Genomic DNA, 72,089 nt, shown 5'->3' on the forward strand with positions numbered 1-72,089 from the left:
AGAACATTCCACTGCTGACTGTATCAAACGCTACCAACCAGCACACAGCGTCGACCACAATGTAACTCTTCACATAGCCACTCGCTCTCCCCTGAAATCAATGCCAGGGACTCCTCTACCTTGGCCTTAACCAAAGGCTAAGTGTGTGTCAGTTCCAGCCCACCCCGGAGTCTCTCCACTCACACACGGTTGGGTCCACTTCTCTGCTTAACCTAGCAACTTTCCCAACCCTTAAGTGGATTCCAATTTAGATCCAAGTCCCTGGTATCGCCCAAATTCCACTCTCCCTCCCCCTCCTGCTGACCAGGGGGCTCAGGCGGGCTCTCAGGCCCCCTCCTCCAGGCCTGGCGGCCCTCACAGCAGGCCCCCAGCACCACTCTCACAGGCCTCTGTTCCTCCCTCCCTTTGCTCTGGACACAAGAACCAAGCCCGCTGTTCTCCTGGGGACATCTCCATTTCACCAGGCTCACCCACTCACCAGTGACATCTTAATAGTCTCTCCAACTTTGAAAGGCCAGTGGCTAGGGCCCCACTTTGAAAATCACTGGTGTGTCCCCCGACCCTCACAATGACTCAGTGACCTAGACGCCGCCACTCACCTGCTGGAGCCCCTTACGACGGGCAATTCTCGGCGCTCACCTCCCCCCACCCTTCAACAAGTCACTGGCCTGCAAAGTCCCCTCCTATCTCCCTAGCAATCCCCGCCTGGGGTCTTGCGGACCCCACCAAACTCAATCCCAATTCCCTTATTGAGCTCTCCATCTCGCCCCTCCAACGCCCCGGCATCCCAGGACCTGGGACTGTCCCATCTCCTCATTTCACCTCTCCAAGCACTGCTTGGGACACAAACCTCAAACATCGAGAGACGCCCCCTCCCCCGTCTCTCCTCACCGCTCGCGAGGCGCCCCGACCTCCCCCCACAGGTTCCTCCAGACTCAACTCCCTAAATCTGCAACCGCGACCCCCGCCCCTGCCCTCCCCCCACGGCTCTCGGCGGCTGCGGCTGCCCCTGCCCCCAAACCCGCTCAAAACACGCGGACGCGGACCCGGCCCCCCCTACCCCCGGCTCCGCTCCTTCCCCTCCCCCTCCCCCAGGTGCCACTTACCCCGGAGCAGGAGTGGGGGAGGGGCGAGGAGGAGCAGAGTAGGGGAGGGGGCCTCGGTGCAGGGCGGCTCTCAGCCCCGGGGGGCCGGGGCCGGGGCCAGCGGCAGCGGCGGCGCAGCGTCTCCCCCCGGCGGCGGCGGCGGCGGCGGCGCCGTCCCACTCCCGCAGGCACACATAGGCTCCATTGTCCGCCGGCGCCTCCCCCTTTCCGGCTCCCCCCTCCCGGGCCCGCCCCTTCGCCCTCCCCTCGGCCCTCCCCCAGCCGCACCGCGCCACGAAAGGTACAGCGGCCCCGCCTCGGACGCGAGCGGAGCAGCGCCCCCTCCCCCCGGCCCCGACGTCCCGCCCGGCGGGGGAATGGGGCCCGCCCTCTCCCGCCTCAGCGCCCGGCCCCGCCGCCGGGAAGGGCCCGCCCCCCTCCGGGGAATGTCACCGCTCCCCCTCCCGGAACGCGCGCAATGGTACCAACCCGGCCGCTTCCTCCTCCCCCTCCCCCGCCTTCCCGGAGAGGCCCCGCCCCGCGCCCCGCCCCCAGGAGCCTCGCCTCCCGGCCCCGCCCCTCGCCCCGACAGTTACCAAGGGGCCGCCCACCGCGGCACCACCCCCTGGTTTGCATGGGCACGCCCTCCAGGTCGCCTCCCGGTTCGTCACCGGGCCAGAGGTGACGCCCACTGCCCACCTTAAAGCGGCAGAGCCCTCTTTCGCAGCTGAAAGAACCTCCCGGAGGGCGGGCGCTCCTTTCCCGCACCTCCTCCCCGCGCTCACTCACCCGGACCTCCCCGGCGCCGCCCGTCGCTCCGGAGCGGCCGAGGGGCTGGAGGAGGCGCCGAGGGGGAGGGCGGCGTGGGATTTGGCCATCTTTGACGGAAACGAGCTAGAGCTGCTGAAGGAGCCCGTCTTCCCCGCGCTCTTCCCTGCCTCCTAGGTCCCGGCCTCGGCCTCAGCCGTCGAGGCCACGCCGGGGTGCGAGTCCCCCTTGCGCCTCAGCATCGCCCTCCGTCCGCACTGCCTGTCCCGTGCCGGCTCGCGCCCCTCCACCCTCTGCGGAGCAGGTGGCCGCCAGGGCCCTGGGCACGCGGCGGCTGGGACAGCTCGCTGCGTCCCTGTCGGGCCGGCCGGGCGTCGCTCCCGCGTCCCCTGCGGGGACCTTCTTCCCGGCACCTCGAAGCGCTCCGCCACGTCGGGATCGCTCGCCAACCCCGACCTGGGAGCCGCCTGCTCCGGAAGACTCCACGCCCGGGGACCCGGCGCTGTGCCGGGAGAAGAGGCAGAGGGGCGCCCACGAGACTGCACTTTTTCTCAGCAGGGAAAGCGAGGGCATCGTGGTCGGCGCTCGCTACTGCGTGTTTTACCTGGGAGGCCGCGGCCACTCGTGACCGCAGACCTGTCGGCTCGCAGCCCTGCCCCAAACGCCGCTGTCATCTGTGCGTGTGTGTCTGTGCTGTGGAGTCTCGGGCTAAGCTGCCCGCGCATCCCTGTGCGCCGCCCCCGCGGCTCTTCTGACCGCCGGGGGCCGAATGCCAGGGTTAGAAGGTGCAGCGAATCATTGCCCCCAGGCCGACACGGGGAGGCGAGGAGAGGCACACTGGCTTCTCCCACCCAAGGTTTCAACCAAGACCCTCTGTGTCAGGGTCCCCATCTATAAAATAGGACACCTTCCTTGGGTCCGCCTGTTAGGGGACGGCGCCCGTTGTACACACAGGACGCTCCTCACAAGAGAGTCCTAAATGATGGCGCTCATGCACTGCTTCCCAAACCACTGAAAACTCTTGTAACGTGGTCACGGAAGTTTCTGAATCGTGGCTTTCCCACTCAGGGCCTCCGAAAAACTACCCAGATGTTTGCCTTTGTTTTCTTACAACCAAGGATATAGATGAAGGGGAACGTGGGAATACACGATGTTAATCCAAGAGCAATGGGAGAATCCTTAATAGGAAATCATGCAAATAACAATGATTTTGGCCCTAGAATGTTCGGCGTAACATAGCTAAGAACCTCTCTGCACGAAGACAGGAGGGAAAAGTCAGGAATGGATATAAGACACCAGGAATACACGAGAGACTCTGGGATGGCTCTTGCAGGTAGAAGAGGGACTGTAACAGATGGTACAGGATGTGCCTAAAAGAAGAAACACTGTGAAAATAAGCTGAGCTCTGGGCTTGAGGTGTTTCTGACCAGAATAGCAGCTCAGCAAAGCTTAAATAAAAACTCATTATAATAACAATAACACACGTGTAAAAAACTCCTAGCCATTTTCTTAGGCATTAAGCCCTCACATAACCATATGTGTCAAAATGTAAAATTACTCAATCAGAAGAAAAACCCAAATGAATATGAAGTGCACAACACTAGGGTAAAAGAGGAATAATTTTGAGAATTTCAGCATCCTATAAGTCAGGAGTCATAAAAGTTAGGGTCTCCATAGTAACCTTAATTTAGCTACATTGCATATGGGTTTAAAGCATTGTTTATTCTATTAAATGGTTTATCTTGAATTTTCACCCCTTCAGTTGTCTCACTTCCAGGCGTTTCCATCCCACTTGAGGAAGAATTCTATTTTGGCGTATGAGGATCTAACACTGTATATACAGATAATGACGAAATCATTTTAAAAGCATCCTATAAATAAAAGCTTCAAACTGTTTCTGCTACTCTAGAGAGTCTAAGGTAAGAAATCATATTTTTTACCCAAGTGGTACACTTGTTTTTAAAAATAAAGGCTTTTGACAGTAAAGAGACTTGGTTTTGACTGCCTTAGTTCCTGAAATTTGCTTCTCATAAGGGTGATAAGCACTCATTGCATTGTGAACGTGGAGAAATTCAGTTTGGCTTCTTGGTTCTTCAACTAAACATAGCATCTGTGTTATTTCTGTTTGCCTGCGGCCTTTTCCACCTGCAAACTCCACTTTGGAGTTGAGAGAACTAGTGCTTTTGTTTCCTCAGCTCTTGATAAACTTACCTTTCAATTTTTAGGGTTGGAAGGAACCCAGACCCGTTTCACAGAGGAGAATTTCCATGGTTTGCCAAGACTGTGCTCTTTCTTAGGGACTGGAATGCGAGTCCTGCACTGCCCGGCACTGTTCTAACTTCTCAGCGAGTGCTCATTCCCAACCATCTTTACTGCTGCAGAAGAGAACATGACGTTTTCCCTTAGGAAGGATGCCACTGAGAAAGGTTGAGCCCACTCAGCCAGCGGGCGTTAGAGCTGAGAGGCCCTAGTAGATTCTCACTTGAGACAAAGCCGCAGCTTGTCCCCTGCGTTCCTGCTCTTGTTCTGTTCCTCGGCCTCGTCTTCCAGACCCAAACTGGTGAATTTCAACTCCAAAGAAATACTACTAAGAAAGCCATTAATGGCTAACATGAAGGATGAAATGGAACGACATCTCTGGACTTTCTGCTGCTCCTCTGCTGTCAAAACACAGCCAGGCAATCATTTCTTCCTTAGAGTCTTCCTCACCTAGCTTTCATCCGTCCATTGAAGTCAGTGGCACAGTCCCAGAGCTTAAGCCCTGCGTGGAAATGGAGGGGTAATTGTCTCCCTTCTAAGGCGGAAATCAGTGCTTCTCCTCTGCAGCTTCGCCTGGGGCCACTGGCACTGGGCTCGGAGCTCGGATCCTGTTCTTTACATTCTAACAGTCAGAGGAACCCTGGCAGTGAGGCTCTGATGGGCCTGTAATGTGACATTCAGATCCCTCAAGAAGGCTCCACCAAGGTTCCCTCTTTATTTTCACACGCAGGCCTGTATGGTTGTGCCTCTAAAGCCCGAGTATTGTGACATTCAGCCTGCTGCTTCCTGAGCCCTAAGTGATCGACATATCACTGCTTCTCCACTCTTCCGATTTACCGAGAGCCAAGTGTCCATGTGTTCTAGCCATTACCCCCCCAGATCTCTAGATCCTCACACCAGTTCTTCGCATTCCATCCTTACAGTTCCACTTCCCTTTTCCTCCTCAATTTCTACTTATTTAGGACTTCCTTTCTCATTCTTAACTGCTTTCCCAACAGTAACTCTGGTTAAGTGTTTGGACTACTTCATTTCATTTCCTTCTCTAACCATTGCCCAAGGAATTTTTATACTGCAGATACACCTGTTGTATGTTTTCCTGAGTTTCCCATTGGCTCTGGACCCTTCCCATTTCACACAATGTATCTTTTCCCACTTTCTCTGGAATTGCTACCCAACCATTTCAGCTCTAACTTTGCCTTCACGGTTTGCATCCTGGTTGCTCTCACCGGCCACGTGGCCTTCTTGGAATCCTTGACCAGCACCTGCACTGCAGCAATGGAGCTCCCTAACTCTGAGAGGTACACACACTTTGTTTTCAGGCCTGAACCACCAGATGTTACTAGAAGAAAACATGACATCAAGAAAATGGATCTCAACCAAAATTCTAGTGATGAAACTTAAATTTCATCACTTATTACTTGGCAATCCTTTTAGGCATCCCTATTGTTGCCTGTACCATTTCCCACAGCAATTACTCCATATTTTATCCATGCCTCTCCTACATTGCAAGATCAGCTTTGTCATCTCAGCTCAGTTCCAGAGGGTCTTCATCAGTTTTCCCCTTCCATTGGCTTATATTCTTGAGTATCTTCACTAAATTGTTCTTATACTAATATTCTTTTTCCCCTCTTTCTTTTTTTTAAAAAAAGATTTATTTATGTATGTATGTGAAAGACAAGGTGGTAGAAAAAGAGAGACAGAGACCAAGAGAAACTTCCATCTGCTACTGTACCCCTTAAATGCCCACAACAGCCAGGGCTGGACCAGGGTGAAGCCAGGAGCCAGGCACTCCAGCTAGGTCTCCTATATGGGTGGCAGGAAACCAACTACTTGGGCCATCATCCACTGTCTCCCAGGCACATTGGCAGGAAGCTGGATTGGAAGCAGAGGAACCAGGACCCAAACTGATCTCTGAAAGTGATTCAACAACTGCACCATACCACCCACCACTTTTCCTTTCTCTTGGTTTTCATCTTTTCCCAAAGGTAACCTACATTTTCTACTATCGCAGTTCCTTTTCCTCCTCTGTCAATAACCCAACCATTCTATCAGAACACTCTTCCTAATATGGCCAAACCTAACTGCCAAATCCATCTCACAACTCTCTTTCCTCCCTGAATCTCTCTTTAGTTTTGAATTCCAAGATGTGATAATATTCTGGTTTTGTTGTCTTTACTGATTCAAGCTCATTCTTTTGTCTTCGAACCATGGATGTCCCCTAAAATCCCTGGTTCTTTGCTCTTCCTTCCCTCCAATTCTCCCTGGAGTCTCTCTGGAGCTCTGCTGACTCCAGCGTCACCTCTTTGCAGGTGGCCGGCACATCTGCACATGTAGCTCAGGCTTCTCTTACACTTCATCCTGCACTTCTGTCTACTAAATGACTGCCCATCTGGAGGGCCTTCATATGTCAAAACATAAACTTGCCATCTTTAAAAACTAATCCTTACCTCCGAATTACCTATGTCTTTCACTTAGCCTCAGAACTTTGGAGCAATCCTGACTCTCCATCTCCTGTCTGTCTTCTCAGCCACTGGTGTCCGTGATTTCCTCCTTGCATGAACTTGGTTTCTGTCCCCAAGTTGCCATAGACCTTGCTGCCTCCAGCCTTCTCCCTCACCAGTCAGTTCCGCATACTTCCCACACACATCTTCCTAAAAGACCTGTTTATATATGTTTGTGCCACAGCTCACACAGGGCCTACTGCTGTCCAATTATTTAAGGCCCACTGGTTCTTCTGGCACCATCTAGGTCTCTGGTCCCCCCAAGATCTCTCTACAATATGACATAATAGAAACAATACTGGCTTTAGAGTCATATGGACCTACATTTGAATATTGGACTACATTTTACTAGCTAAGTAACTTTAGGCAAAAAAAAAAAAAAAAAAAAAAAAATTCTCTTGGGGCCATCATTGCAGTACCAGGGGTTGAGCTGCCTCTTGCAATGCCAGCATCCTATATTGGGCTGCTGATTTGAGTTCTGGCTGCCCTGCTTCCCGTTCAGCTTCCTGTTAATGTGCCTGGGAAGGCAGTGGATGATGACCTAAGTACTTGGGCCCATACCACCCATGTTGGAGTTCTGGCTCCTGGCTTTGGCCTAGCTCAGCCCAGGCTGTTGTGGCCTCTTGGGAGTAAGTCAGTGAATGGAAGCTCTCTTACACACACACTCTCTCTCTCTCCCTGTCTATGTCTTCCTCTCTTTCTGACCCTCTGCCTTTCAAATAAATATGGCTTTTTTAAAAAATGGTCTCGCATCCGTTTCAGTATAGATATTTGTATAACTCATCTTAAAACATAGCCTAAATGCACAAACTTTTAATATCATCTACCTTCATTGTAGGTCCCAGTCCCCCCCCCCATTTCAAAAGCAGGATCTTACACCTCTTATTTTTTAATTTCAATGATTTATCCATTGCTATATATATTTATTGAGTGTCTACTAATGCAGCACATCTTGGGGGATACAAAAAATGAAGCCAGACATCCAATTCTACCTTCAGGGTGTAATCGGGCTTGAATGGAAGATTCACCCCTTCAACAAAAAGGAGTCCAGTAAGTGCCTACTGTGTGCCAGGTGCTGCACAAAGTAACTGATGATTCAAGGACATAGAAGACATGTCCCCTGGTGTTGGGATCTGGCTAGCTAGGAATACTGACAGGAAACATGTATAATCAGTTATAATAAGTACTGTGATGTGGATAAATACCAGGTGTTTGGGACACACAGAAGAGAGGTATCTAATCCACACAGCAGAGTTAGGGAACGCAACGAGACTTGAGCAGAAGAATCTGAAAGAATGCGTAGGAGTCAGCCCAGCGAAGGACTCAGGAACCTGCAAAGGCTCAGCTGTGGGACAATGTATATAAATAACCACAAAGCAAGACAGAGGGTCATAAATAAATGGCAGAGCCGAGGCAAAGAGTAACCCGGCAATCAGAGGAGATCCGTGATTTGACGGGGAGGCCATCAGAAGAACGTGCTGTTCCCAGAGGTTCAGGTTGCATTTGAGGCAACCTGGAAACCAGCTCGTTCAGGCCCACACGGGGCTCAGCACTGCAGGCAGTGCCCTCCATGCAGGGACAGCACCTTGCCTGCTGTGGTGCGGCTGGCGATGAGACAGAGGTTTTTCTCATGAAGTCTGTTCCTCTGCTTCCCCAGAACGTTTACTTGGGAGACTCACGATTCAGAAGAGCCATTTCTGGGCAGAGAGGCCCTTGACCTGGCTCTGAAACCCAGCCTGCTGTTAGCCGGCTGTGTGACTGCAGCAAAGTTAATTAACCTCTCGAGGGTTCTGTTTTCTCTTCTGCAAAGTGGAGTAATGATACTCTTTTAAATATGTGATGGCAAGTAGATATACAGCAATAGCACCTGGCACAAACTAAATTGTCAATAGATGTTGGTTATCACTGCCATTTGGTCACTTCTGGATTGTTCTAGGTGAAAATCGGGCCTTCATGGAGGCTTTAGGGGCATTGGAAAGGCCACCTCCTCAACAGCTCACTCAGTCTCGCGCCCCGTACCACTCACCAGCAGGTCCTTAACTCTCCTCACACACTCCTTTAACTTGTGTCATTTAGAGACCCATACCTGGAACCGGTGCTGTGGCGTAGCAGGTAAAGCTGCCGCTTGTAGTGCCAGCATCCCATCTGGGCGCTGGTTCGAGTCCCGGCTTTTCCACTTCCAATCCAGCTCTCTGCTATGGCCTGGGAAAGCAGTAGAAGATGGCCCAAGTCCTTGGGCCCCTGCACCCATGTGGGAGACCTAGAAGAAGCTCCCGGCTCCTGGCTTTGGATTGGCACAGCTCTGGCCATTGCGGCCATCTGGGGAGTGAACCAATGGATGGAAGACCTCTCTCTCTCTCTCTCTCTCTGCCTGTCCTTCTCTCTGTGTGTAACTCTGACTTTCAAATAAATAAATAAATCTTTTTTTTTAAAAAAGAAATTCATATCCTTGGATTTCAGACATCACTGCCTCAAGCCTTTGGGAGGGTAACACAAGAAAGGGTTAGCCCTGTTATATTTTCCTAAGTTATCTGGCCATACCTCTATCCTCCATAGCTGTCGATGGCACTGAAGGAACATGGTGGAGAAGAAAGACGAGACTGAGTCTGAAGTTGGAGAACTTTCCCCAGAAATTCCAGCTAAAAAGGAGTGCCCACCAGAGGGCTTTCCTAAGGCACTAAGTCCTCTGGGATTGGAAGGAAAGATTGGGAGAAGGATGGGAGAGAGATGCTGAGAAGTGATGAGAACAAAACCAAGGTCATTTGTGCCAGCACAGCCAGACTTTGCAAACTTGAGCAGAGCTGACCTTGGTGTGGAGACTTCATCAACTGCCCCTTTCTCTGCTCTGTGCTATGTGTTGAGGACACTATACAGAGGATCAGGAACCCCTGTTTGTAAAATGTCATAATGACTTGTGCACATCTGCTTTCCAAGTTACTGTTTGTCAGTCAAGGGTTAATAAGCTGGGACCGGCCTTGTGGCATAGTGGGTAAAGCCACTGCCTGTGACACCAGCATCCCATATGGGTGCCAGTTCAATCCTGACTGCTCTACTTCTGACCCAGCTCCCTGCTAATGTCCTGGGAAAGCAGTGAAAGATGGCCCAAGTGCTTGGATCCCTGGCCTACCCACGTGGGAGACCTGGAAGAAGCTCCCGGCTCCTGGCTTCGGCCTGGCCCTGACCCAGTTATTGCAGCCATTTGAGGAGTGAACCAGCCGATGGAAGACCTCTCTCTGTGTGTCTCCCTCTCTCTCTGTAACTCTTTGAAATAAATGAATTAATTTAAAGAGAAAAAGAGTTAATAAATACCTACTATATGTTTCTAGTGCCAAATTAAGGAGAGTTTCATCAGAGGCTGGAGCAATAGTCCCTCTGAGAAACCTCACACCCAGCTGAGGAAACATCAACAATGTACATCTAGTACAGTTCCTACACTGAATTATAACTGTGACACACTTTAGACTTCCAAGGTGGGCCGGGGGGGGGGGGAGGGGTAAAGCTGAAGTAGTGAGTGAGAATTCCATGAAGGATTAGAAGTTGAATTGACCTTGAAGAAAAAGGATTTGGGCAGTTCCAGAAGGGCACATGACCCAGGAGGGACAGCCAAGGAGCCAAGCCAGAGACTGAAAGGAGAACAGCGCATGTGTGGGCAGAGCCCTAGACAATGATAATGGCAACACTGGTTAGAAACCATCAGAATGACAGCTACCACTCATTCAGTATCTAGGCTGTGCTTGTGCCAAGCACTTCCTATTATCTTACTCAATACACACAATAACCTCATGAGGTATGAACTGTTACATTTCAATGTTGGGGGCCAGATGCTTAGAAAGGTAGGTGATTGTCCTAAGACACACAGCTAGAGAGAAGCGGAGCTGGGATTAAAACCAGTCTGGGGCTGGCATTGCAGAGTAGTGAGTTAAGTCTCAGCTACTCCACTTCCAATCCAGCTTCCTGTTAATGTACACCCTGGAAAGCAGCAGATGATGGCTCAAGTACATGAGTCCCCACCACCCAGGTGAGAGATCTGGATGGAGTTCCAGGCTCCTGGCTTCGGCCTGGCCCAGCCTCAGCTGTTGCAGCCATTTGAGGAGTGAATCAGCAGGTGGAAGATCTCTCTTTCTCTCTCTCTGTCTCCCTTTCTCTCTGTCGTGGGCCTTTCAAGTAAATAAATATTTTTTTAACAGCAACCACAGTCTGAGGTGAAAGTGCATATTCTTTCCACAGTACAGACCATCTTCAGTGTGCATGTAGGGAGCAGTGCAGAATACGCTTGGATAAATAAGACAGCATACAGGAAGGACACACCATGAGGTCTTCAAAAAAAAAAAAAAAAAGCTACAGTTTATGAGACATCCTCTATGGGCCATTCTCCTGAGTGTGATTTATAATTGCACCCATTTTATAGACGAGAAGACTGATTGGGGAGGATCAATGACTTGTCTGAGCTTTACAACTATAAAATAGCACATCTGGATATGAATGCTAGGCTAGCGGCAAAGCCTCCATTCCAGTTGCCATCTTGCATGGCCTCTTTCCTTGAACAAGAATTTTTTTAAAAACATGCAAAAACAACACCCTTGCAATTTGCCTGGCATGCTTCAAAGCATTTCACAGCCACAGTCACATTTGATCTTTATGATAACCATAAGGATAGGCTTGTGGCTGGCTCCATCACACGAAGACCAACAAGTCATGGTAATCATTAAAATAACAAAGCTAGACAGCACTGATTGACCATTCACACACCGGGCACTGTACCACTGGCTCATAACAACTCTGTAAAATAGACTCCATCATTATATCTTCCCCTGCCCATGAAGAAATGAGCGGAGAGAGGTTAAGTGACATAATGAAGGAGCTGGTTCAGATTAGTTACAGAACAAGTTCAGGGTCACATGACATTGAGTGGTGATTCCTGAACGAGAGCCACTGATGCCCCAGTTTCAACGTCCATGTATGCTTTTTCCTGTTTTACTCTAGCTCTTCATCTGCAGCAACAGAGAGCAGGATCTGAAGAAAGCACTACAACAGGCAAAGAGAGTAGCTAGGAGACCACAGACATTCCCAGGTGAGATGACACAGGTGGGCACCATTCACCCAGGTGAAGATGGCCTGCCAGGTAACAGAGCAGGCTGGAGGTAAGAGGAGAAGGCTAAAACCTTCCAAATGAATGGACTCTACAAAGGAAAAAGCACACAAGAGAAAAGGTAAATGTCAAGGCCCAAACACTGGGGTTACTACCCTCAGTGGCAGGGGCATTTGGCTAACACGGTGCTCACCCTTGGGGTACCATGTCTGGCTAAGCTTCAGATGCACTCGAGTCCTCTAAGCATGCACCCACCGAGAGAGAGGTAGGTACCCCCAAATAGTCGGATGAATCTGTCTGGCTTAAAGCTTCCTTTAAGTGACTAAAATATACAAGGATGACTGTAAATGAACTGAATACATTCCCTGTGTTTTGATGCTAAAAAGAGAACCGCACAAACACATCTGCCCAAATTAGAAATAACATCAGCATCGGGCAGTGCGTGCAACAGCAATGACGTCTCATCTGATCGTTAGCCACCAAGGTGGAGATGAAGCTCCACCACCCCGGAATCAGGCTCTTCTGGCCCCAACACTGACTTCTGCATTTAGCGGGAGCCAGCAGAGCCCCTCAGGTAAGCCTGCAACTGCTTGCTCACCTCTGAGTTTGGGGGAAATCTTGCTCCTCCTGGTCGCACAAGACCTCATGCTTAGAGCTTCTAGAGGAAAGCACCCTCCCAGGCTGGGGAGCTAGAGACCGGCTTCTTGCCCAGGGCCCACTATCCTGGTGCCTGCTTCAGACTACTGTCTTTGGTTGTGAAATAAAGGGGACACAAGAATCTGGAGCAACCCTGGCTTCAGGAACATCCCCATCCTATCAGGGGGCTCAGCTAAGCCAGGGCCTCTTAGCCCTGGGTCCCTGACAGACACTAAGGCTAGAACTTGGGTAGAGGAAAAAGCATACCTTTATCCTCACTAACTTCTAACTGAAATTTATCATTTCCTTCAATATTTAGGCAACAGATCAGGTGGTAGGAGCCATCCAGGCCTTTTTCACCAATAGAATCACAAATATCCCAAATATTCTTTGCAGTCATCACTACAACAAAAGTATAATGCTTATTAGCTCTCCCAATAGACTTTTTAAAATTAATGCGCTAATAAAACACATATATTACCATATCACAACTTGGATGATTTTAATATTTACATCCGAAGCCAGGAGCCAGGTGCTTCCTCCTGGTCTCCCATGCGAGTGCAGGGCCCAAGCACTTGGGCCATCCTCCGCTCCTCCACTACCCTCCCAGGCCACAGCAGAGAGCTGGACTGGAAGAGGAGCAACCGGGACTAGAACCCCGTGTGCCGGCACCACAGGTGGAGGATTAGTGAGCCACAGCACCGGCCTATATTGTAAGATTTCAACACAACTATCCTATCTATAACTCTTCTAGTGTATCCTACATTTTATTTACGTGTTTAAAGCCATTATCCCATCCACAGGCATCCCCAGACCGCCCAAGGGGGCCCATAGCAGACATGCAGAAGGACTCCTGGGCTGGATGTATTTTCCCCCCATCCAGCACCACCAAGAAAATCTCTGACAAAACCGGAGCCTCCCTACAAGGCCCGAAATCCCACCATTAGAGAACATTTCCTTTGGGTTTTTAAGATTCTCATTAAAATGCAAATACCCCCAAAGGAGAAGAAGTTCTCAGAGTGTTATTAGTTAACCCCTTAAGTGGGCATGTTCAGCAGCTAGCTGAGCACCGCATCCCACAACACAAAGGAGTGCGAGTGACTTCCTGCCCTGGCTAAGGGACCCAGCTGGGGGAGCGGAGCAAAGTCCTCCAAGGTTTCTGCCCTCAAGACTGCTTGCGATCCAGGAGGAGGAATGTAACAAGTGCAGAAAAGAGAGAGGGGGGTGTGGAAAAGCCAGAGGCAAAGGTCGTTGATTCTGGCGGAAGATCACTGGGTTCGACGCACTGGATCTAGAAGGCCTGGACCTGATGCCAGGCGGGTGCCAGGTCCTCAGGATGCACCCTTGGCCCAGAAGAGGGGAACCAGGTTACCCAGGTAAGACCCGTGCTTGCCCTCCGGCAGGCCTACAGAGTTCGGCTACGGAGCAGGGGAGGGAGGGAGGGACCGAGTGCCTGTGGGGGCGGGGAGCGCCTGGAAAGCCTCGGTGGTGACGAATATGGAGGGAGGGAGTGACACATGAGCTGAGTCTAATAGGATAAGTTCGGGGGAAGGGGGAGAGAGAGAGCGCTCGCGCGGAGGGGGCGGGCGAGGGGGAGGGGGAGGGGCCCGCATTCCTGGCCGCGGTATGCGTAAAAGGCCGGTTCCCAGACTGCTTTTCCGTGCGGTGGGGGCTTAGGCAGCGTGGAGGAGGCAGGCAGGAGGTGGCCCTGGGAAAGGAGCTGTGTTGTGAAGGGACCCTAAAATGTAAGGCGAAGGAGTTTGCACCCTGTCCCCTTGGAACCATCAGAAAAGGCTTCACGGAGGGGATATTTGAGCTGGGCCTTTAAGGCATGAGAAAAATCTCAACAGGTGGAGACGGAGCTGGGAGAGTGTCTCAGGCTGAAAGAACAGCTCAGCCAGGCACCGGGGCCGGGCGCTCCAGGCTTGGTGGGAACCAGCGCGGAGCGCGTGCGGGCCAGAGAGCACCCAGCGCTAGGATCACGCGGGGGCTCGTTAACCGCCCCGGCTCCCCGGCCCCCAGCCCCAGAGCAGCCTGGCTGGATCAGACCCTCTCAGGGCCCGTGATCTTGATGTGCATTCAAGCTGTTTAGTTGCTTAACAGAAGAGGTGCAGGGTAAGAACTGGCCGCGGGTGGGAAGGGAAAAAGTGTGGGGACCCCTCTAAGGGCTTAGTCTAGAAGTCCAAGTTGCTGAATTATGGGCGTGGATGGAAGGAGAAGAGGGGAGGGGCAGATGCAAGACAATTGGGTGGCAGAATCTACTACAAGGCTTCCTGGGCAGCTGGAGACCCCTCCCCAGCACCCCAGTCCCACCTTGGGAGGCAGCAAGTGATGGCTCAAGTACTTGAGTCAAATACTTGCATGCCTGCCACTCACCTGGGAGGCCTACATTGAATTCTGGGCTCCTGGTTTTGGCCTAGTCCAGCTGGCTCTTGCATTTGGGAAGTGAATCCACTGATGGAAGTTCTCTCTCTCTCTCTGCCTTTTCCAATAAAAATAAAGAAAAGCCGCTGCGGCTCACTAGGCTAATCCTCCACCTTGCAGCGCCGGCACCCCGGGTTCTAGTCCCGGTTGGGGCGCCGGATTCTGTCCCGGTTGCCCCTCTTCCAGGCCAGCTCTCTGCTGTGGCCAGGGAGTGCAGTGGAGGATGGCCCAAGTGCTTGGGCCCTGCACCCCGTGGGAGACCAGGATAAGTACCTGGCTTCTGCCATCGGATCAGCGCGGTGTGCCGGCCGTGGCGGCCATGGAGGGTGAACCAATGGCAAAGGAAGACCTTTCTCTTTCCTTTCTCTCTGTCTCTCTCTCTCATTGTCCACTCTGCCTGTCAAAAAATAAAATAAAGAAAAGCAAAGCTGGGGTGTAAGGGGACACGGCAAGGGATGTGAGGTGTTTAGATGCAAAGTGCCTGGCCCTGGGCCCCAGGGAGGCCATAGCTGTGATGGGTTGTATTTTGGGTGAGCATCCTGCTGAGGCTGGTGGGACACAGAAGGGGTGCTGGTGGGGGCAGGGGAGGGCCGACTTGTCACCACTGTGTTGGGCATCCCCTTACTCGGCAGTAGGGACTCAGCTGTACAGCCGGGCAAGTCCTTTCTCTTCTCAGTTTCCTGTTTTCGCCTCGGAAAAGCAGGTGATAATAAAACTTATCACCCACTCATCCCTTGGGAGTGCTGCAAACAGCAACCAATATACATACATAAATAAGCTGAAAGCACTCAGTAAGAACAAAGTGTGCTAGAGATGCTCAACAATAACAAATTCAGCCACCCCCTTCTCCGCGATAGTAAACAAGGTGTCTTTTTTTAAAGCAGATGTGGTTAACCAGGTACCAATGGTGAGGCTGTCTGTATAGCCTCTAACAACAGGTAATTACATCTAAACTCTTGATTTTTAAGAGTTCCCTCATTAAGGGGGTCTCAGAGTGACCCTAATGCCTCCATCAAACCAAGGCCTGGACTATATAGCAATTAATTAATTAACTTGATTACCCATACTCCTTTTTAGTATCACGTACTCACATGTGACTAATATCAGCATCAAACCACAGGCAGTCCCCACCATCCCCCTAGCAGTACTCTTTGTCACACCCCTGAGGTCCGTCTCTTGGCAGAATGGTGCCATATAAAATATTCAGATCTTAGGTAGGATGTGTGCAACCTACATGGGAAAGAAGGCTGTCAAAGAGAAAAACAGCTCTCCAAAAATGACAAAGATTGCAAATCCAGTTTTAAAGGGAACACATCTCTAATTATATGTTCCATGCATAGAAAATCTCTTTTAATAAATCCCACCACAATCTCTGCTCCCCTAAAGAGCAGGCCTGATAGGTAATAACTCCCCTCCTCTGTGGTAAAATCCAATTTTCACACCTGGTAAATGAAATAACTCCACTGTGAACGCAGGTCAGGCTGGGGTGAGCCGTTAACAGAAGGTTAGGGGCTGTGCATCATGTAACAGCTCTTCTGGGAACTCCTTCCAGGGCTTTGCTCTTTTTATGCCAGTTGAAACTAGTTGGCCAGAAAACCTCCAACCTCCTAGGTTACAAAGCTAAAGCCTTGTCACCAGGGTGGTTATGGATGAGCACTGCGGTTCGTGATTCACATACGTGCAAGGTCTGGCGCTGGCGCTGGCCCTGAGCTTTCCTTCTCTTTGGTAGAAAGCTTCCTCACCATGTATGCGCTTTCAAGAGATAAGCTTATGCTGCCTTCCTGACAAACTGATCCAAAGAAGGGGCAACACTACGGAAACTTACTATCGCAAAGGCCTAACACACAAGCAGGACAGAAAAAGGCGCAGATCACAAAGGCAGCGAGGGTTGGCAGGAACCACGGGTGGGCACCATACCAAGCAGCAATGAAGAAACACACATCCCACTGAGGACCACTGGAGCTGGGCCAGGAGCACACCCTAGGGTCCAGAAGAACCTCGTAAAGGTGACCGCACAGACAAGTGGAGAAAGGAAGTGCTGTTCAACAGATAACGGTGGGGTAAGTGTTCTGTGGGGAAGAAAACTCAGGATCCTCATCTCATAGCATACCATAAACCATTCCAGAGGATTAAAGAAAGAAATACGAAATGAATCCATTAAAAACAAACAGAGAGGGCTGGGGTTATGATGCTCAAGTGGTTGAGTCCCTCCCCGCCAGCCTCCCAGCTTGGGAGTTCCAGGCTCCCAGCTTCAGCCCAGCCCAGCCCTGGCTGTTGTGGGCGTTTGGAGAGTGAACCAGTAGGTGGAAGATCCCCCCCCACCCCCCGTCACTCTGCCTTTCAAATAAATAAACTTCAAAAAACCCAATAAAGACAATATGGGTGAATATAATCTGAACTTGAAGACAAGGAAAGATACTCTTAGAATATAATCAAAGGGGGCCGGCGCCGCGGCTCAATAGACTAATCCTCCGCCTTGCGGCGCTGGCACACTGGGTTCTAGTCCCGGTCGGGGCGCCAGATTCTGTCCCGGTTGCCCCTCTTCCAGGCCAGCTCTCTGCTGTGGCCAGGGAGTGCAGTGGAGAATGGCCCAAGTCCTTGGGCCCTGCACCCGCATGGGAGACCAGGAGAAGCACCTGGCTCCTGGCTTCGGATCAGCGCAGTGCGCCGGCTGCAGCGCGACAGCCGTGGTGGCCATTGGAGGGTGAACCAACGGCAAAGGAAGATCTTTTCTGTCTCTCTCTCTCTCACTGTCCACTCTGCCTGTCAAAAAAAAAAAAAAAAAAAAAAAAAAAAAAAAAAAAAAAAAGAATATAACCAAAGGAAAAAAGTAAATAACTGAATAGATTCAATTATATACAAAAGTGAAATTATATATATAAAAAAACCCATAAATTAAAAGACTTTGAAACAAAACATTTCCAACAAATATGATTTCAACAAAAATGACTGAAAAGAATTGAATATTCTTATTAAGAACCCAAAGTGATATGAAAAATGTGAATATCTGAGTTGAAATGCAGCATTTCACACAGAGAAAACAGGAAACATTCGCTTGAACTTATAAAAAGAATTCATCCTAACTAGTAATCACAGAAATAACATTAGGACCTGGCACATGGAAAACTCTTGATAAATGAACACAAAATAAGCAAATTGCAGTGTTCGGTGTTCTCATGTGTGGCCGTGTGCAGCTTGCAGACTCACACACTAGCACAGGGGTCAGCAGGCTCCTCCTGTGACAGGCAGGTGTTACCTGAGGGTAACAGCCTCAGGTCTGTGGCCCATCCTGCTGCCAGCACCCATCTGGGCCGCAGCAAAGCGAGAAGGACCCATGGCAGTACCATGGTGAGTGAGCGTGCTGAATACTGTATTTACCCACGCTGAAATGGGACTTCCACATAGTTTTCAGGTAAAATATTTTTTATGAAATATTCATTTTCTTCTAACCATTGAGATACGGAAAAAGCATTCTGTGCTCGTCACAGGCAGCTGCAGGATAGATTTGGCCCTGGGTCTTAGTTTGCCAACCCATGTACTAGAGCAACATTTCTGGAAATCAGTTTGGCACCATATGCGGGACTTGCAAAAATGGGGCAGGCGTGGAGTACAGGGTTAAGTTGCTGCCTGGGAAGCCTGGACGCTATATTGGAGAGCTTGGCTGGAGCCCAGCCACTCCGCTTCCAATCCAGCTTCCTGCTGGTGTGCACCCTGCTGGGCAGCACACGATGGGTTAAGTATCGGGAACCCTGACCCCCCACACACATGGGCAACCTGGATGAAGCTCATGACTCCTGGCTCCTGGCTCCTGACTTCAGCCTGGCCCAGCCCTGGCTTTCGCAAGCACCTGGGGGGTGGGGTAAAGCAGAAGATGGAAGATCTTTGTCTCTCTCTCCTCTGTTTCAAATAAAATAAAATAAATAAGATAAAACGTTCTTGAAAAATGCCTATTATGAGAAGACCATGTTTGGATTTCAAATTTTTGTACCAAAAGAAGCTTATCTTTAAATTCCATTTTTCCATTAACTTTTTGCAGTCCCTTCATATATTAAGAAGATTTAAAAAGCTCACACGCAGACTTGTCAGTGTTAAAATAATCAAACACAAATGCTTTTAGAAATAAAAAAAAATAGAAGTTCATATTCTTTGTCCTAATTGGTCTAGTAATTCCTTCTCTAGGCACAATTCCCAAGGGAACAGGACATGCAGAAACTGGACAGACTTTTATACAAAGAAACACCTAAACATCTGGCAGAATGGGAATAGTTAAACGAACTTTAGTACATTTACAGAATGAACTAGTCTACAGACATAAATCTTTTGCAAAAAAATATTTTGTGACGTACAAAAAATGCTCACGACATGAAGTTATGTAAAAAAGCAGAATATAAACATGTATATTGTCCCAACCTGATTTTTCAAGTCCTACATGTATATACAATTAACACAGGTAGAAACATATATGCACAGAGAAAAGACAGGACAATAAATGTGACTAGCGCTTTGGATGCCTGGTTTATGGGTGATTAAAGCTTTTCTCCATTCTTTGTTCTAATTTTCTACAAAAAACGGCTATTACTCTTGTCATCAGGAAAAGACACAAATATTATCTTTAAAATAAACTGGAAACAATCCAGAATCAGAATTCCACACAGGACAGTCAGAGAAGAAAAATAAGAAAAGCTTGTTCAAACGCAACCTAGATATTAAGTCCTGGCAAGACTGCAATGAAAAACAGACCCAGGCAACTCAGAGTCGCCAGGGTCTACAATTCGTGCAAAATCACCACAGGAGGAAAAAACTCTTCTGATCAAAAGCAGCTGAGACCTGGAATCTACAACTGGCCCTACCCGCGTGGACTCCGAAAAAGCGGCCGAGATTAAAGAGCCGCCATGGGTCCCTGTGCACGTTGTTGCTCAGGGACTCTGAAGGCTTCCTGCCTCTGGGTTCCCCAAATCACCAACGGAAAAACAAGCTTCGGAAGAGCGGAACGCTGCCCCGAACCCCGGCCGCTGCGGCAGGGGGACGGCTGTCTTCCCAGAGCTGACAGCTGTTTCTACCGGGATCCTGTTCCAGAGAGTGAGGGGTCAGGAGCTGGGAAGGCAGTTACAGGAAACGGAGGATTCCCTTACGCCAAGTTCCAGAGTTTTACAGTTTGTTCTAGAACCTGACCCGTACAGAGTCTGTGTGGCTATAGTTTCGGGGACCCACTTAGTGTACATCAGTCACTGTGCCCCGCCTTTATATCTATTGCCTCATTTAACAAAAGCCAATAAAGTTGGGGGGGGGCCACAACAATACAAAAGTTGCACTTTGTAAATTCACATTTATTAAATTAAAAAAAAAGCCAATAAAGAGGACTTTTCCCAAGGTTATCTAAGCTACTGTCATTCCAGAAAATTTCCAATAGCAGCACTTAGTGGGGTCTAATAATTTGCCCAGGGTCATTCTTTTTAGGATTTATTTATTATTATTTATTTGGAAGGTAGACAGAGAGAGAGATGAGCCTGGAACTTCATCCTCATCTCTCATGTGGGTGGCAGGGGCCCAATCTTCCACTGCTTTCCCAGGTGCACTAGTAGGGTGCTGGATTGGAAAAGGAGTAGCCAGGACATGAACCAAAACTCACAGGGGAAGCCGCTGTTGGAGAAGGCAGCGGCTTAACCTGTTACACCACCGTGCTGACCCTTGCCCAAGGCCATCTTGGTAATACAAGCCAGAGCCAGCTTTGAAATCTGACCTCTATATTTGGGCCATCAGTGGTCAAAATACTTCTAAAACCAGATTTTAAGGAGAAGCACGGTAGAGTCCAGTGTTACCATCCAACACACTTGGATACAAGGTTCAAGGCCATAGTATGGCTTTGGGCAACTGACTTTCCATAGCTTTGTTTTTTTTTACTTATGAAAGGGGGGTAGTCAGAAAATCTCTGCCTCAATAAAGTTTTGTAAATTTAGAGATAATGAAGGAAGACTTCCTGGACCCGTAGCTATCAGAGGAGCAGAACTACTAATGATTTTCTTTGCCAAGTCACAATAGTCACAAGGGGCCGGCACTGGGACACAGCAGGTTAAGTTCCTGCTTGGTGTGACTGTATCCCATTTTTGAGTGCCACTTCTGATCCAGCTCCGCTAATACATCCGGGGAGACAGCAGATGGTGGCTCAAGTGTTTGGGCCCTGCTACCAACATGGAAGTTCCAGATAGAATGCCAGGCTCCTGGCTTTGGCATGGCCCTGTCCTAGCTCCTGGCTGCTTTCTCTCCCTCTCACTCTCCCTCTCTCTGTGTTGCTCTGCTTTGCAAGTAATTTTTAAAAATCAATCAATAAATATTAATATATATAAAAAACAATGACAAGATCCCTACCAGGAGAACAGAGGCGCATGAGGGTGAAGCAGGAGATTGTTTAGGGAACTTGGGAATAGGCTTTTCCTGCCCTCCGTTTTGCAGCGTGTCCCTCCTTTGCTTTTCTATTTAAAATAAGGGAAGCACGTCTGGGACAGCAGGTTTGAAAACGGAGGCGCTTCACAACACGTGTGTGCTTTAAAAATCAAATCTAAACTTTAAGACCGCAAACCACGTGCATGGTGCTCTTTTAGAAGGAGAGGAGTGATAAACGCAGTACGGTAGGAAAAGCCCGTCTCCCAGAGCCCCAGAGATGAGCTAAAGGAGAATCTTCTGCCCACAAAGAGGAGCGTGTGGCAACACTGCTCACTTCCTCTGTGGCTTCCGTCTAAACCACAGCTCCTCCCTTTCAGTTCTAAGTGTTTTCCTTACATCCATTCAGATGTGTGTGCGCTTTCCCTGGCTACTGCGCCACTCCTTCCCCCGCCCTGGGGAAAATGTCACTTCCGAGGAGAGCCCGGGGGACGGTTCGAACTGCTCCCACAGCCCTTCCACGCCAGGCAAAGCTGCCCACACGTGGGGTCTGTTCCAAAGACCTCTGGAAGGCTCCAGAGCTCTTCCAGTGCCCAGGCCTGTGGCAGGGAAGCCAGGACGCGTGAGTGGCGTCCTGTATTTCATTCAGGCAAAGAGCAAAAGCTTTCTGCTCCAAAATGAATGAGAGCATCAGGGTTTCCCGTTACAGATGGAAGACATACCGTGTCTTGTTTTTGCTTTTTAAGAGAAGAAACAAGAATGAATGAAAGGGGAAATAAACACAAGGCTCAAGCCAAGGCAAGGGAAGGAACATCAAAAATACCCCAGGAGTGTAGGTTCAGGAAGGTGGGCAGACGGCCGTCTCCTAGCTGCTGCTGTGGTTCCAGAGTTAATATTTGCCAGACTTAGCATTCCTGGGAGTGCCGTTGGAATCACGGGCCCCACTCGGCATCACGTGAGCGCTGCATCCCAGCCCAGGGACAGGATTTCAACCGTATCACACACAGCTCTCATTACTTGCAAGGAAACGATCTTACTGAGCAAAGCAGCACAAACCATAAACACATTTACGTCAAGAGGCAGGGCTGTTAGGTGTCCCCAGCTTCGGTCTCAGCTGCGGTGTCTGAGCGCAGGATTTCCCAGGGTGGACCTGAGAGCCCCCTCAGGCCTGGGGCTGCAGGAGGGGCCCAGCCAGGCTTCCCTTTCCTGCTGGAAGGCGTGCAGGATCAGTCGTCCTCCGCAGGAGAATGTACGGAGCACCACCTATGTCCAGCGGCGGAACTACTCCTTTAAGGAGCTTATGACCTTGTTAGGGAAAACAATATGCCTAAAATAGGCTAGAGAGTGAGCCTAGAGACTAAGCAAGGAGGCTAGAAAGGACCACAGGAATCCTCTGCCCCATCCCAACCTAGCTCCTCCTTCACTGAGGGAACTGAAATCTACAGAGACTGGATGATGGTCCTTGGTCACTCAGCCAGAACATTGGCAGGGATGGCCTCCAGGTTCCCCAAGTCGAAGCCGCGTACCATTCCCTCCTCCATTACGCTACAAAGGGAACAACCAAAACTTCGACTGCACAGGTTAGGATGATATAAACCATGTGCACACAAGCGTCACGGAACGCAAGTCAAGGGAATACAAAGTCTGCATTGAGTTATTCCAGAAAGATTTCTTCGGACGAAGGGCTGAAGAACGTGACTTGTAAGAATTGTCAGAAATTCAGTTCAAGGCCGGCGCCGTGGCTCAATAGGCTAATCCTCCACCTTGCGGCGCCGGCACACCGGGTTCTAGTCCCGGTCGGGGCGCCGGATTCTGTCCCGGTTGCCCCTCTTCCAGGCCAGCTCTCTGCTATGGCCAGGGAGTGCAGTGGAGGATGGCCCAGGTGCTTGGGCCCTGCACCCCATGGGAGACCAGGAAAAGCACCTGGATCCTGGCTCCTGCCATCGGATCAGCGCGGTGCGCCGGCTGCAGCGGCGGCCATTGGAGGGTGAACCAACGGCAAAGGAAGACCTTTCTCTCTCTGTCTCTCTCTCACTGTCCACTCTGCCTGTCAAAAAAAAAAAAAAAAAAAAGAAAAAAGAAATTCAGTTCAAGGGCCAGTGTTTGGCCAGCGGTTAAATGCTGCTCAGTGCACACACACACAGCCCGCAATGGAGTGCCTGGCTCCCATTCTCAGCTCTGCTCCTCATTCTAGCTTCCTGCTAAAGTGAATCCAGCGGTGATGGCTCAGGTGACTGGGTTCCTGCCACCAGTGCAGGGAGACCTGAATTGAGTTCCTGGCTACCAGCTTGGCCCCCTCGGGAGTCACTGCAGGCTTTGGGAAGTGAACTGGCAAACAGGAGCTCTCTTTCTGTAGCTATCTGCCACTCTGCCTCTCAAATAAATACATCTAAAAAAATTTTTTTTAATTTCAGTTCAATTCAAAAACTACTTTTTGAATGCTGAATACGTGCTAATCACTTGACCCAGAAGGAAGGAAGCTCAGTAACATGACTAGGACAGTGGTCCCTGGCATAAAAGACAGCAGTATTATCTAAACTGATTATGGGAGGAGCTCCCACTGTGAGAATCCAAAATCCAATATGCTCCGAAATCTGAAACTTTTCAAGCAGCTATACCACAAGTGGAAAATTCCACACCTGACCTCTTGTGACAAGTCACTGTCAAAATGCAGTGCAGGGCCCAGCCCTGTGGCACAGTGAATTAAGCCGCTGCCTGTGATACTGCCATCCCATATTGAGTGTCAGTTCGAGTCCCAGCTGTCCCACTTCCGATCCAACTCTCTGCCAATGTGTCTGAAAAAGCAGTGGAAGATGGCCCAAGTCCGTAGGCTCCTGCCACCCATGTGGGAGATGTAGACGGAGTTCCTGGCTCCTCGCTTTGGCCTTGCCCAGCCTCGGCCATTGACACCATTTGGGGAGTGAACCAAAAGATAGAAGATATCTCTTTGCCCATCCCCTCTCCTGCTCAGAACTCTGTCTCCCAAATAAATTAAATAAGTCTTTTAAAAATATGAAGATGGATTAAAAATAGTGTATGCTCTGTAAATATAGCTCAAATGGGTCCATGTGAAAGGTAAAGAAAGCAAAATGGCAGGGTTCTAAGGCCAGGGCCTCTGATCACTGTACCACTGACTTACTATGTCATCCTAGGCAAGTCATTTAATTGTAGTGTGTCTCAGTTTTCCTTCTGTTAAAATGGCATAATAATACCAACCCACCTCAAAAGGCAGCTTTGAGGCATAACTAATGCTTTGTATAAAGCCTTTTGGGATCCTTCTGCAGAGGAACTATCAAGTCCTGCCTATTTTTGTAGTGCAGTGTTGAACATGAACTTGATATGTCCCTGTGTCCTGGGTGCCATCATTAGCGTACATGGCTATCACAATGATGGGTTCATTGGATAAGTGGTGGATAACTAGTCAGGGAAAATGTGGGAATGCACTCACACTGCCATGACCATGTGTGCAGGACACTTTTTCCTTGCTTGGATGGAATTTCTCCTGTTTTATATGTGGTATAATAGTTATTTGTAACATAAAAATAGTTCTTGAAATAATTCCTATGTTGTTTTTTTTTTGTTTTATTTTTTAAAGATGTATTTATTTATTTGAAAGGCAGAGTTACAGAGAGGCAGAGAGAGAGAGAGAGAGATCTTTCATCCGCTGGTTCTCTGGTTTACTCCCCGGATGACCACAATGTCTGGGGCTGATCCATCAGGCTGAAATCAGGAGCCAGGAGCCAGGAGTCTCTTCCTGGTCTCCCATGTGATTGCAGGAGTCCAAGCACTTGGGCCATTTTTCAGGCCATTAGCCGGGAGCTGGACTGGAAGCGGAGTAGCTAGGACTTGAACCGGTGCCCCCATGAGATGCCGGCATTGCAGGCAGTGGTTTTACCTGCTATGCCACAATGCCAGCCACCAGTCCTGATGTCTTGATTTGTTGTATTGATCATAGCCATATAATTCATTCAGAGCTTGATGTCATGAAGACACGAAACACACACATATACACAAACACACAAATGGCATTGGTAGAAAAGTCTTGGAATTATGGCTTGAAAGTTCATATGGTGGATTGGAAGAGTAGTCAAGACAGTGGAGGCCTTGGAGACAAGCTGATCCAACTCCTCATTACAAACAGAAAGATCAAGGCCCAGAGAAAAAGAGCAAAAACCTATCTTTCCACTAAGGAAAGCAAATAAGGGCTGGGCCCCAAACCAGAGCCACCTTGTTCCAGACTGGTGCTCAGTGTTTCTAAGCGAAAAATTGGGACACAAAATACAGGTGCCCTTACAGTGACAATGGAATGGAATATCTAAAACAAAAACAAAAGGTTACTGTGGTCATGAGTGATGCTTCCAGAACATTCCGCTGCATTAGTCCTTTTGTTTGCCAAAGTCACATTCCAGAAGAGAATCATGCTTTACTCAGAGTCATGAGACCCTTCCATAGTCAGAAAAGAATCACCAGGGGCAGGCGTTTGCCGTGGAAGTTAAGGCATGGCTTGGGATGCCAGAATCTCCTGTGAATGTCTGGGTTCGAGTCCTGGCTCTGCACTGCAGATCCTGGAAGGCAGTTAAGTAACGGTCAAGCGGTCAGGTCTCCGCCATCTGTATGGGAAACTTGGACACTGAATCTACAGATGGGAGATTTGTGTGTGTCTCTCTCTCTGTCTCTCTACATGTCAAATAAAAAAAAAATAAACAACTACATTTTTAAGAAGAGAGAAGCATCATAGTCTATCTCCATTCAAGGTGAGCTCATGGCAGGGAGAAAAAGTAACAGGAACTGCAGGCTAGTATTTGATAAAGAAAATGAAAAGATTACTAAATTAAGACTGTCAGCTCGTAAGCCACCAAGTTTTCTACAGAGCCTAGTATATGCAGGCAAAATAAAATCTAAATATCGACTGTAATAATCTGATGATGACCTTGGTTGGCGCTCCTTGGATATTGTAAGATACTTGCACTGCAAAAGTTTCAACCCAGTTTAATTGTTTTGTCCAAATGCAAATCTAACTATTTTAATATCATCATGAATGTATTTCTGATTATTCAAAAGCCAAAAAAATCCTAAATTTTAGTGTAATAACTTCAAGAAGCTTTGTGGATTTTCTTGCACTAAAAGAGTCCTCCAAAAGATTCATCAAGTCCTCTGCACATAAAATGACATAACGGTGATGTCCTTTATATAAACAAGACATTTCTCTTTTGGTGGTAATAGACCTGCATGAATTCATCTTCACTTTTTCACCTAGCTTCTCTAGTGACAACAACAGCAGTGAGTTAAATTGCCAACAGTGATAAACACCTATCACCTCAGCCTTCTTATTGCTGCTATTGAGACAAGTGGCTGCATGGAAACATCATCATAAGAGTTAGTCAAAACACCTGGGAGGCAGCAGATGGTGGCTCAAGTGCTTGGGCCCTGCCACCCACGTGGGAGACCCAGACGGAGCTCCAGACTCCTGGATTCAACCTGGCCCAACTCTGGGTATTGCGGGCCTTTGGGGAATAAACTAGAAGATGGAAGATTCTCTTGCTCTCCCCGCCCCCACTCCCACCAGCCCTCTGCCTTTCAAATACATGAAAAAATAAATAAACATTAAGAACAGTCAAAGCAGAAAACCCATGAAAAATCAAGATTCATATTTGATGTTGTCATTGTTGTAAGTAGCAATTCTCATTCATTAGTGCCATATTTCAAATTTCAATATCACCACAACGCTTAGTAAAGTTTTGTTAAGAAAATAAACTTCCAGAGCTTTGTGCATGAGTTTGTATGTAGTGAATCACTCCTTCTCACTTCCTCTCTTTGCTTAGGCCAGAAAGTACATTAATTTAGCTTTATGACTTGATGTATATTATGGTGTTTTATCAAGAAATTATATCTTTACAAATGCATATAGTTGCATATACATAGAATATTCCAGAAAGTTATATGAAAAACTAGTTATCTGTGGAGTGACTGGGAGAAGGGGGAAAGGTAGACGGGAGTGTTTTCACTGACAGCTTTTTGTGAATTTTATACTTTGTAAAAGTATCATCTACTCAATTCTAAAAACTAATTTTGGGACCAGCATCATGACCCAGCAGGTTAAGCCGTTGCCTGCAATGTTGGCATCCCTTATGAGCATGGTTCAAAGTCCCTGCTGCTCTAATTCTGATTCAGTGCTCTGCTAATGCACCTGGGAAAGCAGCAACAGATGGTCCATGTGCTTGGGCCCCTGCACCCAGCTGGGAGACCCAGATGCAGTTCCTGGTTCCCAGCTTCGGTCTGGCCCAGCCACGGCCATTATGAGAGTGAACCAGCAGATGGAAGATCTCTCTCTCTCTCTCTCTCTCTCTCTCTCTCGCTTTCTCTCCCTGTCTTTTCCCTCATCTTTCTGTAATTCTTTCAAATAAATACTTTAAAATAATAAATAAATAAAAGCTAATTTTGTAAACATTTATTAAGTGAGTTAAAATTTCTGGTTAAAGTCCCTAATCCCTGAGTATGTTTCAGCAGTGACTGGGATTGGAGATTGGAGAGCAGTGGTCTCCAAAGTTTTCAGTGCAATGGCTCCATTTTGATCTAGGCTGCCTCCAATTCCCCTATAACGCAGCAGGGGGCACATTTTGTTTTAAACTTCCAGTGAAGTTAATTTGAGAAGAAAAAATTCTTGAGAATTTTGTGTCACTGTTCAAAATAACCATTCTTGATGTGTGCCAAAACCTTACCTGGGAATATAGAATACATATCTTACTGAAATACAGATTTTTTTTTTCACAAATAGGACTTTTTATTTGTCACAACTAAAGTCTAAATTTTAAACAGATTCTTGGACTGGTGGTCCACAGCCATCAGCTCGTTCAGCTTTAGCACCTGTCTCATCCCCAGCGGCTTCTCCAGAACCACAACCTTCTCCATGAAGCTCCTTGAGTTTTCCCAATTCAAACCTGGGCTTCTTCACATGTTTATTTTTCTAACGAACACACTGTGGAGAGGATACATAGATTGGCAAGCCTTCTCTGCGTCTTTTCCAATGCTATCTGGAATCAATTTATTGACTACTTCTTTCAAGTCATTTGTTTGCACCGCTAGTGACATGATTTCCATCATCTTCATCCGGATCTGGCGGAGGTGTTGGTGCTGAGCACAGGAAGTTTTCCGTATCTGATTGTCGCCTCTTTTAGCAAAACCTACTCAGGACAGACGAAGCGAAGAGCCATCGGTAGTCCTGGCACCAACATGAGCTTCAGTCACGCTCTGCCATTTTTGGACCATGGAGCACATTGTGTCACGGGTAAGAACCAGCCAGGGAAGTTAGGCAGGCAGTGTTTGCCCTGGACATCCTCAGGACTCAGCTTGTGTTTTCTAAATACAACTTCGTCGTTCTGCAGGTCAGCAAGACTCACTTCTACCGATGCAATTTTGTTTCCTTGAGTCCTCGTGACTAGTGTTTTTCTAAAGTTTCTTAGGTTGAACATAGCAGGTGCTTTTACATCATACCAATCTTTCTTAGAGAATGGGTCCACCACTTCCTTGTTGGCTCCCTCTTTGCTGCCTTTTGTAAGGTGCTTGTTCTTGCCAACCACGATGGTGAAGGCTCAGAGAGCCAAAAGGGCCTGGAATATAGATTCTGACAATGCTGGGCACCTCCTAAAGATGCGCAGAAGCCAGTGACATACAAATGTTCACAAATTCTGTCTGTTATTATCTTGAGTTTATTACATTCAGTGACCCATTATTTGATCCCGGGCAAAAAATCTCTAGATTCTAACATAGGGTTGAAGCATGAAGCAGATAAATATAGTCAATGTTAAGACATCTACTGCAAAATTGTAGGACAGCATTTGGAAGTAAGAGGAAAGAAAATCTCATTTGCCCAACCCTCCCCAAAATCAAGGATCCTTCAAAAAGTCTGTGGAGGGGCCAGTGCTGTGGCATAGAGCGTAAAGCCGGTGCCTGCAGTGCCAGCATCCATATGGGCACTGATTGAAGTCCTGTCTGCTCTACTTCCTATCCAGCTCCCTGCTAATGAGCCTAGGAGAGCAGCAGAGGATGGTACAAGTCCTTGGGCCCCTGCATCCATGTGGGAGTCCTGGAAGAAGCTCTTGGCTCCTGGCTTCAGATCGGCCCAGCACTGGCTATTACAGCCATTTGGGGCGTGAACCAGCAGATAGAAGATCTCTCTCTCTTTCTCTCTCCTTCCCTCTCTCTCTGTAACTCTGCCTTTCAAATAAATAAATAAATCTTAGAAAAAAGTTTGTGGAAAAATGGGGTTAAAAGCTAAACTTATTTCGGTGGAGAAAAATTTCTGAAATCCATGCACGGTGTTTTCATAACATGCATTTTCCATGAATTTTTGGAAGACCCCTCATGCACATGGATTTCTTTTTTTTTAACTTTTATTTAATGAATATAAATTTCCAAGTACAGCTTATGGATTACAATGTCTTCCCCCCCATAACTTCCTCCCACCCGCAACCCTCCCCTCTCCCGCTCCCTCTCCCCTTCCATTCACATCAAGATTCATTTTCAATTCTCTTATGCACATGGACTTCAAAAAATTTTGGTGCCAAAGTAAATGTACTTTTCTAAAAAAAATTTATTTTATTTATTTGAAAGACAGTTACAGAGAGAGGTAGAGACAGAGAGAGAGGTCTTCTATCTGCTGGTTCACTCCCCAGATGACCACAATGGCTGGAGCTGCACCGATCTGAAGCCAGGAGCCAGGAGCTTCTTCTGGATCTCCCACACAGGTGCAGGGGCCCAAGGACTTGGATCATCTTCTACTGCTTTCCCAGGCCAGCAGAGAGCTGGGTCAGAAGAGGAGCAGCCGGGACTAGAACCAGCGCCCATATGAGATGCCAGTGCTTCAGGCCAGGGCGTTAAGCTGCTGCGCCACAGCAACGGCCCTGTAAATGTACTTTTAACCCCTCATTCCATTAACTTTTTGAAGCACCCTCCCACGTGTGCATTATATATGTGCTACCTGGAAACTTACTATGGACTTTTTAACATTCAAAAATGGGAACATGATGTAAATAGAAAACACAGAGGCTACAGCACTACACAGAGCTGCCTTTGGCAATTCCTTTGGCTCTTATTTATTGAACACCTGCTACACTGCTGGCACTGTGCTAGGAGCTTGGCGCGGCACACAGAGCAGTGAACAAGGCAGAAGTGAGCTGATGGTTTGCTGGGAAAATTAAATTATAATGAGGAAATGTGAGGAAAAGTTATAAGGAGTCACGTGTGGGAGCCAACCTGATCCAGCGGTCAGAGGTGGCATGCCGGTCAAGGTCAGACCTGAAGGATAACACAGCAGGGTGATGCAATTTCCTCCTCTTCAGCTCTTGTTTGTGAAATGAGAATTATAATGCCCATGTCAGGGGCTTCTCGCAAGTTTTCATGAGTTTTGATATTTAAAGCATTTAACACAGCATCTGGAACGTAGTAAGTGCTCAACAAATGATAGCTGTTATTCTTTTTATAGACGTCACTGAGTTACATATGAACCCACCCTCAAAAATAAAGAACTTATGAAGTGACCCTTCTACCAGATCCTCATGTTCTACACACGTACCCTGGAGTCAATCAAGTGCTGCACAACCTCTGGGCAAAACTGCCCTTGGCCCAGGGCTATGCATTGACCTTGACCGTGGAAGAAGGTCCTCAAATCACTTTGGTCACAGGGTTAACATGTTATGCAAGGCAGATCTAAAAGTCTGGCCCCTCAAAGGCTGCTGGGTCTCCGTGTTTAATCAGACATGAAACAAATCGCGTGCTGCGGCAGAGGCGTACAAACACGCTTTAATTACAATATTGTAACACCAATTAGAGATCTATCTAATCGAGGACTCGGCACTTCCTGCTCGGATATTACTCCCATGTTGGGATAATTACTGCTAATTAAGCTTGGAACTAATTAGGCTAAATGATCTCATTTATACCAACAAAGATGACTTCTAGGAGTTCATAAGAAAAACTAGGGTGATTTTATCATTCCTGCACTATTTGGCATTTCACACTGGAAATAAAACACCTTCCCCTACCATCAAGGTGCACAGAGAGTTGGTTCCTCTGGAAATCTGGCCCTAAACCGTAGCAGATTCCTGCTTTCCTACATAGATTCTCCTATGCAATGAAGCCAACACTGCAAAAACACTGCCCTCCCAAGTATACTGTGCTCTTCCACAGGTGACAATCACGGGCTAATGAAGGGGCAGCCACAGAGAACAGTGACAGGGACAGAGGGTGATCTACCCACGCCTTGTCCTGCATCCTCTGCTTGAAGTGACTTTACTACACACACACACACACACTCACACGCACACCCACACCCACACCCATGTTCTTGCCACAGCCATCACAATGTGGAGTAGCGCACAGGTCCTGGGGGTCAGGCAGCCACACCCAGCTCTGTGTGAATTACAAATTCTACCTAAGCCCCAGTTTTCCTCTCTAAATGAAGTACGGATAAGTGAAATAAAGTAGGGATGATGATAATACCATGGAGTGTTGCTGTGAGGATTAACGAGCTCACACGAGTCAGATGCAGGCTGCTACTTGGCAATCCTCTAAGTCACACAGTTGTGTTTCCCCTTCAAGGCCTGCTAATTCCCACCCCTGAGCTGAAAGTCCCACGTCCCACCTGTGCTGCTCTCTTTTTCTGGCCTTCTCCGTGGTGGTGGGCAGAAGCACATACCCGGGAGTTAGGAGGCCTGGTTACCTCCAGGTTTGTCACTCACTGGCTATGTGACCCGAGGAAGTCACTTCTCCTTCTTGGGAAATAATGACACTCAGTGCAAACATTGAGTCGCTGTGCTGAAGGCTTTACATGAATTCTCTGGCTTAACCCTTACGGTAACACTGAGGCTTCAATAAATCAGTAATTTAAAAACCAAACAACCGCCACCACTGTGAAGTGACAAGGTCAGGAGTTGAATCTGGTCTCACTGCAGAGCCTTAATCATTATTATTATATCAAATTGCCTGCCCACCCCACACCCCCTTTGTAAATGCAGGAATTAGAGAAGACATCTCCAAAGCCCCTTCTGGCTCTGAGAATCTGGTTCTGTCCTATGAGTGAGCCTTATTGTTAGCCAGTAATATCTGTCAATTGTGAAGTCCTTATTACATGTCTCACACCTGTGCTGTTCTATGGAGAAGAAGATCCTCCCCCAACACAAAGAATCTGGCTAATAATTCTAGTAAGACACTCCACAAATATGTGGGCACAGAGACACGCACACATACGCAGGTGCATACACACTACATGTGCTCGGATTGTTCCATCAGAAGAAAACAAAAACCAATAAAGTCATAGCTTCTATTCTTAATACTTGTATTACAGAGGATTGACACCTGCTAGCTTTCCCTTCTAAAGAGTTCAGGGAATCTCAGCGCTGGCTGTCACCTACACGTGGGTGAGTGTTTTCTCGGCCACCAGAGCTGCAGCCTATCCTGGAAGGACTTCCCATCAATGTGGAAAGAAGCTGAAAGGAAACACATTGGGCCGGCGCCACGACTCAATAGGCTAATCCTACACCTAGCGGTGCCGGCACACCGGGTTCTAGTCCCAGTCGGGGTGCCGGATTCTTTCCTGGTTGCCCCTCTTCCAGGCCAGCTCTCTGCTGTGGCCAGGGAGTGCAGTGGAGGATGGCCCAGGTGCTTGGGCCCTGCACCGCATGGGAGACCAGGATAAGCACCTGGCTCCTGGCTTCAGATCAGCGCGGTGCAACGGCTGCAGTGCGCCAGCCGCGGCGGCCATTGGAGGGTGAACCAACGGCAAAAAGGAAGACCTTTCTCTCTGTCTCTCTCTCTCACTGTCCACTCTGCCTGTCAAAAAACAAAACAAAACAAAACAACAACAACAAAAAAACACATTGGTTACCTGGCTCTTAGGAGCCTCTGAGGAGAAAACTTGCTCTAAGCCGTGCCACAGTCTGTACTTCACTCCAGGAGGATTGAATTGTTTAATACACTGTTTTGCCTCCAGCACTCAAAACAGTTCCCCAGACACTCAGTGAAGGCACGTGAGGCAGAAGAACAGAGACAGGGGCTGGAGTTTGTGTCATGGTGGGTTAAGCTACTACTTGGGATGCCTGCATCCCATATCCGAATGCCGTTTTGAGTCCTGGCTCCTTTGCTTCCAGTCCAGCTTCCTGATAATGTGCCCGAGAAGGCAGCAGAGGATGGCCCAAGGACTTTGGTCCCTGGCACCCACATGGGAAGCCCTGATGGAGTTCCAGGATCCTGGCTTCAGCCTGGCCCAGCCCTGACCATTGTGGCCATTTGGGGAGTGAACAAGTGGATGGAAGATCTCTCTCTCTCTCTCTCTCTCTCTCTCTCTCTCTCCTTTCTCTGTCACTCATTCTTTGAAATACATAAATCTTTCTGAAAAATAACAGAAAATGAATACAGTACTAGGTGTCAGTGCAGGGGTTTGGGGCAAAACCAAGGAAACTCATGCACCTCCTCAGACGGGCAGAGTCTGGGCAGGTGCCTCCTCCCTCTCCTTCTGTCTGGGAGCTCACCTCAGTAGCGCCTGCGGCCACACCTCAAGGTGATGCCAGGCCTTGCCTCTGCTTCCCAGTCCACATTCCCCCTCTCTGTAGCTCTCTGTAGAGGAAAATAGGAGTGCGAGGCAGGGAATAGGGTGCTCCCGTAAAACTCGGACCTTAACATAAGCTGGGAGGGGCTGGTGGCAAACTCTTCCGCTAGTGCCCAGGTGGCTGAGCTTTGATCAACCCACGGACTCTGCTTTGATGAACAGGAGGGGCTGGGTCTGTAGCTAACTCTTGGGAAATTCAGAAACACTGAACCCAGGGCCGGAGCCGTGGTGTAGCAGGTGTAGCAGATGCCACCTACAGTGCTGGCATCCCACACGGGCACCGGTTTGAGTCCTGGCTGCTCCACCTCCTATCCAGCTCTCTGTTGTGGCCTGGGAAAGCAGTAGAAGATGGCCCAAGTCCTTGGGAACCTCATCCATGTGAGAGATCCAGAAGAAGCTCCTGGCTCCTGGCTTCGGATCGGCGCAGCTCCGGCTGTGGCCAATCGGGGAGTGAACCAGCGGATGGAAGACCTCTCTTTCTCTCTGCCTCTCCTTCTCTCTGTGTGTAACTCTGACTTTCAAAGTAAATAAATAAATCTTAAAAAAGAAAAAAAAAAAAAAAGAAACACTGAACCCCTCTTGCCTCTCTCTGAAATAGACCACACAGGGGTGGAGCCAGGTTGGTCCCACATCAGTGATGGTTGGCCAGAAAGTTCCAGGAGAAGGCAAGAAGCGTTTGGAATCTGCAGGCTCAGGCCTCAGGCCAGGCAACCTTACTGTCTGTGTAAAATGAGGATAATAAGAGCAATCCTATCCTACTTGTGGGAACCCAAAGAGATAACAAGCACCACACTGCAAGTATCATAAAACAGTGAATTATTACCTCTTGATCATTAACTGTTTCCAGTCAAGATGAACATGCCTAGGAATGTGTGTGTTCTCAGAGGCCCCAAGGTGTTCAGCCTTGTGGATGAGGGACACACGGGCAAGTATTTCTACGAGGGCTGGTGTTGTGGTGTAGCAGGTAAAGCTGCCACCTGTGGCGCCGGCATCCCATATGGGCACTGATTCATGTCCCAGCTGCTCCACTTCCGATCCAGCTCCCTGCTAACAGTCTGGGGAAAACAGAAGATGGCTCAAGTATTTTGGCCACTGCATCCAGGTGGGAGACCCAGCCTGGCCCAGCCCTGGTCATCACAGGGATCTGGGGAATGAACCAGCAGATGCAAAATCTCTCTTCTTCTCTCTCCCTTTGTCTGTGTAACTTAACTCTGACTTTCAAATGAATAATAAAGAAACTTTTTGTTTTTAAATGCATTTTTATCAGAGATTGGCTCAGGCTGCTCAGCAGAATGGTCCAGGAGCCTTAGACTTAAGCAGCAGATTGCACATCAAGGTCTTCCAGTTCTCTATACACTACTTTGCTGGGGTCAGACTTGGAAATGCATGCATTTACTTTTCACCATATGTATTTCCATGAACCTTTGATACACGGATTTCAAAAAAATGCTTGCACCAGGTCCAGTGTTGTGGCATAATGGGTTAAACCACCACCAGCAATGCCGGTACCCCATATGGGCTCCAGTTTGAATCCCGGTTGCTCCACTTCTGATCCAGCTCCCTGCTAATGCGCCTGGAAAAGCAGCGGAGAATGGCCCAAGTACTTGGGCCCTTGTACCCATATGGGAGACCGGGAAGAAGCTCTTAGCTCCTGGATTGGGCCTGGCCCAGCCTTGGCAGTTGTAGTTGGGAGTGAACAGCAGGTGGAAGATCCCTCTCTCTTTCTCCATGTCTTTCTGTGTAACTCTGCCTTTCAAATAAACAAAATAAATCTTTTTTAAAAAGTTTGCACCAAGGGCCGGCCCTGTGGCACAACGGGTTAAAGCCCTGGCCTGAAACCCAGGCATCCCCTATGGGCGCTGGTTCTAGTCCCAGCTGCTCCTCTTCCGATCCAGCTCTCTGCTGTGGCCTGGGAAAGCAGTAGAAGATGGTCCAAGTCTGTGGGCTCCTGCACCTGCGTGGGAGACCAGGAAGAAGCTCCTGGCTCCTGGCTTCGGATTGGCGCAGCTCTAGCCGTTGTGGCCATCTGGGGAATGAACCAGCAGATAGAAGACTTCTCTCTGTCTCTACCTTTCTCTGTAACTCTGTCTTTCAAATAAATAAAATAAATCTTTTTTTTTTAAGTTTGCACCAAAATGAACTTATCTTTTGATTCACTTTGCACAAGGCTTTTTTTTGGGGGGGTGGAGGAGGGGGAACCTGGGTGAAGACCAATGGGAGGTAAGCATTCATTCCTCACTCCCTGATGGTCACACAGGCTGGTTCTTTACCATTCTGAAGAGCACAGGCAGCCCTGGCAACTGAGACCAAGCAAGGCATTTGGGCCCAGGGAAGCCAGTCCGATATATGTTTTAGGGAATCCTGAAAGAAGGCAGGAATCTGCCCCTTAGAATAGCCTTAAAGCATAACGGGTGATCAATTTGCTTGAGCAAAATTCAGACATCTTTTATAAGGGGACTCATCATGCTGCTCTCCTGCTTCTCATTTTGCCTTTGTGTAAATCCAGGGTTTTTACTGCATCATTTTTGCTCCTTTAATGTAGTTGAGATGCCAGGCAGAGAGCAGAAAGCCTCGGGGGAGAGGGTAGTAAGGGAAATAGTGTGAGCTCCCAAGTCACAGCATAGCTGGCCGAAGGTAGGATTTAGCTAAATCAACTAACTCCTGCATATAAATTTTTTTTCCACTTTTTTATTTGAAAAGCAGAGGGGGGAGGGGAGGGGGGAAAGGGAGGGGGAATGGTGGGTAGATAGAGGGAGACAGAGCTTCCCTCTGCTGGTTCACTCCCAGTGGCCGCATGGCAGGGGCTGAACCAAGCTGAAGCCAGGAGCTGGAAAGTGTCAGTGCAGTGGATGAATCCAGAGACTCATTTTGTGTGTGCACGTGTCTCCTCAGCTAAATCCTGATTTCCTTGAGAATACAATTGTTGATTTGATCTTATAACCCTGACTGAGTCCTGGGCCTAGCGTCTAGTAAATGCTTACCACATATTTGCTGAATGAATGAATGAATGAATGGATCTTTCCGTATCTGACATTAGCTGTACCATCCGGAAGTTATGGAGTCATTTCTTTGCCTGTGGTTCTGCACTGTCTGCCTTCCACTTGAGCTCTGGTTGGGTGCTAGGGGAGTCAGCCAAGACTGACTCCTACAAACAATGGAAGCACTTGAGGCAGAGGTGTTGGGGAGCCCAGGTCCCCCTATTCTTTTTGCCAATGTGTTCATTTCTTCAGGATGGTATATGTCCATTCACAACCTCCTTTAAGAAATATGTCTAGGGCTGGCGTTGTGGTGCAGCAGGTTAAGCCGCATCTGTGACACCTGCGTCCTATATGAATGGTGGTTCGAGTCTCAGCTGCTTTGCCTCAAATCCAGCTCCCTGATAATGAACCTGGGAAAGCAGCAGAAGATGGTACAAGTGTTTGGGCCTGTGCCACCCATGTGGGAGACCCAGGTGGAGCTCTAGGCTCCTGGCTTTGCCCTCGTCCAATCCCAGCCATTGTGGTCATTTGGGAAGTGAATGCGTAGATAGATGATGTCTCTCTCTCTCTCTAACTCTGCCTTTCAAATAAATAAATAAATAAATCTTTTTTAAAAAGAAATATGCCTGCTCCTGAAAATATCATCTATTCTTAAATAGACATGGGTAAAAAGTATTTTATAAGTACTATATATATAATCTATATCTATTTTGGGGAAGGAGGGACTGAAGGGTAAGAACTCATCTAAAGATCCCACTTTGAAATGGGTCTTCCCCAAAAGTCTTTGAAGCTGGTCTTCCCTGAAGGTATGAAAGTAATTTTTCTCTGCAATTGAGGAGCTGGTTCACGTTCTCTGGATTCCTCCATTGCACTGACTGGGTTCCTAGGCTGAACTGCGTTAGCAGGGGCCCTGAGCAGATGGTGTCCCGCAGTGAGGGAGCACTGGCCCTCCAGCAATGATCCCACCATGACCCCCTGAAGACTGGGCTATCTGTTGCTTTAGGAGAACCCTAAAGAGTTATCCCTCTTCTTAACTGGGAGTGTTTTCTTCTGTTGGAGGGGTAAAGAGTAGAAAACTCATAGGCAGTTGGTTTAATGCATCTGATCTTCAGGTGAAAGTCATGTGTCACCCAACTGGAGCTCAAGCGGAGGGCAGACAGTGCAGAACCACAGGCAAAGAAATTACTCCATAACTTCCGGATGGTACAGCTAATGTCAGATACGGAAAGATCCATTCATTCATTCATTCATTCACTCAGCAAATATGTGGTAAGCATTTACTAGACGCTAGGCCCAGGACTAAGTCAGGGTTATAAGAGCAAATCAACAATTGTATTCTCAAGGAAATCGGGATTTAGCTGAGGAGACATGTGCACACACAAAATCATGGTGAAAGAAAGTCGGTCTATACGAGTGCCAGAAAGAAAATACTTCATTTGAAGACTTTTTAAGTTAAAATCAACAGATCCTCATGGGCAGTTGGAAACAGAAATGAAGGGGGGCAAAGAACCCAACAAGTCCAACATTTCCACTCTGCAGGACTGAATGAAAAGTGGTATGACTTAACTAGGAAGGAATACCAGAGAAGATTCAGGTTTTTTTTGTTTGTTTGTTTGTTTGTTTGTTTTTGTATGAAAGAAAAGACGTGTTGTTTTATTCAGGGAGCCCCAGGGAAGTTCAAGGTTGAAATGTCCATGGGTAATTGAAAATACATCTGGAACGCTAGAGAGATGTAAAAATATTAGGGACATTATACAGACAGATGGTGTGGAAGCCACGGAAAACTGTGGGGAAGGTATGGGGAGCAGTGATTAGAAGACTTCAGTCAATAATGTTGTGTTAGGGAGAATGGGAGTTCGGACAAAGGGACCCAGTGAGGAATGGGGCAAAAGGCAGAGTGTAAACAAACAAGAATTTGGAAAGAATTCCTCCCCTAAGAAGACTTCCACCGAACTTCCACCCGCCCATAAACTGCTGTCACCGAGGTCACACACAGCGAGGTCACACACAGCGTCAACCTGTCAAACCCAGAAGGCACTTTCCACCTGCCTGGCCTCTTTGTGGGCTCCACGCTACTAACGCCTCAGCGCCTCATGAACTGCTCGCCCCAACATGACTCCCAGAATGCCATCTTCCCGCCTCTTCCACGTCTCCCTTTTTTTTTTTTTTTTTTAAGTTGTGGCTTCTACTTTCTCCTCAAATATCAGCGATCCCAGAGTTCCAACCATGACTCCTGTTTCCACTCAAGATGCCCTTTCTTTCCCTGTGATTTTCCACAAACACTGCTTACCCACAGGTGAGACTCAAACTGCCCTCCCCAGCTCCAGCGTGCTGTGGACACATAGGAAGAAAGCAGCAGCAGCTGCTGAAACGGAGTTCCAGCTGGCATTGTCCAACCACACGCTCTCTCAGACAGCACCATCAGGATGCCCAGAGGTCTGCAGATTCCACATAAGCAGATCCTCCTGCACCTGATCCTTCTCTCTTAACTCCCATTTTTCTGGATCCTGCAGAAGATGGCACGTGTGAAGAGGAAGTTGCTCTGCTCTGTTTTAAAGCCTCTGAAGGCTACAGAACTATGCCTCCTAGGAGATGACTGGAACACAGCACTTTGGCCTAAGACACTTCCTTTCTGTGACAGGGACTTATTGGGAGAAGTACGGCCAGGACTATCTTGAGGATAAGAGAGTAGCTTGGGGATTTCTAAAAAGATAAGGCGCTTACCACGGAGGTAGCATTATTAGCATATGTAAAGCTTGATGCGCAAGGGCTGCCACAGTGGTGCTTTGTCGCAGGATGCAGGCACCTTCCTAGTGGGGCTTCCTAAGGCTTGTGTGTGCCGGTGAGCCGCACGGCGATGCAGCACACTGAACGTGCGGACGTTGGAGCTGCAATGGAACATGACATTTGAAATAGATAGCTGGCAGCTGAAGAGAAAGGCAGGCAGACCCGCTGGGCCACTAGCAATGCCACGCTGGAGGTAGATTAGGGGATCCCCCCCATCAGGAGGAGGGGAACAGTGGCTCCTAAGAGTGGGGGAGGGGAGCCTCGGACAAGAACAGATTTAGGCTTCCTTGTGCAGGACTGACTACAGAAGTGCTGTCACCTCTCCTGGTCTCATTATTTCCCCACATTCTTTCTTCATCAAAATTAGGCATTATTCCCACCGAGGGTCAGTTACTCGCCAAAGCTGATGCTTTAAATAAAAACTACTGATTTCTGTATCATTGTTGAGTATCTCCTTGCGTTCACTTGACTCAAGCACAACTGGGTTCCATTTTGTCTTTCCTGCCTAAATTTCCCTTAGGCATATCCCAAGAATGTGTGAAATGTCAACTCAGTTGGAATATTCTGGAAGTTACATTATCTATGATTGAGAAAAGCAGGACAGAGTAGAATTCTCTTCCTAAACTTAATGATGATAATACTATCACAATAGGAGCAATAATCTTCCACTAAGGAGATTTTTTTTTTTAAAGCAGCACTCTATTCTGAAATATTTAACTCGACTTCCTAAATTCCACATAGTCCATTAATTCACCCTTACAAGCAATCATTACCAAAACCAACAGGTTTGTAAAATCCACTGGATAGAGGTGTATGTGTGCATCAGGAGAGAGAAGGTTGGAGAAGGGTTGCTTTTTTTTAGAAAACAAGACAGGAAAAAATATGATATCCTTTCATTACATGAAATAAAACTGAGAGCAGATAAAATCAGTACAGTGGTGGAGCCCCTCCCCACACTGGAAGAGTTCTTGTCCTCCTATACTTTCCGACCACCAGCCTCTTTTCTCCCTTCTTCATCTAGCTCTCCTAAAAGATTGGGCAATAAAGGGTGCCTGAAGCAATCGCCACGCATCCCAGAATCCCCCCATGATTAGCTTCTTCCTCGAAGCTTTCCTTCCACCCTCCTGGGAGGCATCCTAAACGTAAGAAACTTTCAGAGTGGTGGACTTTGAAGTCTACACACACAAGACAAATGTGAGTGGAACTTCACCTCCAGGGCCATCACTTTCCTAGGCTCCTTCGAAGGCCCTGCACCTAAGTGATTTGGAATCATCTTTTCTTCAGGAGGTCTTCCAGGTTGACGAAACTTCAAGCTCCATAGAACCTGGATCCACCACTGCCTACACGTATATTTCATTCCAGCCAACTCCTTTCCCAGTAAGGCCCCAATATCCATTTTACCTGAAGAATGGATCCCACAGTTGCTCATTCAGACACAAGGAAGGAATACAGCAACCACACAATGAAGTTTCACTTGAAATGAACCCTGTTCTCTCCAGAAATGCTTTTATGACAGTCACATCCTTTGATTTGATGCTAAATTTTTCAAATATGTCCCTCTATACCAATACAAGTTTTAGTACTCAGGGCATTTGTTTGTGGGCTCTCAATGAAGATTAATCAGAGATAAGAATTTTAAGAAACAGTACTTCGGGGTTCTAGCTACTCGAAGATGAGAACTGCACACATTCTGTTCCCTGTCTAGGAAAGGGCTGGCAGGTGGTGAGAGGACAGGCACGGACGTAGGTGATCTGGAGGGAAGGGAATTAAACATCTACCAGGCACCTACTATGTGCCGAGAGCTATGTACAGGAGCATTTCACATCCATGTTACATGTAATCCTGGGGGATGATAATATCCCCATTCCAAATTCCCTAGCAGTTTGCTTAAAAGTTTAAATCAACGTGTAAAGAGCTAGTAAGGCCAGTCCTAGGGGGTTTGAGCTGGGACCTGGGGATTTATTCAAGTTGTGAATATAGAATACTCGAGTTCCCACAGCAGTCAGCCTTCTGGGGCACTGGTAATTTAACAGAAGTAGCAGTGAGATGAAGTACTCTCCAATTTTTAGCAAATCACCAGAGCACACGGCTGGGCAGGAGGAAGAACGCCCACTGACACTACTGAGCGACTTGTCAGTTCTGTCCTCGGCACACTGTTGTCTGAGATGGACAGTGTGAGCGGCCCTGCAACAGGAGTGTAAGCCTGCCTACTCCATTACTCATGCATGTTTAGTGCCATTGTGAAAACAGCAGTGGAAGTCCGTTTGAAGAGTTGTGTGGGTTTGAGAAAGTCAGTTCACCTCCTTCGGCTTCAATTTTCATGTATAAAATTAGGATGTTAAAACACACGATGATTGGCTTCCTTTCGATTCTTGATATTATATGATTTAGTCATTGAAAAACTAGCTTGATTTGATGTGGCTATAGGGTTATGGAAAACATGGTACAACAGAACTCAAGAAATTAAACCACAGTGCTCTCCAGCAGCACTTTCTGCAAGTGTGGAAATGCGCTTTGTGTGTATTTCCAACATGGTGGCCCCTAGCTACATGTGGCCATTGAGTACTTACAGTGGAGCTAATGTAACTGAACAGAATTACTAATTTTCTTTTAATTCATTGAAATTTAAATGGCTAAATGTGCATAGTGGTTATCATATTAGACAGGGAGAATATTAACTTTATTTAAGCCAGACTCCCTGTATAAAGGTAAAAGAATGAGGGAATAGCTTGAGCACTGTTTCAATTGAAGAATAAAAGACCAGTTGGGTTTAACTTAGGCAATTTACAAATAGAGTACAACCATAGCTCCAGACCTTCTGACAAGAAGGCTGGCCTCTTCATTTGGGCACAAAGGCAATCATAACAATAGTACCTTACAGGTAGATATAACTTTATGCTCTCCAAGGATCTTTTATGCCTATAGTTTAATTCTCAAAACAACTCTGATATAGAATACAAGCAATATTTTCTCAGTTTCCAGAAAAGGAAATTGAGATGAGGATGTTCACCCAGACTTCCACCAGAAACCAAGCAGCACTTGGAACCCGTTACTTTACACTTCATTTTCCCAGTACAACCTCTGATCTCTCTCCTTGCCTGCCTTCAGGATGGCGATTGTAACAAATTAGAAAATACTCCGAAATATAAGCATGGAGAAGATGAAGAAAAGCCAGGAAGGCAACAACCCACCAACGGGATAACCAAACCTTGAAAGAATCCAGGGGCCGGTGCTGTGGCGCAGTGGGTTAAAGCCCTGGCCTGAAGCGCCGGCATCCCATGTGGGCACCAGTTCTAATCCCGGCTGCTCCTCTTCTGATCCAGCTCTCTGCTATGTCCTGGGAAAGCAGTAGAAGATGGCCCAAGTCCTTGGGCCCCTGCACCCACGTGGGAGACCTGGAAGAAGCTCCTGGCTCCTGGTTTCAGATCAGTGCAGCTCCGGCCATTGTGGCCATTTGGGGAGTGAACCAGCGGATAGAAGACCTCTCTCTCTCTCTCTTTCTCTCTCTCTCTCTCTTTCAAATAAATAAACTAAATCTTAAAAAAAAAAAAAAAAAGAATCCAGAGTTGGTTGTGTCTCTCATGAGAAAAAAGGAGTGAAAAATGAAGTTCCCACTGTGTGCCAGATGTTGCACCGACCGCACCTGACAGAACAATCCTATGAGACAGCATTCTCGGGACGCTTTCATTCTTGAGAAAACGACTAGTTTGAGATCACACACATCTGACAATCACAAACCGGGATTTCATTCTACAGCTTCTGTCTATTTCCAAAGTCACACTCAAAGGAAGAGAAAGATTCCTCCCCACCCCCACCCCCGCCTTCACTCCCTTTCTGAGAGTGCTGAAAAGTGGCTAAGCCTGCAGGCCTTAGAGTCGCTCAGACTGAACTTGAACCTCAGCTCTGACACTATTTAAAGGATTTAACATTTCTGAGACTCAGTTTCCTCAACTGCGAAAGTGAGGACTCATTTTACCGACGTGACGGAGTAGGGGCAATTTAAATACGATACCTTGCAAGAACGCTCAGTCCAGCGCGGAGCCCAAGTACAGAGAGTGGTAGTTTGGAGCATTAGACGCATGAAGACGTCGCAGGCTCTGCAGACGATTCTAAAAGGGGAACTCCAAAACCTACTTGAGACGAGGTAGCATTCTTGCTGAAGCCCACCAAGTAGACAGTCCCTGAGGACACAGGACATGGACTTGGACACTGCGGTTAAGCTGGTTGGATGCTGCCAGTTTTAAAACAGCCATTGAGAGGGCCAGGGACTGGGTCTGAAGCAGTGAAATGATGCCTTCGCTCAGGAAAGCCCAGGAAACATGGAACTTTCTCCTGACTTCATCTCCGGTAAGACAGATGCCAAACCCAGCATGCACTTGACTTCCAATCCCATACACCCAAGTCCTGTCGGCTGCCTACCCGAATGCTATAGGGGCATGAACAAGGCTCCCTAGCGAGCACACTCAGCTCTTCATTCAACATATATTTATTCAATACCTGGTCAGTGCTAAGTCCAGTTTTAATACTCAAGAAACAGCCATGAACAAGACATACTCTTAGAGCCTACTTTGGGTGGAAAAGAACAGACACATATCAAATAGACAAGATCATTTCAGGTTATAAGAAGTGCTGTGAAGAATACAAAGCAGGATGACGTGGCAAAGAGCAGCTGTGGGGAAAGGCTACCACAATGGAAGGATTAGCAAAGAACCCTCTGAAGGGGTAACATTTAAGCTGAGACCAGCCAGGTAAAGATCTAAGGGCACAACGTTCTGGGAACAGGGTACAGCCAATGCAAAGGCCCTGAGGCAGAGATGTACTAGGTGCAGTTGAGAAAGTGAAAAAGTCAGGTGGCTAGCGCTGAACCAGAGGAGAGGGTTAAGAGATGAGGTCAGGGAAACGCATGGGCCAGGTCATGCAGGGCTTACACTAGGCCATGGTAAGTAAGGAGTTTGGGTTTTATGCTAAATGCAGTGGAAGGCCATTTGGGTAGTATTAAGCAGGGAAGCAATGAGATCTGATTTGCCTTTTAAAAAGATTATTCCTAATCCTGCCACCCCCTGTCCAAACTCGTAAGTGTAATGCGTGCACCCAGTTTCTCTTCAGAGCCATCAGCCTTTTGCCTGTTGCCTAGTTCTGTGTGAGTCTGTCTCTCCCTGCCCCCGTTCAATCTGCTGCCCAAATCCCACCGAGTCTGCCTCCACAGTGTTCATGAAGTTCAACCCCTCCTTCGTACTTCCGTTGCCCCTCTCACTTCTTACCGGAATTACTTCCGGGGCTCTCGGGCTGCTTTTCTCCGCTCTTGTCTGGCCCTTCCGCAACCCACCCCACATACCATGGCCAAAAGTAAAGCTCTGCTTATGTCTCTTTTCTGCTCAAGAACTTGTAATGGCTCCCCAGCATCCAAGAAACTCAAGGGCAATTCTCGAACCCAGTGTTTCTGCTCCTCCGCCATCTTGCTGAGCTGGTCTCTTCTCTGTGCCTGACTACGTTCTTTCCAAACTGGTCTACTTGGTGTCTCGGAACGCGGTTTGATTTGTATGCTATTTCCTGGGTCTGGGTCAGTGCTTCCCCCAGTTACATCTGCTGAGATCCTACACTACTCAGTATCTGCAGTGGAATGCTACCACCTCCACGACACTGTCTCTGCTCTTTGTGACTCCAACTGAGTCTCCCCCCATCTGGTCTGAATCTGCTTAGAGCATTTACTACATTTTTCTTCGTATTACTGTGATCTGTGTACATGTCTTACTACCCTTCCAAATTATTAGGTCTTTAAGGACAGGAACAGAATCTGAATCTTTTTCTTTTAATACCTGTTAGTACCCAGCAGAGAGCATAGCATGCAGAAGGTGCTTGACAAATATTTATTGAATGAATGAACGAACAAATCAACAAAAAGATCCTAAAACTCATCTTTAGGCTGCATCACTCAATGAAATAATTTTAGGAAATTATGAGTAGTCAGAAGAGGAAATAAGAAAGGTCTAGCCCTTTAATCTTGACAATGGCATTTAAGGCTCCAGGGAAATACAAATAAGCATGGAAATAGGTTTCTATTGTTTTACATGGAACCGATGTCAGGAAAAGTCACCTGGGAATTGCTGGAAATTATGCACTGTGTGAGCAGTGCCTGAGGACGTAGATTCCACGACTGTGGCTCTCTACTCTCCACAGTCCCTCAGTCCCCACGGTGGCTTTATGGGAAATAATATAAAACCATTTCCCTTCGCAATTAATTTTTGAGTTGAGCAGTTCCTCTTCAGAAACAAAGATAAAAGTTTCAGCTAATTCCCCAATTCTTCACTGTACTATATTAGCATTCCAGAAAGACTAAATTAGTGTGTTGGGGTTTACCTCAATCAATTGCATTGGTGAGTTCATTTATCTTAAGCGATGTTGCTTTGAAAGAAAGGTATTGAATGAACTTTCTCATGGAGCAAAGGCTTCTATTTAGGTGGAAGATGGGGAGAGCGCTTGCTTGGGAAGCAATAGGGCACTCCTCACTGGCTACCTCTGGCGTCACTGTCACGCACTGACCTTGGCTCCTCCATATTGCTAGTACACGGTTGCAAGCCATTTGTTATCTTTTTAGTCTGAGAACAATGAAGCTCCCATGAAGTAAGAGTATCTTCTTTTATTCCTTTCTCATTGCTAAAAAGTCTCCTCCTGGGAGATTTAGGAATCCACCAATCAGTGCTTCCGTGAAAGGGAGACACAGCCGGAAGTAAGTTGCTACTTCCCGAGCGGATCACTCATCTCGCCTTGGACTAATCCCCATGAATCCTGCCCAAGCCAATGCACCTTCTCGCCTACCGGTAAGCTGCACACCAGTGGTGGTTTGGGTAGTGCCGGTAGCTCCCTGCGTCACTTATGCTCTGGCTTTTTCCCTAGTAACTTTACAACAGTCACTTATTCTGAAATATGAAGTCCTCCTATCATGTTCTAGAAAAAGGGCGTGAAAGCCAGGCATTCAAACCGGTTTCTAAGTGTGCTTTTGTTGTGTGCATGTGACTTTATGACCAAGGGTTTAGGCAAGCAGCTTTCTACCCGCTTCTTAACATCTCTGTTTTCTCTGGGTCTTAGTTCCTGTCCCTTGGGAGCTATGACTGCTCCCTTGCACAAACAGTTCAGGAAAGACCCTTCTTTTCAAACACTATTTTTGTATCTGTTTCTAAGAGATGTCAATAAGAAGGCAGGGGTGAGAGCCTGTCCTTAGAAGGGAAGAAAGTATCCACTCTCTTGCCTGTGGTCTTCTCAGGGAGGTAGGAATGAAGTCCGATTTCTACTATGATATCTGCCTTCTAGGGGTCAGAAGCACTTTCTGGTAGGTCAGGGAAATGAGGCAAAAATACCGTCTCTTGATTTCAGCAGGGGAATTCACAACAGCTAAAGAGCCACAGTAGTACAGAAGGGATGTGAAAACATGGGTGCACACTCTGGTTCGGTGTTTAACAAATGGGGTTATCTTGGGCAAACCACTTCACCACTATAAGGTTCAGTTTGTCTAATAGTAAAACACAAACGAAAATACAGGGCAGACTCTGCTTGCTACGCTCACACCCCCGCATCGGAGTGCCTGGGTTTGAGTTTCCCACCCCGCTTCCAATCCGGCTTCCTGCTAACATGCAGTCTGCGAAGTCACAGGTGACACCTCAAAGTACTTACATCCCTGACACTCACAAGGAAGACCTGGACGGAGTTCAGGCTCCTGGCTTTGTGCTGGCCCAGCCCCAGCTATTGTAGGCATTTGGGGAGTGAACCAGTGAATGGAAGATCTGTCTTTACCTTGCAAATAAATAAAAATAAATTTACATTTTAAAAAATACATGATATGTGAAACATGGTTCATGAAGGTTTAACACAGGTTAAATGGGATGAGATATCAAAGCATAACTACTCTTATAGAAAAGAGAGGAATATGCAGGGTGGGTGGCTGACAGAATCTGGGGGATTGGTAACTGAATAACTAAAAAAGTTACATTTATTTATGTATTTATTTGAAAATGGGGGGGTATGAGAAAGAGGAAGAGAGAGGAGAGGGAGAGAGAGACAGAGAGAGAGAGAGATCTTCCACCTGCTGGTTCACTCCCCAGATGCTGGTAACAGCTATGGCTGGGCCAGGCCAAAACCTCATCTGCTGGCTCCCAGGATGCACAGGAGCAGGGAGCTGGATTGGAAGCAGAGGCAGGATTCCATCTCGGGCATCTCAGTAAGGCATAAGCTGCCTATCCCAAGAGGCCACTCAACCCACAGTGCCACAAGCCCCGTCCCTAAAGGATTTCTTACAACCTTACAGGATTGTCCTGTTCAATTTGAATAGCAATGATTTGGATAAACCTATAGAAAACATTTTTTTAAATCTCATTTGAGGATATTACAAAAGGGGGAAAGATGACAATCAAGGCCAAACAAATAAAAATAGGCAAAAAGAAACCACCGCTGAAAACCAAAAGTCCTCAAAGTATCAATTCTGACAAAATGAATTTCAAAAGTTGTGAAAGCAGAGACAACTTAAGCCCAACAAACAAATGACAAAAGTCCAGGTTGCTGACACAGCGGCACGTATTTAAGAAAAAGGAGAGAAGAAAGCGAAGAAGCAGGAATGGGAGAGGAGGAGTTTATACTTTGGGATGAAGTGCTGGAAGGATCAAATGCACTCTCAGACTGCACGGAAGAAGTGGTCATTCTCTACTCCACGTGGAGCCCAGTGGCCAGTCCTGAATTCCTATCTTCAGGAGGAATTCAGACAAACTGAAGTGATTGCAGCAGAGTGGCCAGGGCGAAAGATTTCTATACCATGTCCTTGTAGACTGCACAATGCCCACCAGGAGGAAGGTAGTGGGAGGGGCACCCTCACGCCTGTTTCCAAATATGAGAAGGGCCAGGTCCTGCTACGATGGGGAGGCTGGCCCTGTACGTCCCCACAGGAGGAAAGCGATGCTCATGAAAGGTGTGACAAGCTGCCTAATGGCCCTGTCCCCACTGCTGTCTCCAGAGAGTCCGTGCAGCTCCTTCGGGACCACCAGCATGGAGAGCTGAGGCAGGGACCGGAGGGATTCCAAGCCCTTCTACCTCTAGAAATCCACGACTGCCCTTGACCCAGTGTCACTCACAGCCTTCCTCTGAGGCATGCTCTTTGGGAGATCATCCCCAGGTAAATACTCTTTGTGGAATACAGGTTTTTATTTTATAGACTATCTGAGCTCTAGGAATGTGCTCATCCCAATCGGCAGCTTTGTTCCATGGAAAAACACTGGCTTTGGAGATTAATTTGGGTCAAACCCTGGCTCTGACATTTACCTGGTATTAGACTTCAGGCAAATGACTTTACTTCTCTGAGCCTCTCTATCTACTTGGCCACTGCCTGCGATGCCTGCATCCCATATAGGTGTCGATTCCAGTACCAGCTGCTCCATTTCTGATCCTGCTCCCTGCTAATGTGCCTGTGAAAGCAGCAGAGGATGGCCCAAGTCCTTGGGCCCCTGCACCCACGTGGGAGACCAGGAAGAAGCTCCTGGCTCCTGGTGTCAGATCAGTCCAGCTCCAGCTGTTGTAGCCATTTGGGGAGTGAACTAGTGGATGGAAGACCTCTCTCTCTCTCCCTCTCTCTCTCTAACTCTTTCAAATAAATAAATCTTAAAAAAAAAAAAAGCAGTGGCAACTGATGTGCAAAGAAATATGCTATCCTATATTAAACACTTAGCACAGTGACTGGCACCCAGTGAGTATGCAATACAATGTTAATTCCATTCTTCCCTTTCTAGAGGAATGCTGCATAATCTCCAGGGGAACAGAGAGGTCCTCGAGAATTGATAATTGGAACTAGCTCACAGACTCCCAGGATGGGAAATCAATGAGAAAATTCACACGCACCAGACCCCAAGAAGGATTATTTTACACACACACACACACACACACAAACACACCATGGGTATTATTCTTTCTCATCCATTTCCTGTGGCCATGCAAACATTCTGCACCTTTCCAAATCTGTTGCTCAGTATGTTGTAGTTCTGTCGCTCCCCCTCTTCGCGGAGGAGCGACACAGGACCCTGCCTAGGCTTCATATCCGAGTCACGGCACCATTATGTCGCTCCCCCTCTTCGTGGAGGAACGACACAGGACCCTGCGCTGTTCTTTCGTCTGCTCAGCCCTCCCCGGGTTTGCTGCTGGTTCTTCCCGGGTTGGCTACCGTCCTTCCACCTCCGTGGAAGGGCGGTTCCCCCTGCCACTTTCCCCACTTCCGCGGGGGAGCGGCACACCGCTGGCCGGCTCTCTCTCGGGGGCTGCACAGGTGTTCCTTCAGATAGATGTTCCCTGGTGCATGTTGTCTCTCTCCTCCTTTATAGTCCTCTTCCACCAATCCCAACTCTGCTACCCACACGCCGAGTACGCTGCTCTCCTCCAATCAGGAGCAGGTCCTACAGTTTATTGGTTGAACTGGAGGCAGCTGTGTAGAAGCTGTTTCCTCCTCTCCCAGCGCCATATTGTGGGAGAGCAGATGCATAGAATAAGTCTTAATTCCAGTAACAGTCTAGTCCGAGTTGCTCCCAGTTGCTCCCCACAAGTTCAAACCAAAATTCATTTATTGAGCACAGGCTGAATGTGTTAGGAGAGAGGGTACGCCTGCCATCACCAGCCCTCTATCTCCATCTCCCAAACCAATCACCTACCACAGAATGTCTTTATCAAGGGTGATACCCTTCAGATCTGACTTCTTTCCCCTACTGGTGTTCAGTTCAAGATGCTTTACTTTGTCACCGGAAGCATATAACAGAGTCGATGCCACAAGGGTGTATCAGTAAGGAGATTTCTTCTTGACCCAGCTGGCCCCAAACATAATCACCAGGGAGGCTTTTTGTAGGCAGATACTGTGATTGTAAGTGCAGATGTAAGTGCATGTTAGAGCGTATCCAATCCTTTATAAAATGCTAGCAAGCACGTTGTCTCACTGTTATTTTGTGTTAGTGAGTTACCCAGGTTAATTACATATTACACAAAATCCACTTCTTTATAGCTGCCTTACATTTTTTTAGCTGTTTAATGGTTTATCTCATCTTATCTTACAACAATATTAGAAATGCATTTGCTAGCTCTGTCCCTCTTTCCCTAGTCCAACTTCCAGACAGTGAGTTGCAGGTTGGTATCCCACCAGAGGGTGGCTCTGTCTGTTGGTATGGTCAGCTAACTAGTTAGTCCATGTTCCTTGAGGGCCCACTGTCTGCCCATCACTGTGCCTGTGATGATACCAACGAGAAGGACAAAAGCTAGACCTTCCAAGCATTCGTCTTCCAGGGCAGAAACATGGAACAGAAGCCCTTCTGGGCAGGGCGTTTCTTGAGTGATAACACTTGAACTGATTAGTCTGTGGTCTTCCGTCCCTCTTTAAATGGGCTAGGCTCACAACATGCTGAGCCAACACTGCTGGTGGTAAACCTACCCCAAGACCCCTGCCCACCAAGGGAGTTGCTTGGTTCATCATGTGTTCACGTGTTTGTTCCCAAACCTATTCAAACTCATTCTTCTTCTTCTTGGAATGACACGATTTCATCAAACTTACTTAAAGTAATGAAGTGTAAGTGCAAAAGAGATAAATTGCTTCTAGGAGATCTCAGTTAAATGTTTGGGAAAAGCCTTAAAACTAAGTTACCAAAAATGTGCTGTCAACTTCGGCATGGGGGAGCCAACCCTAAAACCTCATTAAATCCGGAAAAATCTGACTGCCTAACAAATGTCTTTTAGAACTTGCTCCATTTTAAAGCAACCAAGATTAAGCAACAGTTGAGAAAGCTTCGGAGGTGTGGCTTGTGTCAGAAAGAGGACCAGGGTTCTAAGGGGAGGCCCTCTGCTCCAGGGATGGGGCCTTGGCCCTCCATCAAAAACTTTAGGGATGTTTTAAGTTAAAATAAAGGCTTAAGAGGCCGGCGCCACGGCTCAATAGGCTAATCCTCCGCCTGCAGTGCCGGCACACGGGGTTCTAGTCCCAGTTGGGGCGCCGGATTCTGTCCCGGTTGCTCCTCTTCCAGTCCAGCTCTCTACTGTGGCCTGGGAGTGCAGTGGAGGACGGCCCAAGTGCCTGGGCCCTGCACCCACATGGGAAACTAGGAGAAGCACCTGGCTCCTGGCTTTGGATCAGCGCGGTGCGCCAGCCACAGCGCACCAGCCGAAGCAGCCATTGAGGGGTGAACCAATGGAAAAGGAAGACTCTTTCTCTCTGTCTCTCTCATTGTCCACTCTGCCTGTCAAAAAAATAAATAAATAAATAAAAAATAAAGGCTTAAGGACTGATTCCATCATGTTGCATGATTCCTCCTTTAATTTCCTTGTTCCACTAAATCACTATCAATGGAATGGGCTATAAGGGCTTCTACTATCGTTAGCATAATAATATAGTAAGAGCTACAGTAGAAGGTGCTAAGGCAGATGAGACAAGCTCCTACAAGGAAAGAGAGGGCTTAGGACAGCCTCCATGGGGGAGTACAAGTGGATGTTGAAGGACAGAGCAGGAGTTCCTAGAGTAATAGAGAAAGGTCGATCATTTTTCCAGGGAAAACAACAGTAGAGTTGCAACCCAGTCTTCTTGACTGTCAATCAACTCATCTGGAAGATGAGAATAATAGCAGTACCCACCTCATTGGGCTACCTTCAGGTGACATGAGATATCGCTAAATAATCATGCATTAATAAAAATGTATGCAAAGTTAGTTGAAGGCTGGGAGCAAGGGAGTCTCAATGCTGCAAATGATTCTGAACATGAGAAATGCTTCTTGCCTCTTTTAGAATCCACTACAAAGAATCCAAGAAGTACCAAATTCAAAAGGACAGGATGTGGGGTGTAAGCCCCTAGACCCTGGGAGCTATGTCAGCTCCCGAGGCTGGCATGCTGAGTGAGAAAGCAGGCCCTCTTACTTACCAGCATTCAACATCGCACATCAATCTGCATACCATCATCTCCACTGAACAGATACGGGAACTGGGTCACACAGAAGTGAAGCACGTCACTGAAGTTTGCAGAGATGACAAACAGGGATCAGAGACCAGAATTCAGGTCACCTGACTCCAAATTCTGTGTGCTTTCCTGTTTTCCTGGCTGCCTGTCACATGGGCTCTTCAGTTAAGCAAGCCCTCGGCTGTGGCGTCTTGTATTTATTCATTTGTTAAAACTTTTGGTAGGACAGGAGGATGCTGCAACTAATAGCTAAAATGAGGGTTGGGGATTATCAGGGATTTCAATTATCCTGCCTATTTCTGACCTCCATTACCAAGGATAATCAGAAGCCAGCTCGAGCAATTTTCTGAAACTTTCATTAATTTTAAATAAATTTATACAATGTCATTTTTCCCCTTTACCCAAATTAAAATGTCCTTGTCTTTTCAGTTTCTCATTACAGGCAAATCCCTTGTATGTCTTTTAGCCTCTGTTGTTTTTCTCTGGATCCTTTGAATTTCTGCTTTGTTTTCTTTGAAATGAAAGGATCCAATGCCAAATTCTGAATTTAAGGTGAAGTCATAACATCAATGTATATCATTAAAATGTTTTATTGTAATTACAGAAATAATCAATGCCAAATTGTGCACACTATATTATTTTCCGCATTATTCTTTATCCCATTCTCAAAGTTAATGCAGCCTATTATATCTCATTCATTCTTCTGACTGCTGCTGCACAGTGAGCAGATGTCTCCATTGAGCAATCCACAATGAATCCTGGATCTTTCTCCTGAGCACTTACAAGTAGAGTAATTCAGAGCCCATCAGTGAGTATGAGCTGTTTCAATTGTTCCTTCCAGTGTACATTGGCTCGCACTTGTCTACGTAACGTAGCAAACGATCACAGATATTAAAGATGGAAAAGACCAGTTCATCTATCAAGCCTGCCCATTCTGCCACCACAAGCAAGAAAATGAAGTGATTCCATCACTCCACACTTTCTAAATGATGCTTATTAATAATAATCGCAATTACTGTTTATAGTACATGGTCTCTTTCATCCTAAAATTAGTTAATTTTTTAAAAAAAAAACATTATTTCTTTTCCAAAAAGGAACTGAGGCAGACACCAAAGCTGTCACGTCCCAAGCCGATCCAATGTAGTAAAGAATTCAATTCAGCTGAATCAACAAACATCTGAGAGCCCCAACCCCTTGCAAGGCAGGGGCCCTTCTGGGTACTCCGGAAAATGCATAGGTGAATAGAGCCTAAATCCCTTCCCTCTTGCTTCTTCCATTTTAAGGGATGTGGGACAATGAACACATATTTCTTATGGCCATTATGATCACTCTAAGAAAAGCAGAGGATGACAAGGACGCTTGTATGATCGCTCTAAGGAAAATAGGATGGCAGGACTCTAGTGATTCCCCTGGCTCTAGGAATAGAGAGAAAGAGACTCTGTGAGCAAAGGAACATTTGAACCAGGCCTTGAAGGAGGGATGAGCATAGTGCCTATCAACAGAGTTTGGGGAAAGAGGATTGAGCAAAGAAACAAAGCAAACCAAAACAAGTGCTCTTAGCTGGGGTTCTACCATACTGTGTAGACTTGCAAGTACTTTCTCACTCCAAGTAAATAAAGCGCATGTGCAGAAGATGTCCAGTTAGCCTCTTGAAGCAAGACTGGATGCAGAAACTCAATCTAATTAACACCCTGAAACTGCAACCAGAACACACAGACTACTAGTCATGAACATACTTACGGAGACAAGACAAAGTATTTAAAATCAGGAGTGTGCCACCCCTGTAACAAATGCAAAGAGCCTGGTATTGTATGTAAGGAAAATTCAGAATTTCCAACCACACAGCCTAAAATCTCTAATGAAAGAGTAGATCGAAAGTGACCCACCTGCCAGTACCTTAGTGCTGCCCAAGGACCAACCCCAGTGCACCATTTGGTCACTCCAGGGACATGGAGACTCTTGCTAGAGGGCTACGCAACTCAAATCCCCAACCCAGAAAGCACTGAACAAAGGGTTCGATTTTCTGACTCCTTCAAAATAGAAATCTATATAAGTGTGGATTAGGAGAAATGCCAATATGGCCTTATGATTAGTAAGAGGAGATATTTCTCCACTTCCTCCTAAGAACCTAACCTTTGAAAACACTACTCCCTGTGGACAGATTTCCTCAGTAGTTAGCTAGTTTATACCGTCCTTTATAAAACCACTGGTGTGAAGAAAAAGGAAAGTATAGACAGATTCCGGTCCCTGCACGTTCGTCCCTCAAGAACAAGTGCAGAATCATCTCCTACAGGAAGCCTTCCTCAGTGCCTCCACTGCCATTCTCTTCACTGCCAAATCACTCTGCTCTCTCTCGACTGCTTCCGTTCTTTGATCTGTGGCTGTATCTTTGTAATTAGCTCTGTGAGCATCTGTCACCCTCCACCTGGATGAAAGCCCCTTAAAGATAGGGATTCATGTCTCAATCATCTTACATTCCCCACAATGCCGAACTCAGTCTTCATCGTCTGACACACAATGCATCTTTTTTTTTCTAAGTGGCATCTTTTTTTCAAATTTTGTTTAAAGATTTCTTTTTTATTTGTTTGAAAGGCAGAATTACAGAGAGAGGAGGGGCAGGGAGAGAGATTTTCCATCTACTGGTTCACTCCCCAACTGGCTACAATGGCTGCTGCTGAGCCAGGCTGAACCCAGGAGCTTGGAGCTTCTTCCAGGTCTCCCTCCTGTATGCAAAAGCCCTAGCATGTAGGCCATCCTTGGGTGTTTTCCCAGGTGCATTAGCAGGGAGCTGGATTGGAAGTGGAGCAGCCAGGACTCAAACCATCACCCATATTGGATGCTGGCATGGCAGGAAGAGGCTTAACCTGCTATGCCACCATGCCAGCCCACCACACAATAGTTTGTTAAATCATTTCTTCAGGACCCCAACACCTTGCTTTGACATATTTCAGTTATTAAAGAGAATTTCATCAGCACCCTCTCCAAACGGTGTCCTTGTCCTTTTGATCGTGGCGCTAAGGTTCAGAAGCCAGATCCTCGCTGGTGTGTGCCTACTCCGTCACTCGGTCAGCAGCGCCTGTGGTAGAGCACTCAAGACGCACTGCCCTTAACAGGACCTGAATCTGGACTCAGACACTTGGCAACCACCCGACTCTGGGTGACCTTGGGCTGACCTAGGTGCAGAAGCCCTCAAGCTACGATCCTGCATGACCTTGAACAAGTGATGTTCTCCAGGCCTCAGTGTCCTCAGCCATAAGATGAAGATATTAATAGCGCCTATCTCAGTGTAAATAAGAAAAGGCACAAAAGAGTTTAACTCAGTGCGCGGCACATAGCAAATACACATTATTACTACTGTATTCTCATTCATAAAGTAGAAATAATACAAGACCTTCAGGATTATTATAAAGAATAAATTATATAACAAGTGAAATTTCAGGCAGGCCATTGCTCAGTCAAGGCTTCCTATGTGCTAGAATAGTTGAAGCAATTGAATATTGGAGCCCCCATTAAGTACCAGGTGAGATAGATGTAGATATAGATACAGATATAGATATATATATAGATATCAGTCACATTAAATGTGTGATTTCATCTAATTTAATTTTTATAACAAGTTCTTAAAATAATTCTTATCACTATTTTACAGATGAGTAAATTCAGTTTGAGAGAGAGAGAATAAACAACCATCTGAAGGCCACACAACTTAGTTCATGACAATTGTTCCAGATGAAGAAGAGAGATCCAGTATAGAGTAGGGAAATGGGCGACGCTAACACAACAAGAAAGCACAGGCAGAGGGGTTAGTATTTGAAGTTCTTCTCTTCTTGGTCTCGGATTCCAGAATTGCTTGCCTTTTAAACTAGCCTCAGGTGCTGGGGCAGGGGCGAGGGCCCTCACCCCTCTGCTCTCTAACCTGCGGCTGAGCTGGTGTCCCAGGCCCTCCGCAGCCCTCCCGCCCTGGGCATCGCCCCCCACTGCAGCCCCTCCCGCCCAGGCTCTCCGCTCCTTCAGCTAGCATCGCTAGCATCTCCCAGCCCAGAAAACCAGCGTTTGGAGCAATGAAATTATTATTTTTGTCTGAATCTTTTTCTAAGAAAAGGAAAAGAGCTGACATGGTGGGAAGCTTGCTTTTTATGCGTTGGCTGTTTAGCTGTTTGGCAGACTGACCTTACTAGAATGGATGTCTGGGTTTTAGCCTTGGGGTCTCTCTGGAGACCTGGAGAAGCAGGAGTCGGGGGTGCCGCTCCCTGAGGAGGAGCCCTCACTCTGCTCTCCTGGCTCCAGCCCTGCCCACCGCGCGCACCTCCCACCTCCCCATGCTGCTCATGCCCCGCCCTCCTCCCACTTCCGGGAGCCCTGTGGGCTCTCCCTGCAGGTGGGTGGCCCGGTGTCTCCTTGCTTGGGGGCCCCCAGACACAGACACAGCCCCGGGAGTCCCTCGGCCTGCAGCCTAAGGACAGCCACTGCTAAGGTCCCTCGGTTTTGGAGGCTGACGCCCAAAGTTGCCGGCTCTGCCACCCTCTCCTGCTGGGCGAAGCACAGTCTGCCGGTGCACACAGGACCCTCTGCTCCTGCCTGCCTCGGCCGCGGGCGCAGGGTCCTGTCTGCACAGATGCTCTGTAAGCCTGACACAGGACTGGGCAGCCGTATGTCTGTCCACAGCCGTCACCAAAGGCCCTGAGATTGAGGCGATGTCAGAAGGCCCTCTCCCCTGTTTTCTTCCAGGAGAGGCCGCGGGATAGAAGCTGGTGATCTAGGACCTACGCGTGGACAACTTTCTATGACTATTTTTTGCACTTGGCTGCCTTGGGTTGGTATGAGATGTTCTGTTTCAGTTCCTCGAACACTGTGCATCCCCAATCTGTATGCACGACTGAGGCTTTGTAAATTGTAGCTGTTTAAGCTGCCACCTGCAACATCGGAATCCTATAGGCATCCTATATGGGTGCTGGTTCCTGTCCCAGCTGCCGTATTTCCAATCCAGCTCCCTGCTAATATGCCTGGGAAAGCAGCGGGAGATGGGCCAACTCCTTGGGCCATGGCACCTGTCAGCACAGAACCACTTGAAGGTCCTGGCTCCTGGCTTCAGCCTAACCCAGTTGTGGCCCTTGTGGCCATTTAGGGAGTGAACCAGCAGATGGAAGATTTTCTCTCTCTCTCTCTCTCTGCCTCTCCTCTCTGTATAACTCTGGCTTTCAAATAAATAAATATAATTTTAAAAATAAATAAATAAAGGGGCATTTATGTGAATAAAGTTACTCGATGGGGAAAAATTTTTTAAATAAACCAGCTTCTGGCATCCATGCCAATATTAATTAATTCTTACTATTCACCTTCTCTTGCTTTTTTTTTTTTTTGTTTTGTTTTGTTTTTGACAGGCAGAGTGGACAGTGAGAGAGAGACAGAGAGAAAGGTCTTCCTTTGCCGTTGGTTCACCCTCCAATGGCTGCCGCGGCCGGCGCACCGCGCTGATCCGATGGCAGAAGCCAGGAGCCAGGTGCTTTTCCTGGTCTCCCATGGGGTGCAGGGCCCAAGCACCTGGGCCATCCTCCACTGCACTCCCTGGCCACAGCAGAGGGCTGGCCTGGAAGAGGGGCAACTGGGACAGAATCCGGCGCCCCGACCGGGACTAGAACCCCGTGTGCCGGCGCCGCTGGGCAGAGGATTAGCCTAGTGAGCCGCGGCGCCGGCCCACCTTCTCTTGCTATTTAATGAATGAATTTGATGTCACATCTAAGAGCTAATTCTAATATACTTCCTCTCCCAACTTCTTTCTTGGTTATAAAATTGTAATTTCTTCTCCTGGCCTTCTTATTCCTGTTATACTAATTGTCATGCAAAACATTTTAATTTTCAATAACTTGGTTATCCTTAATTTCTTTGATGTTTATAATGGACTTAGATATGTCAATTACCCTTGTTATCAGCTTCCATAGTTTCGATTAAAAGTCAATCTTGCTGAGGCCGGCAGTGGGGCATAGCAGGTTAAGCCTCCACCTGTGACTCCAGCATCCCATATGAGTGCTGGTTGAGTCCTGGCTGCTCTGCTTCTGATCCAGTTCCCTGCTATGGCCTGGGAAAGCAGTAGAAGAAAGCCCAAGTGCTTGAGAGCCAGCAACCATGTGGGAGACCCAGAAGAAGCTCCTGGCTCCTGGCTTCAGATTGGCCCAGCTCCAACCATTGCGGCCTTTTGGGGAGTAAACCAGCAGATGGAAGATTTTTTTTTCTCTCTCTCTCCTTCTCTGTCTCTCCTCCTCTCTCTGTAACTCTTTCAAATAAATAAAAATAAATATTTTTTAAAAAGTCAATTTTGTTCCATACCAAGCAACAACCCCCATGTTCCTACCCACTTCCATCTGCCACAGCTCATGGAGTAGGACTGAGTTTATGGCCCCTGCACTACTTCAACCATCTAAGGATCTACAAAGTATGGCAATGGGTTGGGTTAGTTATATTCTTTCATGGGATCTCAATTAGGGAGCACTAAGAGATTGAAGCAACTGTCAGAGAAAACTCACTGGAAAGATTATGAGGAAAGAGATCCAGAGGCGAGTCAGAGGGGAGAGTTTCACATATGCCGGTCTCAGCAAATCAAAGAAGCAACAACTAGGTGCAAGCCAAAAGCCGTGAGATTGACAGCAGTTACTCGGAATAAAGCTGGAAGACCAAGGCCACAAGGAGCCAAAGGAGCCCACGTAATGCAACACAGAGGGAGAGAAGCAGAACATGGGAGCTACGGGAGCCTAGGTGAGCGAGGCTGTCCCTGGAGCTGCCGCTCTGCCTGAATGGTTTCCCGTTCTGCCTTCAGGTTCCATCCGCAGACACCCTTCCAGCGACGGCCCTTTTCTTGAGGAAACTGGAGTGAGTCAGTTCTTTGCAATCAGAAGCTTTTTTTCCTAGAGGGTTCAGCACTTAAAACCTTTCTTAAAAAAAAAAAAAAAAATGAAACTTGAGTTGTATGGCCTGTTTCAGACGGCCACAGCTGCAGATTCCTGAAAGTCAGACATTTGCCTTCCTAGCCTTTGATTGCCCAGACTTCCTCCAAAGTATCTGTTTTCCCTGTTTCGGAGACAGCAAAAATGTTTCCTCTTTTGCTGCTACTTCAATATTGATAGATGGTTCTGCGAGAGGGCAGGCAGGCAAACATCATCAATACAGGGCAGGCGCTGGGGTGCAGCAGGGTAAGCCACTGCTTGTGGGACTCCCACATCTCATACCGGAGTGCCAAAGCTCCATTCTTTTTTTTTTCTTTTAAAGATTTATTTATTTATTTATTTGAAAGTCAGCTTACACAGAGAGAAGGAGAGGCAGAGAGAGAGGTCTTCCATCGAATGGTTCACTCCCCAATTGGCTGCAATGGCTGGAGCTGCGGGGGCCGATCCGAAGCCAGGAGCCAGGAGCTTCCTCTGGGTCTCCCACGTGGGTGCAGGGGCCCAAGCACTTGGGCCATCTTCTACTGATCTCCCAGGCCACAGCAGAGAACTACATCGGAAGTGGAGCAGCCGGGACTAGAGCTGGTGCCCATATGGGATGCCGACACTGCAGGCGACAGCTTTACCCACTATGCCACAATGCCAGCCCCTAAAGATCCATTGTTGCCTCTGCTTCTGATCCAGCTCCCTGGGAAGCAGCAGATGATGACCCATCTTCTTGGGTTGCTGCCACTCATATGGGAGACCTGGATGGAGTTCCTGGCTCCTGGCTTTGGCCTGCCTCAACTCTCACTATTGCAGGCATTTGGGGAGTGAACCAGTGGATGGAGGAACTCTCTCTTTTTCCCTCTCACCCCCTCCCCTTCAAATAAAAATACAAAAATAAATCTTGAAAAAAAACATAACCAACTAATTCATCACCTGTGACTCTTCAATATACAAAGTAAATTCTTGGTAAGGGAGTCACAAGGCCCAAAAATGGGCACATGAAAACCAGAAGCATCAGGGCATAAGAAAAGGGGGAATCTGGGAGAACACAGAATACTTTGCTATGAATGCGCAGTGTATTCTTTGCATGAATACCCTCTGAGCGATTCCCTTTTTAAAACCCAGGATGGAAGGTAGCATTATTACAGGTTTTTCTTGTCATTCCTTCTGTATTTAGTTAAACTTAACCAGTACGCTACATTCCAATGTGAACCACTGACTCACTCAACAGCACTTCTTGATTGCCTGCTCAGTGTTACCCTGCCCTAGGCTGAGGGGTGTGAAAACTAAAGGCAGACCTGATCTTTGAGGGTGCTGAACCCCTGAGTGGGTCACAGCCTGGGGGCGAGGGAGGGGAAGGCAGATGATTCCAGCACAGTGTGATAAGGTGACAGGGGGCACATAAGTGTATGCCAACCAGGGACGTGGTGGAGTGGGGACAGGGTGGTTTGCATCCAGGGGACTTCTAAAAGAAATGCCGAGGCTAAGTCTTGAAGGAGCAGCAGGATCTGTCTTGGAAAAGATGAGGCAGTCAGACACTCTGGAAGAGGGAGCATGGGGCCAGCGCTGTGATTTAGCAGGTGAGGCTGCTGCCTGAAGTGCTGGCATCCCATATGGGCGCCAGTTCAAGTCCTGGCTGCTCCACTTCCGATCCAGCTCTCTGCTATGGCCTGGGAAAGCAGAAAATGGCCCAAGTTCTTGGGCCCCTGCACCTGCGTGGGCGACCAGGAAGAAGCTCCTGGCTCCTGGCTGCTGACTTCAGATCAGCCCAGCTCCGGCCGCTGCGGCCCATTGGGGAGTGAACTAACAGATGGAAGACCTCTCTCTCTTCCTCGCTCTCTTTCTCTCTGCCTCTCTTTCTTTCTGTGTGTAACTCTTTAAAATTAATAAATAAATCTTAAAAAAAAAAAAAAAAAAAAAGGAGGAAGCAGCCTAGGCGCTGACACAGGAGTTAAAGTACTGAATTCCTTAGACTGGTTGCCTGAGACCCCCAGAGTGCCATGGTCCTCTCTATAGTAAACCACCGATGCGGCCATCCCCAGGGCCAGTCTGTCCTTGGGCCTCATTCAAAATGTCCTTTGTCCACAGACCCTCAGCAAAAGTTCTCTCCTCAAACAGATGCTAACTGTATAAGCTATGAGGCAAAAGAAAGTCCAGTAAGTCAGTATTAGACAGGCTGAAGCTACCCCAAGGCCCAGGAGTCACCCTTCTGCGCACCGATGGCTCGACTCCCTCCAAACGCTTTCAAAATGGTAGTTTTGAATTTGTGGATGTATTTTTCAGGAAAAGAGGTGATTATGTTTTTTTGTGTAATTACTACAGCTCTTTCAAGCTTTCGACTAAAGGTATTTTCAGTCTTTAAGTGAAGAACATAAAAATACTTTTGATAGCTACTTATGTCATTAAAAATTAGATTGGCGATAAGTTTAAAACAGGCTTTTCTGTTCCATGACAGTGCTTGGCATTCATCGGGAAGTAAACATGCTACACATTTCCATGGGGTATAATCTTAGGTTCTAAAATGCTTGCTGGTCTCACCAATCCTGTTTTCCCATCTTTAAAGTCAATAATACATTTCCCTCATGTATCCATTTTTTAAGTGTTATGAAATTAAGTAAGCTATTGAATGTTAGGAATTTTAAGCAACATCATAATTAAATATAAATGAGTATATGGTCTTCAAACTCCCCTCTCCCAATTAGAAATTAATTATTTCTTATATACTATTTTTTCCAGAGGGAAAAGATTTATCTATTTATTTATTTCATTAAGACCAATGAAAAGAGAGTCATTGGTTCACCATCCAATCAGCCTTGAACGGGTCTCCCTTGTTACAAGTGAGAGGACATTCCTAAAACATGGCAGAATTGCTTCTGGGCGTTCTAAAAATTGCATAGAAAGCTACAATATAACATTTAAAAATGATATCTTCTCAGAGGTTTAACGAGTTTTAAACAGATAGTGCTCAGCACCACTCATAGAAATAACACGATTAATGAAAACATCATTCACTCTCGGCCTCACCCAGACAGACTGCAGAGCCAGTTTACCACTCACATCCCAGCAACATATGTGACAAATCCACACACATAATTTATGTGCATATATGGAACCTACCGGCAAGTCTTCAACAATATCCTTCAGGAGTTGTAGATCATACAAACTGTCAATGATGCTGCCATCCCCCGCAGCACGGCGTGAAAACACGCAGCGCGGCTCATCAGCACTACTCTCGCTTAAACTGGTCTTTTGCATCCTCCAAACAACATGTGAGCAGGGTACAAAAAGAAACAGCACGGTCTCTAGGAGAGAGCGTGCGAGAACAGTGAAGCTAAGAGATGTGCCCAGTGCCCGTCCATTTTAAATGCATCCTTATTATACAGGAAGACGTGCATTCCAAACAGCCTATTCTTTTGAAAATGGTTCTTTAGTCTCTTGCACATGTGCCTGCATGCTGACTGGCAAATTCTCTTAAAACCCAAAAATTAAAATCCCACATTTTCCTATTGTGCCTTTCAGTTCAACGTGTTGACGCAGTTTGCATGCTGGAGATATAGAATGAATCCTATACATCCACACAACCCACAATATTTCCCCTTCCGTAACCATAGTTCTTGAATTGGGCTTTGTATACGGTGACCAGGGGACGAGACCCATGGAGTATCGGATTCACAGGATCAGAGACACACTGAAAAGCGGAACTGGAAGGAATCTTAAAGGTGACTGATACCAATTCCTCCTCCTCAAAGAGGTCAGCGGGAAGTGTTTTTGCAGGGTTTGAGATGCTGCCGGGGATGCCCGCATCTCATATCAGAGGGCCAGGGTTCGAGTCCCAGCTCTGCTTCTGATCCCAGCCTCCTGCCAATGTGCATCATGGGAGGCAGCGGTGACGGCTCAGGCACTGGGGTGTCTGCTACCCGTGCGGGAGACCTGCACTGAGTTGTGGGCTCTTGGCCTTGGCCTGTCCCAGTCCCAGCTGTCACAGGCATTTGAGGAGTGAAAACAGCAGACAGAAGACCACCCTGTCTGTCTCTGTCTTTCTCTCTGTCTCTCTGCCTTTCAAATAAAACAAAAAGAAATTTTAAAAATTAAGAGGTCAAAAGAAACTAGTAAAAAAAAAAAAAAAACAAAAACCAAGTCCAATGTACTTTGTAGAAGACATGTGCTTATTAAATTAAGATTAGAGGTCTTTCTTTTTTATCAACACTCTGAGTCTAAAAAAGGGGGCCAGAGGCTAGCATATGAGCACAGGTTCAAATCGCAGCTGCTCCGCTTCCTATCCAGCTCCCTGCTAATGCTTCTGGAAAAGCAACAGAGGATGATTCAAGTGCTTGGGCTCCTGCCACCAGCATGGGAGACCTGGTTGGAGTTCCAGGCTCCTGGCTCTGACCTGGCCTAGCCCTAGCTATTGCAGCCATTTGGGGAGTAACTCAGCAGATGAAAGATGTCTCTCTCTCTCTCTCTCTCTCTCTCTACCTCTCTCTGTGCATGTCTCCCCAACCATCTCACCTCTTATTTTCTTGTGAGCCCTTGGGTGAGTCACATAGCCTGACTCAAATACAACAGAAAGATAACAACATGACTTAATTCGCAGGACTGTTATAAGAGAGGGCTAAGCAGCTATTTGAGAGTGCATTAAAATGTGAGGGCTTACAAAGGATGGAGCAAATTTCCATTTTACATCTTAGACTTATGTCTCTTGGTGGGGGGCAGAATACCCACAAAATCTCCTTCAGTAAAACGCCTGGTGAACGTGTTGTTTGTAGCTCACCCGTGTGGAGGACGCCCTGCGTGCCGTGTGGGTTAGTTGGACTAAAGCCTCCAGCAGTTTTACTTAGACGCAGTACCCACCCTTTGCACCTTTGCAGTGTCCTCAGAGTCCTGCCGGTATTTCACTGCTGGCTACATCTTTCCTCCAACTGAATGCTGTTCTTTCACTCTCATCCCTCCTCACTCTGGATTCCTCTCCCAGCGCCAACTGAGACGGCCGCCCCCAGAGGCGGCTTCCCGGGAGTAACACGTTTGAGGGGTGGGGGAGTCTGCCGGAAGGGATCAAAGGCTTGCAAATGAAGTGCATCCCGCTTGGGAGGAGAAGGCCTGGGCCACAGGCGCCAAATGCAGCCCAAGCCAAGTTCCAGTGCAGCTTGTTTGCCACCATGTGGGCCGGGCCCATCACTGCGTAGCCAGGCTGAGTGCATGGGAATGACTCTGATTTTGCACGTCACACAGCTTACCCACCACACAACGCGTGTGGGTTCCCAAAGTATAGGTGCCACATCTATGATTTATGTGTGGGTGGGCATGTCTGTCTCCTTTTTAAATTATTAAATTAATCTTTGAAAAAAGATGGATTGACATCATTCCTCTCAGTGCTAAGGAAAGACACAATGTAGAGACCGGTGGCAAATGCATTAACACAAATGTGCCTCTACGGAAGTGAGTGGCATTTCAGACAAGGAAGACCGGAAACAAGGCAGAGAGGTGAGGGGTGAGAAAGACGGTCCTACCTCTGCTATCACCAAACCAGTAAAAGATGCTAATGACTCAACCAAAGAGGGATCTGTTGGAGAGGTTTTGAAAAAACTTCCCCTTACATAAATAGATGGGCGGCCTTGTTCTTTCGTTCTACTTATTGTACTTGGACTTGGAAGAGGACAGTGATACTGGTGGAGTTTCCAGCAGCTATGCACTTAGTATCAGCCAGAGGAACTCTGGAATGAGTAAAGTGAGAAAAGAGCCTCAGTAACCAGTCTCCTCCAGCGCCTATTAGAGTTTAACAGCGCGCAGAGGCTACAGCTAACGCGAATTACCCAGATAATGACTGCTCCATAGCCAGCTCACAACAAGTGTGAAGTTATTTAATAGTACAAGTGTAAAGGGTAAGCAGATGTTATTTGTGTGTCTGCTGTGCTGTGTGCTGAGCGGAGAGGAGAGTTCCCTGCTGTGTGTGCAATCGCTGGGTTGTATGTGAGCAGGACCACCACCAGTGGAACGGGGCTTGGCCGGGGCAGGGGACTCAGCCACAAGAGAAAGGGACAGTGACCTCCTGTGATTGACAGCTTGTACAACTCTATGCCCAGCACTGCGATATATGTTAGCAAGATAGCAACTGCTGATTTGTGGAACTCTGTGGCTCATGTTGACCATCCTCTCAAAACTGGAAGAGCCCTGTGGCCCCTGGGGCACATCTGCCTCGCTCTTCCCCACCCCTCCGGAGGGCTTCGACAATATGAGTTGGATGCACACATGGACACAAGAATGAATTCACGTTGTGACCCCTGCTGGTGCCATGCTGTGGCGTGAGCAGCGCAGAGGGTGCTGCTAGAACCCAGCACAGCTAGTGGGACCGCGGAACCGCCAAGGGTGGCTGTCTCTGCTGGCCAAGAGTGGGCGTGTGTAAGGGCGAGCACGGGGGTGAGGGGAGGGCACTCTGTGCCCCAGGGTATGGTCTAGATGCCACACTCCAGCTCCCTTGAACCCCTTCCGATCCTTACTCCTCTTTCTTGGGCCTTAGCACCCTCACCTATAGCATGATGGGTAACCTTTCTTCCCGCTGCGGTTCTGAAAATCTAACATTTTCGGCAGATTATCTGGACCCTGAAATCTTGCCAGGGCCAGATCGCGGGAAGATCTGCTGCCTACAAAGGAGAAAGCAGCTAAGCGTTAAGATATAAAGTACAGCCCTATTCTAAGAAAACATCAAATCTGGGCTTTGGGAGGGCCTTCTTTGCCAGAGTCAGGCCAATGAATTTCTTTCCTTGATCCTTTCCCACACCCTAACGTCAGGTTTCCAGGCCTCTGTGGGAAGAACATAAATGTGTTCACCCAGGGCTGGCCTTTTGCTTCAACCTCTCCTATCACAGGGAGCCAGGGAGTCCATCTGATAAACACTTGCAGTTACATTGAAAGGAGGCACAGCCTCCCAGACTTTTACAGAATTTTTTTTTCTTGGACAAGCAGCAGAGTCACAGAAAACCTAGAATTAGGAAAGAAAGCAAAATTCCCCCAAGAGAATTCAGAGAGAGACAGGTACAACTGAGAGGCGTGAAACAATCAGTGTGCAAGAACAGAAGAAAGGACATCTACAGTTCAAGAAAATAAGCAGGCAGTCCTTGCTTTGAAAAAGAAAATTGTTGGAGATGAATATTAAGTCCCATCTTAGCCTTCTATTCCCATCTCTCAAGATGTCACTTTAAAACGCAAAAGGTTTTATCCACAAAACCACCAGCGAGTAAACAGTCTTCACATTCTTACCCTCACACACACACATACCGTAAGATATTTACTCTCTGATAAACAGCAATTGTAAATAAATCTCTTTTAATCTCGCCAAGCCACAATAAGAATCTTTAGCCTCCAAGGTAGAGTTTACAGCTGTGTGTGGTTGCCCTGCCAGCACCACACAACACTAGGGCTGGGGCAAACTACTCTCCAGAAGGCACATTTTGCCTCCCAAGCATCTCACGATGACCTTCTTTTTACAAAAAGATGTACTAGGGAGGAGGAGAGGGGAAAACCCGACCCCTCCCACCCCATTCTCCGTCCAAATCGGCCAATAAATCTAACGAAAAGATACAAGAGAACAGGACAGAAGCCAACAGGTGGAAAAAGGCTTTTTGTTTCCTTAGAAATGCTCATCACTTGATCTGTGCTCCCGGCTCTCCTCGACTCAGGGCGTCTTTAATGCCGGTTTATTACCGCGAGGATGATGATCGAGAATAATGATCACACTTCTACTTGGTGATTCCACAGCCTCTCTAGCTTGAAGATTTCTCCACGCGTGTTAGCCACAGCGCTCAGCTCTGGTCGCTAGATCCCAGGGAGACGTGCAACGGCATCCCCAGTCAGCTCTCGGACGGTTTCCCGGACGGGGAAACTGAGGCAGGGGCACCCCACAACTCCGTGACAGTGCCTCCGAGCGCAGGAATCCCCGAGGCGGGGAAAGTTTCTGCCTCGTCTCGCGGCAGAGTTCTCTGGCTCTCCCTGCTCGCCGGCCATGCCGCTGCGCCCCCGCCGAGTCTGGGCTCGGGTGACAGGGCTCGGGCTGGAGCTGCCCTCGGCGGGGGGCGAGTCCACGCGCCCACAGACCCACGGGCACACTCGCTCGCACACACAAAGCTCGGCGCAGTCCCTGCGGCCGCTCGCTCGGCAGAGCCCCCGCAGCCCTGGCTCGGCCCGAGAATGCCCCGCTCGCCCGCGGCTCGCCGGGCCTCCAGCGAACCGCGGCTCTGCCCTTCTCTCCCTCTCTTCCACGCTGCTCGCTCGCGCGCGCGCTCTCTCTCTGTCTCTCCCTCCCACCCTCCACCCCCACACCCTCCTCCCACCCCTCTCCATCCACCCCTTCTCCCCCACCAACCCAGAGGCACACAATCGTGTTCCTGGGGTTCCCTCGAAAGAGGGGCCACCCCAGCCCCGAGCGCCTAGAAAGACTTCCAGGGCCAGCGCAGGAGCTGCAATCGCAGGACCCCAGCGCGCCTCCTGAGCAGCGCAGGAATGAGACCCCCACTTCCAGGCACCGGCGAACGAGCCTGCCGCCGAAGGAGGAATTGTTAGGGCGCTTACCTTTTTTATGAGGAGAAATTCTGGAGAATCATTTCAGAAACTGAGGGGGGAAAGTGAATGAAGACAAAAAAGACCCTTTTCCTGCAATCCCTGGCCTCCTGGTATCAAGACACCAGGACAACATCAAAGCAACTTAGGGGGAACACTTTAGGGGCCTATTGTCTGCTCTGGTCTGATCTGTTTTTCTTCTGCCTCCCCCTCTTGCTGCGGTGACACTTGGTACGGCCCAGGCATTCATGCCAAGTAGCTTTCACACATGGAAGCTTGTCTCAAGCAATTGCTGACAAGCCACAAACAAGACATTCTCCCTCCCTTCTCCGCGCCCCCCCCACTCCCCCCTCCACCTTTTCCTCCTCCTCTCTTGTCTCCCCTCCTCCTTTCTTCTGAATGCAAACTAAAACTCTCCAGTGACAGGCAGGCTTGCAGGCTTGGCCTAGCTGCGCAGGCAGGCACACACACACACACACACACACACTCACTCACTCACACGCCAGCAGCTCAGCTAGTTGCTGCTGCACTGGTGGAGTTCAGAGACAGGAAAAGCCCAGCCTGAGTTGGGGGCAGGGAGAGAAAGAGAGGGAGCATGAGAGAGCGGAGAGCTGTCCTAGTAAAATGGCAGCGGAGAGGTGAGCCCTTTGGAACACGGCACACACGTGTGCGCACGGACAGACAGACAGACAGACTCGCAGGCCGTCTGAGCACCAGCGAGAGTGAGACGGAGGACCCGACAAAGGGGAAAACCAGGTCCCATCAGCCTGAGACTGGTGGAGAGTGGAGGTCCGCGTGGTGGTGGGTGGACCCAGCACTGGGCTGCCCATGGGATGGTCAGCTGGATTGTCATCTCCTTCCTTGTTCCCTAAGGCTCTGGGCTTCCTTCACTGCATAATGAAGCATAGGCCAGGCTACTAGTTAAAATAAAGCCACGAAATGTGTAACTTAAACTCAACTGTAGGTTCAACTTGTACCCAGGATATTTTTAAGTGCAGCATTTTTTTTTTTAAACACAAACCCTAGAGAGCAGTAGCAAGGAGAATAGTAACAAGTAGTGTAAACTATGAGAGCTGTGAAGTGTGATGCTGAAGTTACTGATTGCCAGGCGGCAGGAATTTATGGAGGGGTGGGCATGCGAGTTACGGTGGGGGGGAGGGTGAGTCTGTGAGCTGTTCTCCAGGAATGGGAGGGGGGTGAGGTAGGATAATGAATATGGCAAGAAGCAAGCAGGAATTTGATTGGTGTGGAGTGAGGAGGGTGGGGGGTTGGAAAAGGTGGGAGAAAGAGAGAAAGAGAGAGGGGGAGAGAGAAGCAACACTGCATCAAAAGAAGAAGAAATATGGACGGCCAGGCGTGGAAACATGTGGAATAAGTGGAATAGCAGAGGAAGGCCCAGAATCTGTGCATAGCTGCAGATGGCATGAGCTCAGGAGGAAGAGATCAGGAGGAAGAATGACAGGGGGACTGCAAGACAGTCGGATCTTTGTCATGTGTGGTGTCAGAGCGAGCCAGGTCTCCTCTGCCTGGGCCCCGAGTTAGCCCTGTGCTCCAGGGTCTGAACAGAATCGCAGCTTCTGACTGGTTCTAAACCAGATTTGGCTTTTTGCGCGAAGCTTGCTTCTCCCCTGTTCCTCTACAAAACAAAAATGAGGTGAACACACTCATACCTTCCTAGGCATGCGGTAAAGAAAAAAAACTATGGTTCTTTTAATACTTCCTAATAGCCGACTGGCCTGCTGTTCCCGAAAACTCATCTCATCCTTGTTCCTGTTACTCCTGTCTCTTGGTTGACTTCCCCATTGTCACTGATCCCTAGATCAGTCTGTGCCCCATTGCCATGAACAGCGGTGGTGATGATGATGGTAATAATCGCTCAGTACCCAGTATTTATGTGCTTCTCCGCATTTGTTCCAAGCCTGAGATGATTTCTAGTAAGAACACCTTCATTTACAGATGATGAACAATGAGGCACAGAGAGGTAGAGTAACTGGTCTGGGGTCACCCAGCACAGCAGAGTGAAGCTGAAAGCAAGATGAGCTCTGTGTGGTCCTGCCCTGAGTAGCCCAGGTTCCCGCGGCTCCCCAGGCCCAGTGGACTGAGGCCACCGTTTCTGCCCCCCAGGGCTGGTTTGGATCCTGCCCCTCTGAGCCAGGGGAACTTCTGACCTCCCTTACCAGGCTCCTGACTCACCCTCCACTTCTAAGAGGTGGTGACTCACTGTGCACAATGAGGCCTCCTAGGCAAAAATTGCACAAGGGGTCACCTTAACCTTTCATGACGATCTGCAGATTGCCAGGCAATGGAGAAAGGCAGCCAGGGCCAGGGCAGCTTCCCTTCCTTAAATACAAATGTGTACGTTACCAATAACAAAAGGGTTGCAAGCATCCACACAATGTTGATGATAATGACCGTGACAGCAGCTAACATGTGGTAAGCACCTACATACCTAAAACAAGCCTGTAGGTATAAGCGATTATTGCTTCCATTGGATGAAGAAGTTAAAGCATAGAGGTTAGGGAAGGTGCCAATGTCACTCACCTTGGAAGTCGTGCCTGCGATATGGCCCCCGGGAATCTGCCTTTTTGGAGAGAGACTGTGATAGCCACTGCTAGGCTATCCTCTTTTTTTCCTTTTCTTTCTTTTTTTTTTTTTTTTTTGACAGGCAGAGTGGACAGTGAGAGAAAGAGACAGAGAGAAAGGTCTTCTTTTGCCATTGGTTCACCCTCCAATGGCTGCCGCGCTGCGGCCAGCACACTGCGCTAATCCGATGGCAGGAGCCAGGTGCTTCTCCTGGTCTCCCATGGGGTGCAGGGCCCAAGTACTTGGGCCATCCTCCACTGCACTCCCGGGCCACAGCAGAGAGCTGGCCTGGAAGAGGGGCAACCGGGACAGAATCCGGTGCCCCAACCGGGACTAGAACCCGGTGTGCCAGCGCCACAGCGCAGAGGATTAGCCTAGTGAGCCGCGGCGCTGGCCTAGGCTATCCTCTTAAGAAGAGTGGTTCCTGCTCAGTGAGAGGAAGCAGAGGGAAGCCATGATGGTCCTGTGTCTTCACACGTGTTGTTAAACCTCATGCCATCTCCCAGCCCGTGTCAGTGTCCCTGCCCAGCCCTAATCCCCCAGTTCTTCCACGGACCTCCACATGGCACACAGACAACGCAGAGCCCCCTGGTCAGAACACACCGGTGGGGACCCCAGCTCCCACTGCCAGTGCCTCCATCACCGGTGGCTTCCACCTGCTGACTCCACGGAGTCAAAGGAGAACCCAAGTGGGTGGGTGAACAAGGCCATTGCCTCGGTGCTTCTGTTTGTTTTACAAGACTTCTGAATGCTAACTATGGAGGTGTAGAGAATGTTCTAGATTTCTGGGCAGAAGTCTGGGATTCTGGTGCTGGTTCCTGCACTCACCAGGCGGTGAACCTGGGCCTGGCTCTCTGAGCCTTGTTTCCTCAGCTGTAAGATGAGCCCATGACCTTCCCCAGGCTAAAGCCCATTCCAGCTTGGAAACGCTATCATTCTAGTGGTTGTCTGGTTGATGAGAAGATTAGAAGCCCAGGGAGGGGGCTAGGGCTGGGGCTGGGGCTGGGACTGTGGTGTAGTGGGCCAAGCCTCCGCCTGCGATATTGGTATCCCATATGGACACCAGCTCATGTCCTGGCTGCTCCTCTTCCAATCCAGCTCAACTGCCTGGGCCTCTGCACCCACATGGGAGACCCAGAAGACTCCAGCCGTTGGGGCCATTTGGGGAGTGAACCAGCGGATGGAAGACAGACTCTGTCTGTCTCTCCTCTCTCTGTAACTCTGCCTCTCAAATAAATAAATAAATAAATCTTTAAAATAAGAAAGAAGAAGCCAAGGGAGCTGAGATGTGTGTTTGAGCCCAGGTGTGCTGGAGAAGGAAGAGGAGGAAAGCCCCTCGCTGACGGCCCTGTGTGTGAGACAGTGCACCTCTTCTGGCCTGATTTCTCCATTAGGGCTGTTTTCCGCTTCACTTTGTTCCACTGCGAGAGTTTCCATCAATTACAAAATCTCTCACATTGTTAACCTTTCAACACTGCAAACACCTCTAGAGGGGGTAAGGGAAAAGCAACCTTTCATACTTTAGTGTGAATTATTTCATTAGCCTATCCGGCCAACACATCGTTTATAGCAAAT

The 72,089-nt window shown here is 48.0% G+C and overlaps 1 long non-coding RNA gene and 1 pseudogene across 1 annotated transcript; one reads left to right on the plus strand and one right to left on the minus strand.

Moving 5' to 3' along the window:
* The first annotated feature begins 13,439 nt into the window (after positions 1–13,439).
* LOC127493760 (uncharacterized) lies at positions 13,440–48,554 on the plus strand. Its single transcript, XR_007924308.2, has 3 exons — positions 13,440–13,714; positions 42,615–46,324; positions 48,505–48,554. It is a non-coding gene; the product is annotated as an uncharacterized lncRNA (long non-coding RNA).
* Positions 27,897–30,417, minus strand: LOC138850298 (small ribosomal subunit protein eS1 pseudogene; annotated as a pseudogene).
* Positions 48,555–72,089: the final 23,535 nt, after the last annotated feature.

The sequence above is a fragment of the Oryctolagus cuniculus genome, chromosome 7, assembly GCF_964237555.1.
Source record: "Oryctolagus cuniculus chromosome 7, mOryCun1.1, whole genome shotgun sequence".
Lineage (NCBI taxonomy): Eukaryota > Metazoa > Chordata > Mammalia > Lagomorpha > Leporidae > Oryctolagus > Oryctolagus cuniculus.